Source organism: Miscanthus floridulus, chromosome 13 (assembly GCF_019320115.1).
Source record: "Miscanthus floridulus cultivar M001 chromosome 13, ASM1932011v1, whole genome shotgun sequence".
Classification (NCBI taxonomy): Eukaryota; Viridiplantae; Streptophyta; class Magnoliopsida; order Poales; family Poaceae; genus Miscanthus; species Miscanthus floridulus.
In genome coordinates, this window is record NC_089592.1 from 76,708,809 (window position 1) to 76,769,756 (window position 60,948).

At 52.0% G+C, this 60,948-nt stretch overlaps 3 protein-coding genes across 3 annotated transcripts; 2 read left to right on the forward strand and 1 right to left on the reverse strand.

Annotated features, from left to right (window-relative positions):
• The first annotated feature begins 9,239 nt into the window (after window positions 1–9,239).
• On the forward strand, window positions 9,240–11,440 carry LOC136500627 (BAG family molecular chaperone regulator 1-like). Its single transcript, XM_066496026.1, has 3 exons — window positions 9,240–9,935; window positions 10,052–10,308; window positions 10,441–11,440. The coding sequence occupies exons 1-3, from the start codon at window positions 9,704–9,706 to the stop codon at window positions 10,924–10,926; spliced, it is 975 nt and encodes a 324-aa protein (XP_066352123.1). The 5' UTR covers window positions 9,240–9,703; the 3' UTR covers window positions 10,927–11,440.
• An 18,864-nt stretch (window positions 11,441–30,304) lies between these two features.
• Window positions 30,305–32,507, forward strand: LOC136500564 (BAG family molecular chaperone regulator 1-like). The gene is made up of 3 exons (XM_066495938.1): window positions 30,305–31,000; window positions 31,117–31,373; window positions 31,506–32,507. The coding sequence occupies exons 1-3, from the start codon at window positions 30,769–30,771 to the stop codon at window positions 31,989–31,991; spliced, it is 975 nt and encodes a 324-aa protein (XP_066352035.1). The 5' UTR covers window positions 30,305–30,768; the 3' UTR covers window positions 31,992–32,507.
• Window positions 32,508–34,815: 2,308 nt separating this feature from the next.
• Window positions 34,816–59,217, reverse strand: LOC136500075 (serpin-Z2A-like). Its single transcript, XM_066495497.1, has 3 exons — window positions 58,771–59,217; window positions 58,414–58,617; window positions 34,816–35,016 (listed from the first exon to the last, which is right to left on the reverse strand). Exons 1-3 carry the CDS (start codon window positions 59,215–59,217, stop codon window positions 34,816–34,818), a joined length of 852 nt encoding a protein of 283 aa, XP_066351594.1.
• Between the last annotated feature and the right edge of the window lie 1,731 nt (window positions 59,218–60,948).

Below are 60,948 nucleotides of genomic sequence, written 5' to 3' on the forward strand. Positions count from 1 at the left end.
CGCGAGGAGCTCCTTCGTGCGCTTCGCCTCCTTGGCATCTTTCTTCTTCTCCTCCTCCTCGGCGCGCGCCCTGTTCACGGCTCGTAGCCGGGCATCCTCGGGAACGGGCAGCGGGGAGTCTCGCACGTCCCTTATCCCCTACGGGAACGACGAAGTAAGACAACAGACAAAAAAGGCGGAAAACAAGAAGGCCGCAAAAGCATCGGCAGCATCCAACTCACCAGTGAAATGTACCCCCGCGACGGGCGCATCGGGAACGGCATCAAATCGTCGATCTTCGGCTTCCCATCTACCGCCTCTCTCACCCGACACAGGGTCTCGTCGTCGATAAGGGCGAAGGCGGACATCTTGATACCGGCAATTGGGTCGCTCAGGGTCATCTCGAACAACCGCCGCCACCGGGCCATTAGCGGCAACACCCCTCCGGCGGTGAAAGGCCGCCACAACCACGGCCGCCGAAAGGCCACGGTCACGCAGCTTCCCCAAGGCCCGCAAGAGCGGCTCCAGCCTAGGCTGATCAACCTTGATGACGCCGTATCCCCACTTCTCTGGTTGACTCTCTACAACCCGCCCAGTATAAGGAGGAAGTCCTCTGTCGTCATTGCAGAGGTAGAACCAGCCGTCGTACCAACGACGGTTGGACGATGATAGCTGGGCCGGGATGTAGAGGGACTGCCGGTCTTGGTGCACGTGAAGGGTGCAGCCGCCGGCCCTCTGCACCTTCCGAGCCCCCCTCGTTCCCCCCGGCTTGGTGGTGAACGTCGCTCGGAACAAGTGGAGCCACAACTCCCAGGGGGGAGCGATCCCCAAGTACCCCTCACAGACGGCGACGAAGATGGCCGCCTGTGCGATGGAGTTGGGGCTAAAATTGTGAAGCTCCATGCCGTAGTAGTGCGGGAGCGCCCGCATGAACTTATCCACCGGCGACCCAAGGCCTCGCTCATGGAAGACGACGAAGCTCACCACGTAGCCGTCGCACGGCCTCGGCTCCGACTCGTTCCCCGGAGCAATCCACTCCGGCTCGTTAGGGTCAGTGATCGGGCGAAGAAGACCGGCCTCCACGAGCGACTATAGCTTCTCCCTCGGTGACGTTAGACCGCTCCCAGGGATCCGCCGGGAGGATGACGGGACCACCAGCCATTGCGCGGTGGAAGTCGCTGCTACGGCGGTAATCTCTCTCTCTTTCTTTCAGTCTCTCGCTCTCGCCCTTCTCCTCCCCGGTGCTCTATGCTCTCAGCAACGGCACAGAGGCAGCGAAAGCGAATGTGGAAAAGGTAAGAAGGGGGAGGGCGAGGCTCTTTGCGTATTTATGCAGGGATGAGACGAAACCACCGGGCGACGAAATCGGGGAAGTTTCCCCAAAAAATCCGGCGCGGTTATCCAGATCCGGTCTTATCGCCCACGCGCCCACTCCCTCCTCATTAATCGCGCGTGCAGGTACGTCCCGTCGACTGACGCCACGTCGCGTCCGACCACAGCAGCAGCAGGCACCGTTTCGCCTCCCCGAAAAAGCCGCCTCAAAAGACGCGCCTGCCGTTATTAGCCGTAGGGAGAGAAATAACCCCCCCGATTCCTTTCAGGCAAAGGAACTGGGCACCGTGCCCGCTATGGTCCAGGGGTTCGAAGGCTCGGCCCTTAGGGGTTTCGACAGCCGCCCCAGGGCAACAGAGTCAGGGGCGACTACGGGCGAGCCTATACGAGGCCGAGGCCCAAGCAAGCGAAACGCTTGGGACACCCCGTATCATGTCCGAGACCGGTAGGGAGGTCTCCGAATGGGATCCCACCGTAGGGAGGCACCGAGCCACCGAGGCCCAGCGAACGGCCTCGGCACCCACTAGAGAAACCCTCCGGTACTCTTGGAGCGCGTCTCCGGACCGCTAGCCGACCCCCAGCGAACGGGGTACGGGCCTCCACTCGGACTTACCCGATAATAGCTCACCGGAAATGCCATCACTCGCGCCCACCGAGGGTAGCGCGGCATGTTCCACCCCTCCTTCCGAGCGAAAAGGAAGCGCGAGGGTCGAATAAAAAGTTAGGAGAATCCCCGACGGCCCTCTTGCTTCACGCAAAGGCTAAGGGACTCTTCCTGCAAACCATTGCCGAGGCCCAGCGACTTGGGCTCGCACACGAGGGGGCTCGGCAAAACAAACCCTCCTTCCGAGCGAAAAGGAAGCGCGAGGGTCGTTCAAAAAGCCAGAAGATCTCCTGACGACCCTCTTGCTCCGTGCAGAGGCTAGGGAGCTCCTTCTGCAAAAGACGCCGAGACCCCATGACCTAGGCTCGCACCCGAGGGGGGCTCGGCGGACAGACCCTCACGCGCGAGGGGCAAACCAAAAGCCAGGAGGACCTCTGACCGCTCTCTCGCTCCGTGCGAGAGACTCGGGGGCTCCTCCTGCAACTTTGCCGAGACCCAGCGGCTCAGGCTCACACACGAGTGGGCTCGGCAAACAGCCCCCCATCCGAGCGAAAAGGACGTGCGGGGGATGGACAAAAAAGTCAGGAGGACCCCTGACCACCCTCTCGCTCCATGTGGAGGCTCGGGGGCTCTTCCTGCACCCAAGATAAAGACAAGCGACCCGAGCCCGTTACGATCCAGGGGTTCGAAGGCTGGGCCCCCCAGGGGTTTCGACAGCTGCCCCAGGGCAAAAGAGTCAGGGACAACTACGGGCGAGCCTGTACGAGCGCGCCCTGTGTCGTGTCCGAGATCGGCAGGGAGGTCTCCGAATGGGATCCCACCGTAGGGAGGCACCGAGCCACCGAGGCTCAGTGAACGGCCTCGGCACCCACTAGAGAAACCCGCCGGTACTCTTGGAGTGCGTCTCCGGACCGCTAGCTGACCCCCAGCGAACGGGGTACGGGCCTCCACTTGGACTTACCCGATAACAGCTCGCCGGAAATGCCATCGCTCGCGCCCACCGAGGGTAGCATGGCATCTTCCACCCCTCCTTCCGAGCGAAAAGGAAGCACGAGGGTCGTACAAAAAGCCGGGGGAACCCCTGACGGCCCTCTCGCTCCAGGCGGAGGCTAAGGGGCTCTTTCCACAGCATCGTCGAGGCCCTGCGATCCGAACTCGCACCCACAGGCCCGGAGACACGATGAAAACCCCTCACTCGAGAGAGAAAAAAGCCCCTGAAGAAGTGAAATCACTCCTCCAGGGCCTCGGGGGCTACACCTGGCGGGTGCGCTCGCGCGCACCCACCGAAACCTCAAGTACAAAACACCATCCCAACAGGAACTATCAAGAGCCAATTCTCGTCAGAACCTCAGGGGGAGTGCCTCCACTCCCCCCAAGGCTCGGGGGCTACTGTCGGATACAGTGAGAAGGGGTACCCTAAGCAAGAACCAAAAAACGACTGCTTAGACTTCGTAAAAGTCGAAACCAGCTAAACACCGCTGGCCTCGGCCGATTCTCCGACTCGCCCGAGGCCCCCTCACCGCTGACCTCGAGCGATCCCCCACCAAAGGCCTCGGCCGGGCCGCCGACCCTCTGTCTCGCGTGAGGCGGGCTCAGCAGCACTCCGCTGCCTCTTCCTTCACCTGTCCCTCTGACAAAACGTCGTGTCGCATTAACTCAGCTAACTGCTGCCCCTGACATCGGTCGCATGCTCGGCATAGTACAGCGGAATGGCCGATGGGGCAGGAGGCAGGACTGGGCAGAGGTTACCCGCCACTGTGCTAACCACTATGCACATGGTTGACGCCCATGCCTCACTGTGCTGCCAACTCCTGCTCCGAGAACAACGCAGAGTGGGGAGCCACGTCTGAGATACTGTGGCCTCGGAATGAGTACCCGGGACCAATAATTCCCTCCAAAGGCCTCGGCAGTTTGCTTCAGGGGCTCGGCAGCCTGAGGATCCATGTCCGCCGAACCCCCCACGATGGCTCGGCTTCGCCATCGGCAGAGCCATAGCTCCCTACGACGTCATCGCACGATGACCAGCACATCGCCCGCCATGTCCTGCATCAAGCTGTACTGGAGCCCCACGACGCACAAGATCAAGTATGACCGGCGCGTCACTTCTGCACGATAAGGACGGGGCCACTCCATCGACCATACCACAACAGTGGCCGGCTACAGAGCTCGGACACGCCACCCCCATTTATAGAGCAGGAGGTCTCGGCATCCTGACGCCAACTCCGCTTCGCGCGAGGCTCCCCAGGGAAGGCCTCGGCAAGGAACGCCGTCTCCGCCCCGCCCGAGGCTCTCCACGGAAGGCCTCGGCAGGAAGCGCGTTCCCCGTATCGCGCGAGGCCTCTCGCGCGAGGCCTCGGCAGGGAGCCTGATCTCCGTCTCGCGCGAGGCCTCATTCTCTGTGTCGCTCGGGGCCGTATTGTCTGTGGTCCGTCGCCCCCCGCCTCGGTCGACCCTCCCGACAGCGCGTCGCGTCTCATTAATACTTTCAACCACTCCCGCAATCTCAGCCGGACAGCGGCTCAACGTCACAGAATGGCCGACGCGACCCGAAGTCGCATCAGCGCCGTACCGGCTGGGACAGGGCACGGCGGGGGTTACCGGCAACTGTGTCCCAACACTGTGTCCACGATCAGCGCCTGGGACAGAGTATGACGGGGGTTACCGGTAACTGTGTCCCAGCACTGTGTCCACGATCAGCGCCTGGGACAGGGTATGACGGGGGTTACCGGCCACTGTGTCCAAACGCTGCACCCGCGCCCCGCCGCCTGCGCAAGGCCTCGGCACTGTACACCGGGGCCTCGGCAATCTCGGGGTTCGTGCCTGCCGAGACCCCCACCGCAGTACAAGCCTCGGCACCGACCAGGCCTCGGCCTCGCATACAATCTGTCCACCAGGGCTTGCACGTTCACCGCCACGTCCGCTCCGAGACATTCCCGGGGCTCCCACGATGCACAGGACCTGATGGGACAACCACGCCGCTCCAGTATTCCAAGGACGGATCGCTCCTACGGCCACGCCGCCACCGGAACGGGCCACAGGGTTCGGACGTGCCACTTCTATTGGCACGACGTCGCATAGTGATATATGTACTGCCTTCGTCCTCCCTTCAACTATAAAAGGAGAGGACTTGGGCCTCGTAGAAGGGAGAGGAAAAAAGGAACACACCGATAGAACTACACACTTCTACGCTGCTTGAGAACAACGCCTCAAGCAGCCCGCACCACCCTCGCCGAGACCTGGGGCTAGCTCCCTCTCTCACCTAGCTTGTAACCCCCTACTACGAGCACTCCGGTGCAAGGAACATAAGATCGATCTCTCAGACTGGACGTAGGGCCTCGATTGCCTGAACCAGTATAAACCTTGTGTCTCTTTGCATCACCATCCGGGATTAGGGGCACACAGCACAAATTCACTCGTTGGTTGAAGGACCCCCGGTTCCAAAACACCGACATATAGTTTTCAATTATTGTTGGAATTATTTATTTTGATTAGTTACTTACTAAATGCTAAACTTTCTCCCGTTTGCATAGAACTCCAGTGCTAGAAGTATTTCCTTTAGAGGTTTGCTATATAAAACATTTTGTTAAGAAAAAAAAGTATATTTTAGCATATGCATTAATGTCATTCTATTTTTCTAAATCGGATAAGACCTATTTTATATTTTAGAACAAGGCTCCGAATTTTGCCGCACTGCCCTGGGGACAGGAACACCTGAAAGAAGATGCCACATGTAACATGTTCCAGCAGTGTCCATCGAGTGCCTGGCCTTTTTTATGCTGGAAATGCTGGCAGGACCGACGGACGATGGAGCAGAGAGCAACTGGAGCGAGCGAGGATATATGCAGTTGTGCCGTGCTGCCTCGGCGCTGGACCAACTCCGTCCAACCACTCTAGAGCCTGTTCTGTGAGGGTGCCCCGACGCCCCGGCTGCGCTTTCGGGCTACAACCAGTGTCAGTCCTAGAATTTTAAGGGCCATCTGGTGATCTCGTCGTAACGGACTCTTTTAATCAGATATAAAATTTTATAATATATATGCGCTAATTTTACTTATAAAACAAAAACAAATTTAATAATATATTTTTAATTTAACATGCCTGATAATTATTGAGGAACAATATAGACTAAGCAATATATTTGTAGTTGTATAATAATTATCAAGGAATAATGTAGATTAAAAAAGCAATATATTTGTTTTCTTTTCTCACCCATGACAAATGTTTCTTAGGTAACATTCTAAAATTCTAACACCTAAATTAGAAGAAAAATATGATTATATAGGTACAAAGTACTAGAAGTCTAAAATACTATACAAATAATTAATTTAGATTAAAAATAAAAAGAAAAAATACCTTGGGTCTAAACAACAGATCGGTGATCGTAATTCATAAGAAGCCAAGAATCAAGATGTCGTCGCCGTGGAGCCCTGCCTGGTCGCCGTCCTCGTGCGTTGTGTCAGTGTCTTCGATAGTCTAGCTCTTCGCGGTGGTGTGGCTCGTCAGCTCCGTATGTGTAAGGCGCACGTCGCGAACTCACGATCAGAGTGTGCTGTGTGCAGCGTGACTCCTCGCCTCTTCTCTACCCGAGGGCCATGGGAAAAAGAAACTAGCAAAGAAATACCGATGTTGTCTTTTTGGGTCGCCTTCTATGTCTCTCTTCTCATTAGTTTGCTAATGTCTAAAGAACTATAGGACCTGGAGATCTGTATACCTGGGCTTGGGCCCTTCCTCCACTTGGGTCCCCGGCCGTCGCACCTCGTGCCCTACTCCTAGGGCCGGCACTGGCTGCAACTCCCGTGTTTGGCGCACCTGGACCAACTTCGGAGCCGGGCCCGCACGAGATCTAAAGCAGCTTGGACCAGGTCCGAGAAAAACGAAATCTCCGTTCGTTTTTTCACGGGCCGGCTCCCTCGGCCTCCCTCGAGCGCTCCGTGACTCATACAGTTACCTCCTTCTCCCTTCCCTCACCTTCCGCTCCTCTCCCCAGCGTCCGGCGCCGGCACGGGCACGGGCACGGCCAGCGCGCGGCGGCGCGGCGCCACCTCATCGTCCTCCACCTCCTTCGGCCGCGCCTCCCTCGTCGCAGCACACGCCTCGCTCATGGACCCGCCTGTCCTCTACCCGTTCCAGGAGCTCGTCGCCACTACCAACAACTTACTCGTGAAAGCGCACAGGTGGGGCCGCCTCCACCGCCTAATGGCGCTGCTCCCTCCGCGGCCGCGACGCAGCCCTTTTCCAGCTCCAGCGTCGTCCCGGTGCGGCGTCCAGCAGATCGCCGCTGACGTCGCGTAGGGGCTCGAGTGCGTTCACCACCACGCGGTCAACAGCTCTCACGCTACGTAGCGCGGCCCCGTCCCAAGCTCCGGTGGCCGCGGGCGAGCGCGGGTCCCCGACTCGAGCCGCCGCTGCTTCGGGCGCGCGCTGGAGAGCTCTGGCCGCTGACGCCTCGGGCGCCCGAATGACAGCTCTGCCGTTGTGCCGCGCCCCGCCCAGCCCCTACCCTGTCGTGGCTGCTCGTGGCCTCTCCTTCCTCGGCTCCGGCCCCTGTCCGACGACCACCGCGGGCCACCCCCTCCCCCTTCGGCTCCGGCCCCTGTCCAGCGAACCCCACGGGCCTCATTCCCTTCGCGTTGGCGCGGACATGGCATGCCGCTACTGCGCGGCTGGCCACTACTGCGAGGTGGAGGCACTGTCGCTTGCTCCGCCTCTCCCTCTCCCTCCCCATCTTCTTCCTCCTGGTCTGCAATGGTGCCGGAGAAGGGCAGCGACAGCGGCGGCGACTTCTTCGCCAAGGTGGGTGAGTCCATGCCGCTCGCGCTGCACGTGTTCGATGAAAATGGCAATGACAACGTGTGGGGGTAATGTTACCATGTTCTGAGTCTAGGGTCACCGCATCCATCTGTACAGCCGAAACAAACACAATCTCAATCGAGCTCGACTCTGCTGGGTCACGTTTCCAAACTGGCAGCCTGTTCGGCAACTTGTATCTAGCTTGGCTTATCAGCCAATCAAAAGTGGTTTTTTCTCACACCAAACCAGTCAGCAGTACTTTAGCCCATAGCTTATAAGCCAATCCAGCCGAAACGAAAATGCTGAAGAGCGGTTGCACCACTTGCAGCTGGCCTGGCCCTGACGGACGGGCCAAGCCAGCCTCAACCACCCTCACAAACACGCCAACTAGAGTACTACCGTGTGAGTGTGTGAGCAAAGCTAGGCCACACCTACACTCATGGTCAGGGGCGACGCATACGTACTGTACAACCTCCAGATACCGTGGGCCGGCCCGGGGACAGCTCACCAGACCAGACCACGGATGGAACGAAGAGCTTCCTCCACCTGGGATGCTTAATTAACCCATGGTATGGGACCAACGACGTACCAGGATTAATGATTGAATAATGAAGCTGCTGTTGTTTGCAAGCCATGATTAACGTATGAATGAGCACTAGCTGCAGATCGATCGATGATGCATCCATCATATATACGCTCACCAGGAACCGACACTTGCCGCCCGCCTGACACCGCGTGCGCACCCGCAACTACTGGTAGGTAGGCTGACGATGAAGGAGCAGGACCCAACGGGAAGGGAAAGAGCAGAGCACGCACACGCTGACTGACGCGGTGCATGGTCCGGTGTGCACACGAAGCAAGCAGAGCAGCTCGTCCCATTTCCATCGTCCGGGCAAAGAAGAGAGGAGACTGAAACGAAGCCGGCAAGGACGGACGGACCGGAACTTGGGAGGGCACGAGCAGTGGAAAGAAAGCTGCAGCACACAGCACGCAGTAGGTGAAGTGGCGACCTCGGACGGTTCAGGGATCCATCGGACGGATGGGGCTCCGGCTGTCCGGCTCCGAGCTTGCTTGGAGGCGAAGGCCGGCAACGAACGAGTGAGCGAGGAGACCGACCGCGGCGTCCCGAGCAAGAATTGCAGGTCGCGGCCACCAACCCCGGGCCGGGCCGGCCACCTGTCGCACCCCACCCCCACCCCCACCCAACGCACCGGCACCGAGCGTCTTCTCTGCTCGCTCTCACGCACGGCGCCACCGGACCGGCAGGCTGGCACGTCCATCCGATCGGATGGTTAGAATTTAGAACTTCCTTGCTGATTCTGAACGGCGAGACGGCATCGGAGTTCTTTTCAGTCAGCGTCCAGTTGTGCAGTGCAGGACGGGGGCGCCCCCACACCACACCACACCACACACCCCCGGTTCATTTCCATTTCCATCGCGAGGTGGCCTGGCGCTGCCACTGCCACTGCCCTGCCCTTGGCTTGGCTTGGCTTCGCTTCGCCAGCTTCCTCCAGTAGTATAAATAAATATTCTGGTGCGCCAGCTCCGGGCTGTCCCTTAGCTGTATCATCGTGTCTTTTTCCTCCTACTACCATCTCCTCCTCTCCTCATCCTGGTCCTCCCTCCTCTGCATCTTCCTTCCTCTTCGTTCGTTTCTCCATTTGAAGCTTACCGGCATCTGCTTCTAGTCTAGTGACCAGCCCTCTCCCCTTCTCCCGGCCAAGAACTGATTTTTCCGGTTCTGGTGCAGCAGCAGATTGCAGTAGTAGTAGCAGCTAACTTGCCAGCTGATTGCCTCTAGCACGCAAGTGTCTTTTTTTTCCCTTCTTCCTGAGCTTGGTGGGTGATCGATCGGCCGCTCGAGTCAGTGTACATACACACACATACTCTGCTCGTCTGCCGAGGATCGATCGATCGATCGCTGGGTCTCGGTGTTGCATAGATAGGTACAGGTATAGCTAGGAGTGGAGGGAGAGGATTCCTCCCAAGAACACTATCAAGATGATGCGCGGGAACCGGGAGCAGAGGGTGGCCTTCTCGCCGATGAAGGAGGCGGTCCCCGCGGTGCCCAAGGAGGAGGTGTGGGAGGTCCGCCCCGGCGGCATGCTGGTGCAGAAGCGGAGCCCCGACGCGGAGCCGCCCCCCGGGCGCGCGCCCGTGCCCACCATCCGCGTCAAGGTCAAGTTCAACGGCGTCTACCACGAGATCTACATCAACTCCCAGGCATCCTTCGGTAATGCCGCTGACTATCTATGCGGTTGATTTACTTTCACGATGGTTCCGTTCTCCGATTATGTATTCTATTTCATCTACTGAATCGGGTGAATGCGTGTGTGGCCGCGCGCGCAGGCGAGCTCAAGAAGCTGCTGTCGGAGAAGACGGGCCTGCACCCGGACGACCAGAAGGTGGTGTACAAGGACAAGGAGAGGGACTCCAAGGCGTTCCTGGACATGGCGGGCGTCAAGGACCGCTCCAAGATGGTCATGCTCGAGGACCCCGCCGCCAAGGCCAAGCGCCTCCTCGAGGAGCGCCGGACCAGCAAGGCCGAGCGCGCCACCAAGGCCATCGCCCGCGTCGCACTCGACGTCGACAAGCTCGCCACCAAGGTACGTCCGTCCTTTATTTGCTTCAATCAATTCACCCATCGCCGGCAGGCGGCAGGCGCCGTTCCTGTCCCACATCCTGTGATGTCTCACCGCGCGCACGCCGCGTTTGCTGATTGATCGGTTGGTCGGCAGGTGTCGGCGCTGGAGACGATCGTGAGCAAGGGCGGCAAGGTCGTGGACGCGGACGTGGTGACGCTGACCGAGGCGCTGATGACCGAGCTGGTGAAGCTGGACTCCATCGCCGCTGTTGACGGGGAGGTGAAGGTGGCGCGGCGGGCGCAGGAGAAGCGGGTGCAGAAGTACGTGGAGACCCTGGACGCCGTCCGCGCCAAGAACAAGGCGGCGGCGGCGGCGCCGGTGGCCAAGGCCAGCAACAACAACAAGGCGCGGCCGCCGCGCCCGCCCCCGGCGCATCAGAACCAGCACCACCAGCGGCGGCAGTTCCAGCCGCCGGCGCCCACCACGGCGACGGCGCCGGTGCCGCAGACCCAGACGGCGAGCTGGGAGACGTTCGACCTGCTGTCGTCGGTGCCGTCGACGTCGGCGGCCCCCGTGACGAGCATGGCCCCCGCGACCACCACCACGCCGTCCCCGCGCTTCGAGTGGGAGCTCTTCTAGAAGGCTCAAGGCGCCAGCCTGCCTGCCTGGGCCCCTGGCCCAGGTCCTCTCAGGCCACATGTGTGCCTGCCTGGCCATTGGCTCGGCCGGTACCTTTCTTGTTCACCTTGGCCATGGTGTGGTGCATGTCAATCGCCATTGCTCTTTCTTTCCCCTCTCTTTATTCTTTCTTTCTTTCCTCCTGTCCTTTGAGTAATTGAGTCTGTGTATATTGCATGATCTCCACCAAGAAAAGAAAAGAAAAGAAAAGAGGCAACAACTGCAGTGAGCTACTAGTGAACAGAACAGAAGCGCATGCATCGATGGTGTGGTGTCTGCTGTGCTGCAAATAAGTGGTGGCCTTGCAACCGAACCGATGAAGGATTTTTGGCATGACCATAAGCAAAATATGTTGTGTGTATAGTAGTGCAGCATTGTATGTGTAGTGTACATGAATCAAACAAAGCTCTCAACATACGTATTTGTTTGTGCTCCCGTATGTACTGTATGATACTATGATGAATGGTTCATCCCACATTCTTCTGCATGCAGCCAAAACAATGTTCGCTCGCGCTGGTCGCTGCTGTCCTGGCTCTCTCAGTGTGTTCAAAGTTGGAAGAGGGTGAGTGATGATTGTTGCAGTTGCAGTTGCAGTTGCAGTACTTGCAGCTGATCAGAACATGCACCTGCACCTGTGTGCCTGTTTAGTTCCCAAAATTTTACAAAATTTTTCAAATTTCTCATCACATCGAATCTTTAGACGCATACATGAAGCATTAATATAAATATAAATAAAAAATAAAACTAATTACACAGTTTAGACGAAATTCACGAGACAAATCTTTTAAGCCTAATTAGACTATAATTGAACACTAATTACTAAATAACAACGAAAATGTTACCGTATACTTTCTAAAAAAATTCACAACTAAACAAGGCCTGTGTTGTGTCGGCGGGCGTAGCAACTTGTGGTAGCAGCAGCAGTGGTTCAGATTTCAGAACAAGGGTAGGTGAGGAGACAGACCAGGAATGAGTGTAGTGGCCTTTCGGACGGGGCATGTTAGGCTGAGCGGCTGATAAGTTGAGAAAAATACTGTAGAAGTCGATAAGTTCAAACCAACGTGCCCAATCAGTACCGTTTAGTTCCCTCCAAAATGACAAATTTTTTAAAATTTTCCGTCACATTAAATTTTTGGACGCATTACATGAAGTATTAAATATAAATAAAAATAAAACTAATTATACAGTTTAGACGAAATCCACAGAGATGAATCTTTTAAGCCTAATTAGACTATGATTAGACACTAATTACCAAATAACAACGAAAACTGCTGCTGCAGTGTCATTTTGCCAAATGTTTCGAATCTAAACAGGCCTGGTTGCTGCTGTACAGCAGAAATAGGACTGGTTGCTGTCCCCTGTATGTACAGCCCCTCCGTCCCTCCAGCCTCCGGGACCTTTTCTGGCTTTAATTGCCCTACCCATTGTATGTATATATATAGGGGTACATTGCTTTAGCTTCTTGTTGTGTTGGTCCTTCCGGCTCTAATTAACAACTCTGTCAGTTATCAGATGCTCTTCAGCTACAAGCGGTGGCAGTAACAGGCTAAGGTCCTGTTTGTTCCAAGCTCCTAAAATTTTAGAAGCTAAAATTTTAGGAGCCTTTAGTAGGCTGTCCAAAACCTCCTAAAAGAGTGTTTGGTTCCATCTCCTAAAACTGACTAAAAGCAATAAATGCACTAGCCAAAAAGACCATGTAGCCATCCTCCTTACCCCTGCTCCTTCTATGCTCCCGTCGTGGCCCTCGCTCTCCTCCTCCTAGCCGTTCTCCCGTCGCGATCCTTCACGCCGATTCCCCATCACCACCACCATAATTTACATCACCCATTGCAGCCATTCTACCAAAGGACAAGAACAGTACTGATGATCAGAAACCGCAGCTAATCTAACGACATCCGAAGCCCAAAGTGCATGTGTAGTACAGATGATCCCAAGCAGAAATCAAGCAGATGCCGGTGCCACCTCGCCGGCAGACGAGCGGTGAGCAGAGAGCATGGGGAACGGCGCAATAAAGGAGGGTGGGGAGAGAGGGGGGGGGGGGGGGTAGGGTAACAAAGGAGGGGTAGTGGGGGTCCAGGATAAACTTTAGGAGCTTTTAGGAGGGGTGGAGCTCCTAACGTTTTTTGCGCCTCCTAAAGTTTTTAGGAGCTTTTAGGAGGAGGTGTTTGGTTCTTTAGGCAAATTCTATTCAGATTTTAGCTCCTAAAGCTTTTAGGAGGTGTAACCAAACAGGGCCTAAAAGTATCTCCAAGAGTTCCCTAAATATTCCTCCTCAAAAGTCTATATTTACCAACTTCTAAAAGGTTTTTTAGGAGAAAAAAAGAAGTTCATCTCCAATAGTTCCTAATATTTGACTTCTAAAAAATCAAATGCTGGTCCCATTTGACTTTTTTCCCACGCGAACCTCTTCGTCACAAGCGTATCCACGCCGCCGCCGCCTGCTGCTGCTCTTCCTCCCTTCGCTCCTACTCTTCCGCTGCGGCACGCCGCCGCCGCCGCCTTCCTCGGTCCCAGCAACGCCATGTACCCTGTCGTGCTGGTGTCGAGAAACACCCTGCAGCCAGCTCGAGGTGCGCCTCACGGACGCGTACGAGCCGCCCCCGAACAGACGCAATCAGAAGGTGGGAAAACTTGATCTTGTCGGCGCAGTTGCGCAGCAATGGCTCCGGGCAGTCCACAGTGCTGGTCGAAGGCCGAGCAGGTGCCGTGCTTCTGCCACTTGTGGCCCAGAAGTCCAATGTTGGTGGCGCCCGTTTCTTGCACGACAGCGTCGGCCAGTCCCACTCCAGCGCCGCCAGCAGGTCCTTGATCTTACAGCAGGTCCAGCTTGTCCTTCTTGTCGTAGTTCTCCGGCCAGCACTTCTTCTTCGTCTTCCCCACCGTGCCCATGCTGCCGAGGATGTTGAAGGACGCCACAGCGGCGCCGTCGTCTGTCGGCGGCGGACCTGCACGGGGCGTATTGCGGCCATTAGCCCGTGGATGCCGAACTCCGGCGTCGGCGGTTTCTCGGGGTCCTGGAAGCAGCAGCCAAAGCAACTGCGCCATACGACTTCCGTAAGCTCCGACGTATCCGAGCGTGGCTGGAGTCCGCGTAAAGTTACGCGGGAAGGAGAGGAATTCCCAAGTCCTAAAAGATTAGGAGTAAATATTAAGAGCTGTTGGAGAGGGTTTTTTATCCATCTTTCTAAAAAAATAAGGATTAGGAGAATTGTTTAGGAATTCTTGGAGATGCTCTAACAGTACAAGACTTGGGTTCTTTGAGAGCACTAAGAGAGGAACCAACCAATTTCCACTCGGGGAGCCTGCCGGGACACTGGGTGCCCTTGTCCGTTCTTTTTGTGACGGTCAGGTTGGGTGCAGCGGCTGTGCATCACCGGATACACACCCTAAGTGACGAGAATATTGCTTTTCGTCCTGCACGCACATGGTTATAAGCCGTATTTTTTCAGCCAACGAATAATATTTTTCTCTTATAATAAATCAATCAACAGTACTTTTATTCATAACTTATGGCTTATCAGCCAAGCGAATAGAGCACTTGTGTTCTTTTATGAATGGCAAGTTGGCAACGAGATGCACCAAGCATCTCAGTCTCAGCATGTGTGTAGGGTGTGTCTGCGTGTGTGGGTGTGGTGCCGACGAGGACGACGACCCGCGGAGCCCGAGGGGGCGCAAGGGGTATAGCTCTCTGGGACTGCAATTGGAAGCTTCTTCCTCAAGCCCAGCGCATGCTCGTAAGCTAACCGGGCGAAAGCACGCAAAACTCGCCGGCTAGCTAGTAGTATATACCTCCTAATCGACGTGTGCGCGCGCGCGCGCGCGCTTTTCGGTGCCGCTGCGGCTCGTCGCCATCGGCCGTCCCGTCAGGATCGGTCCGTGACTGCATCGACACCATTGGCTCGACGGCGACGCTCCGTATCGTCTCCTGCTCCTTTGATTTGATTAGTACTACTACTGCTAGCCCGTGGTATTTAACGACGGATTAGTTAATAATACGTACTACATACATGAAGGATCGTTAGCTAGCATTGCAAGCCTTGATGGTGTGCCGTGTGCGTGCCTTTGATTAATTGCGCGTTTTTGTTCACTACACCACAGCAGGGCCGTGCGTGAAAGCGACGGCCGATCAAACGGGCAGAGAGCAGCTCGATCGCCCATCAGTCGGCCCCGCTGGTTTGGCTGCTGCTGCTTCTTCCTCAGTACACCTGCTACAAACGAACCTGATGGTGAAGGTGTCGGTGAGCCGTAAGCCGCAGCCTCACTCACCTCAGCTGCAGGGGTAGGTGGAGCTGAGTCAGGCGAGGCGTGTGCAGCAGCTAGCCTCGGTCGGTTGCGTTGCGTCGGGTGAGGACTGAGGAAGAAAGCGTCGCATTGACTTCACACGAGACGACGACGAGAGCACCACACATGGCTACGTTGCCCGGTCATTCCCTCCTCTTTGTTTCGTCGCTCGCGGTAGGCGGCCTCGAAGAGGCTCCTCGATACGATACTTGGGAGCCGCGCTCTATTTTTTTTTCGATTCGATGAATAATATTTGTTTTCTCATAACAAATTAGCGAACGATATTTTCGGTCATAACTTATCACCTAAGAGAACGGGGCATAGCTTCCTCCATCGGCAGTGCGCTTTATCTGTCCGCCAGTGACGTGCGCGGGAATGCAGGAGCACGCACATCTCTTTTGCGTTTTGTTTTCCTGGAGGAAGAAGAGTCAGCGGTCCAAGGTAAACGTCCCGCTCTGCTCCTGACGACTATACTGTATACGCGTCGCAGCAAGCATGTGCGGCCTAGAGACCTAACGAACGGACATGGCACTGTTTGGTATAACTTATCTAGGATAAGCTATACAAATAGAGTAAAAGCTGTGGTCAAAATTAAACTGGTCTGATCTAGTTTCTGTTTTTTTATTATAAATGTGAGCTGTGAGAATAACGTGGCCAGAATAGAATAAGTTACTGAAAAATGTAGCGTTTGGTTATTGATCTCAGCTTATTTTGAGCCTAAGCAGTTTATAAGCTGGCCGCAGACGCATCGGAAGCAGATGCATCCACCAAACTGACCAAACTAACTGCATTTTTTCAGCCTTGCGCATCGGATTCACACAGGCGCAGTGGGACATCATCCTGCTCGTTCGCAAGGGCACGCGGCCTATTTGTATTTAGCTTATAACCATAGCTTATCAGCGAACGAAAAATATTTTCTCTTACACCAAACTAGTTAACAGTACTTTCAGCTATGGTTTATAAGCCAAATCAGCCCAAACGAACAGGGCGATGACTAGCAGTAGCAGACTGCAGACACTCTAGCTGGATTTGTGTACCGGAATCTGGCTGGGACGCTGCCCTGTTCGTCAGATTCAGTGCGCAGTGAGTAGTGACACCCCCTTATGGATGTGGTTCATGCATCGTGGACGGACTGGCCCAAAGCAATGGGTGAGGGATATATACAGCACAGCCCGTATAATGATTCGGGCTCAAGCCCAAACAAAGGAAACTAAAGCAAACGTTACTGTAGATTTTTATAGGCCCAGACAATCGTTCTCCCTCGCTGGAAGGCCAACGAACTGATGGCAGGTCAGCTGGTTGGGGTCCATTCGAACCTGCCACGGCTGAAATTTTTCGTTTTAACAGCGCTATAATTTTAGTAGTAGGCAACATCCTCTCGACAGCTTATATGATTTTTTTTGTTTTATAACAATTATATTTTTTTGCAGATCCCTCCATCGCTCTGTGATTTTAAGCAGTGGATCGACACTGAGATCAAGTCTGAAGACAAGAAATGGATGCAGAACTGTTGCGGTGGGAGGCAGAGGATAATGAGATGATGAGGAAGAGACGCGGAGAGGAGACTACAAAAAAGGAGCACAAGAAAGAGGAGGAAATGAGGCGTTGTGTTGCGTACAGGGAGAAGAGGGAGAAGAAGCTTGAGCGTGTACGCCGAGCGAAAGCAGCAATGGAGGAGAATCCAGATACCCTAAGGAAGAGAAAGTGCCCTCGTTGCACTTAATAGTCTCCATGACTTGCTAGTTCTATGGTTTATTCATGAACAATGTTGTCTACTCTTAGACTTTTCATTGTGTTGTCATGTAATGCACTTTAAGTATGGGCATGCTTAGGTCATGTACTGCTGAAAGGTCCTAATATGGCTAGAGGGGGATTGAATAGTCCTATTTATAAATCTATAAACCAACTAGAGCAATTTGATTAGTATAACAAATAGCGAAATGCAAACTTGCTCTAGCTCTACAAGGGTTGCAAGCCACCTATCCAATAATTCTAGTTGATATGATTGCTAGACACATAATTTGCTATATCACTACTCACTAAGAGCTCTCACACTTGCTACACTAAAGAGCTCCACCGATGAACTTAAACTTACAAAGCAAGCTCTCAATTCTAGCTACACTAAAGAGTTTGCTACAACTAGTTTGCGAGAATATAAATGAGTGAGTAGGGTGATTATATCGTCGTGTAGAGGAGTGAACCAATCACAAAATGAATACTAAATCAATCATTGGGGAGAATACCAAGAGCAAGAGATAACCAATTTTCTCCTGAGGTTCACGTGCTTGCCAGCACGCTACGTCCCCATTGTGTTGACCAACACTTGGTGGTTCGATGGCTAAGAGGTGTTGCCACAAACCTCGTCCACATAATTGGACACCGCAAGAACCTACCCACAAGTGAGGTAACTCAATGACATGAGCAATCCACTATGGTTACCTTTCGGCGCTCCGCCGGGGAAGGTACAAGTCCCCTCACAATCACTGGAGATGGCCACGAACAATCATCAACTCGTGCCAATCCTCCCCTACTGCTCCAAGCCGTCTAAGGTGGTGGCAACCACCAAGAGCACCAATGTGAATTCCACAGCGAAACACGAACACTGAGTGCCTCTAGATGCAATCACTCAAGCAATGCACTTGGATTCTCTCTCAATCTCACAATGATGATAAATCAATGATGTAGATGAGTGGGAGGGCTTAGGCTAAGCTCACAAGGTTGCTATGTCAATGCAAATGGCAAAGATGGTGAGCTTAAGCCGGCCATAAGGCTTAAATAGTGAGCCCCCACGAATAGAGCTGTTGGCTCTCTGTTCCCCTAAAAAATTAGGATGACTAGACGCGCCGGTCAGATCGACCGGACGTAGGACCCCAACATCCGATCACGCGATACATGCCACATGTCCCCCTGCTTCAAACGCTGATCACCCAATTCTCGACGATCAACAGTGCACTTAAGTTGTGACAGGACGCGCTGCTCAAAGTGGACCGGACGTAGGTCCCCAGCGTCTAGGCAATTTCCAGTAAGGTTCCACTCGTGACCGGACACGTCCGGTCACCACTGATCGGACTCGCCCAGTGTTTGATCACTCACTATCTCCTTCTACGCGTAGTCACAGCAGCCTGACCAGATGCTGAAACAGTGTTCAGCCTGTGTCCGATCACCTACGTCCGGTTCAAGAGACCAATGAGTACCATCTTCTTTTATAATTGACCAGATACTACTCCCCCAGCGTCCGGTCACCACGTGACCAGTATCCGGTGCACTCTGTGAAATCCTGTCTTTTCTGTACAGGGCGCCGGTGGAGTTTCAAACCCTTGCTCCCAAATGCTAAACATAATGTGTATCACCTTTGTGCATGGTTGTTAGCATATTTTCATAAACATTTTCAAGGGTGTTAGCACTCCCTAGATCCTAAATGCATATGCAATGAGTTAGAGCATCTAGTGGCGCTTTGATAACCGCATTTCGATACGAGTTTTACCCTTCTTAATACGACGATCTATCCTAAATATGACCACACTCTCTAAGATCTTGATCACTAAACCAAAAAGCTCCTATCAATTTCACCTTTGTCGAGCTTTTGTTTTTCTTTCTCTTCTTTACTAAGTCCAAGCTCTTGATCATCACCATGGCATCACCATTATCATGATCTGATTTGCGCCACGAGGAGTAATGGCTACATCGATAATCACTTTGGATAAACTAGATTCACTTAGGGTCATCAATTCACCAAAACCAAAACAGAGCTTCAACTGGTTATTCGGGAGGGTCGGCACGTACTCAGTATTATTGGGGGTTCATGGGACATAGGATTGGACGTTTCATACGTAGTGGTTTCATTATTGTGGTCATAATATCACTTAAGAGGACAGACGTAGTGAAATGTGATCACGGCGCAAACAAAACCGAACAAAGGCAAGAGCGAGCAACACACAAAACACAGAAATGGCAGGCGAACATATACCGAACGAGGGTACAGGGTCCTGAACTAAACCCAACATGCCTTAGGTAAGAAGCGAACAACAACACAAGAAATGGCATGTGAGAACATATACCAAACATGGGTACAGTTCCTTCGACTAAACCTACATGCCTAGGTAATTAAACCAAACAACAAACACAGGATATGCCATGTGAATAAGATAGGGTCGTCCTAGTAGTGTTGCCACATAGCAAATTGTGGCACCTTCTCCACAGTAGCCTCCTAGTGGTGGTGGTGGTAGCGGGGGTGACGGTGGAGGCCCCTTGTTCTCGTGGTTAGGGCAGGTGCAATATGGATCATTGTAGAGTGCCTCCTGTGAACCGACACCATTGTTGTTATCGTCTCTTCGTCTTCCTTGTACCCTGCTAACCTCCATACAACGCCTCAACGGTCCTGATAATTGTCCTAACCTTCATGTTGGATTCTTCCTACAATATTTCCATCAACCGCTTGGCAATGAGGGTAGATATCAACTGCCGATGCTTCAGTGTTAGCACATGGTCAGCATAATTGTGTGGCCTGACAACTTTTGTGATCTTCCACTTTCCGGTAACCTTTTGCTTCCTTGCACAAACCCTACATGGGCAGCATTCCTTGTCACCCAAAACTGTGTAACGCGCTCCACATATGAATGCAAGACCTTGTAAGGTGTCTTTCGTATCACTGCAAACCCTGTAACCACCTTTTTAATACAGGGAGGTCCTTAAATACCCTCCCATTATCAATTACCATGTTAGGGTCGACCTCAGAAGCTTCTAGGAGCTCATCATCATGTCCTTCTGCACATGCCTAATCAGAATGAGCAAGATCGCTGAACTCGTGAACTCTTGGATCACGGCAGCCAAGAAAGATACGCCTCAGCATCTCAACATCACTCTCTGTCAGCTCTCTAATAGGACGATCATCATCAGAATCAAGAGCCCTTGCCATCTCATATGGCTCCAAATAATTCATAATTTCAACACTATTAGAGCCACAGAATCCATCTCCACGAGCACTTGCGCAGCAACAGTGGGCACATCCACATTGTCAGGAATGTCTACTGCAACATAATTAGAAAAATGAGGAAAGAATCAAAAATTGGATGTAAGGAATGGGGTAAGCTGCCAATAACCATGCAGATAAGACACTTACTCGGATGATTCTGTGTCAAAGGGATCTCATGAGGAGGATATGCCACAACATCATGAGTCTGACAAGCATCTCCAACTAGCTCATTGGGGGGATTGAGCATCAGGAACCGTAGGTGCAACCTCCACATCCATATCAAGTTTTAGGACGGGAGGGTCGAAGTGTGCCTGTTGACCCATTGGTGGGGAAAACCCATGAGAGATGGGATCAACTAACACCCGACGCACAACCACGTCCAAACATTACAGCTAGCTCTTCATAGCCGATCTCACATAGTTCTTCCACTGATCTGCACATCTAATTGGGATGATTTGCCTAGGGATGTTGGGAGGAGAACCTAGGTGAAATACACCCTCAACTGCAATACCATCATCATCATCATCTCCAAGGCAATGCAGCTCCTCCCAAGCCCTTGCAATGATCTCACTAAATGAAGGCCTATCATTGAATAGCACAGACACGTTTTGCATGTCAACAAACTCAACATATCCATAGCGATCGCTTTCAATGGTGCCTCCATGATATATGGTCACTAGGTTGTCTATCTAGTTCAAACACGTAACGAAACACATGTCCTTTAATCCAAATTAGACGATAGATAGTACCTAACAAGTACTTTCGAACTACAAACTAAGTAAATAGATAATAACTATGTATATATATGCAGTGTACTCACTAAATAGCTAGATCCTATTTAGTTAACTAAATATATAACTATCTATCTAAGTAGCTATCTAACTCTATCTATATACCTATGTATCTATGTTTCTATCTATCCACATATCTATATCACTAGATCACTAACTAAATCAACTACCTGTATCATCACCTCGCACGTTCCCTTATCCCCTACGGGAACGACGAAGTAAGACAACAGACAAAAAAGCGGAAAACAAGAAGGCCGCAAAAGCATCGGCAGCATCCAACTCACCAGTGAAATGTACCCCCGCGACGGGCGCATCGGGAACGGCATCAATCGTCGATCTTCGGCTTCCCTCTACCGCCTCTCTCACCCGACACAGGGTCTCGTCGTCGATAAGGCGAAGGCGGACATCTTGATACCGGCAATTGGGTCGCTCAGGGTCATCTCGAACAACCGCCGCCACCGGGCCATTAGCGGCAACACCCTCCGGCGGTGAAAGGCCGCCACAACCACGGCCGCCGAAAGGCCACGGTCACGCAGCTTCCCCAAGGCCCGCAAGAGCGGCTCCAGCCTAGGCTGATCAACCTTGATGACGCCGTATCCCCACTTCTCTGGTTGACTCTCTACAACCCGCCCAGTATAAGGAGGAAGTCCTCTGTCGTCATTGCAGAGGTAGAACCAGCCGTCGTACCAACGACGGTTGACGATGATAGCTGGCCGGGATGTAGAGGGACTGCCGGTCTTGGTGCACGTGAAGGGTGCAGCCGCCGGCCCTCTGCACCTTCCGAGCCCCCCTCGTTCCCCCCGGCTTGGTGTGAACGTCGCTCGGAACAAGTGGAGCCACAACTCCCAGGGGGGAGCGATCCCCAAGTACCCCTCACAGACGGCGACGAAGATGGCCGCCTGTGCGATGGAGTTGGGGCTAAATTGTGAAGCTCCATGCCGTAGTAGTGCGGGAGCGCCCGCATGAACTTATCCACCGGCGACCCAAGGCCTCGCTCATGGAAGACGACGAAGCTCACCACGTAGCCGTCGCACGGCCTCGGCTCCGACTCGTTCCCCCGGAGCAATCCACTCCGGCTCGTTAGGGTCAGTGATCGGGCGAAGAAGACCGGCCTCCACGAGCGACTATAGCTTCTCCTCGGTGACGTTAGACCGCTCCCAGGGATCCGCCGGGAGGATGACGGGACCACCAGCCATTGCGCGGTGGAAGTCGCTGCTACGGCGGTAATCTCTCTCTCTTTCTTTCAGTCTCTCGCTCTCGCCCTTCTCCTCCCCGGTGCTCTATGCTCTCAGCAACGGCACAGAGGCAGCGAAAGCGAATGTGGAAAAGGTAAGAAGGGGGAGGGCGAGGCTCTTTGCGTATTTATGCAGGGATGAGACGAAACCACCGGGCGACGAAATCGGGGAAGTTTCCCCAAAAAATCCGGCGCGGTTATCCAGATCCGGTCTTATCGCCCACGCGCCCACTCCCTCCTCATTAATCGCGCGTGCAGGTACGTCCCGTCGACTGACGCCACGTCGCGTCCGACCACAGCAGCAGCAGGCACCGTTTCGCCTCCCCGAAAAAGCCGCCTCAAAAGACGCGCCTGCCGTTATTAGCCGTAGGGAGAGAAATAACCCCCCCGATTCCTTTCAGGCAAAGGAACTGGGCACCGTGCCCGCTATGGTCCAGGGGTTCGAAGGCTCGGCCCTTAGGGGTTTCGACAGCCGCCCCAGGGCAACAGAGTCAGGGGCGACTACGGGCGAGCCTATACGAGGCCGAGGCCCAAGCAAGCGAAACGCTTGGGACACCCCGTATCATGTCCGAGACCGGTAGGGAGGTCTCCGAATGGGATCCCACCGTAGGGAGGCACCGAGCCACCGAGGCCCAGCGAACGGCCTCGGCACCCACTAGAGAAACCCTCCGGTACTCTTGGAGCGCGTCTCCGGACCGCTAGCCGACCCCCAGCGAACGGGGTACGGGCCTCCACTCGGACTTACCCGATAATAGCTCACCGGAAATGCCATCACTCGCGCCCACCGAGGGTAGCGCGGCATGTTCCACCCCTCCTTCCGAGCGAAAAGGAAGCGCGAGGGTCGAATAAAAAGTTAGGAGAATCCCCGACGGCCCTCTTGCTTCACGCAAAGGCTAAGGGACTCTTCCTGCAAACCATTGCCGAGGCCCAGCGACTTGGGCTCGCACACGAGGGGGCTCGGCAAAACAAACCCTCCTTCCGAGCGAAAAGGAAGCGCGAGGGTCGTTCAAAAAGCCAGAAGATCTCCTGACGACCCTCTTGCTCCGTGCAGAGGCTAGGGAGCTCCTTCTGCAAAAGACGCCGAGACCCCATGACCTAGGCTCGCACCCGAGGGGGGCTCGGCGGACAGACCCTCACGCGCGAGGGGCAAACCAAAAGCCAGGAGGACCTCTGACCGCTCTCTCGCTCCGTGCGAGAGACTCGGGGGCTCCTCCTGCAACTTTGCCGAGACCCAGCGGCTCAGGCTCACACACGAGTGGGCTCGGCAAACAGCCCCCCATCCGAGCGAAAAGGACGTGCGGGGGATGGACAAAAAAGTCAGGAGGACCCCTGACCACCCTCTCGCTCCATGTGGAGGCTCGGGGGCTCTTCCTGCACCCAAGATAAAGACAAGCGACCCGAGCCCGTTACGATCCAGGGGTTCGAAGGCTGGGCCCCCAGGGGTTTCGACAGCTGCCCCAGGGCAAAAGAGTCAGGGACAACTACGGGCGAGCCTGTACGAGCGCGCCCTGTGTCGTGTCCGAGATCGGCAGGGAGGTCTCCGAATGGGATCCCACCGTAGGGAGGCACCGAGCCACCGAGGCTCAGTGAACGGCCTCGGCACCCACTAGAGAAACCCGCCGGTACTCTTGGAGTGCGTCTCCGGACCGCTAGCTGACCCCCAGCGAACGGGGTACGGGCCTCCACTTGGACTTACCCGATAACAGCTCGCCGGAAATGCCATCGCTCGCGCCCACCGAGGGTAGCATGGCATCTTCCACCCCTCCTTCCGAGCGAAAAGGAAGCACGAGGGTCGTACAAAAAGCCGGGGGAACCCCTGACGGCCCTCTCGCTCCAGGCGGAGGCTAAGGGGCTCTTTCCACAGCATCGTCGAGGCCCTGCGATCCGAACTCGCACCCACAGGCCCGGAGAACACGATGAAAACCCCTCACTCGAGAGAGAAAAAAGCCCCTGAAGAAGTGAAATCACTCCTCCAGGGCCTCGGGGGCTACACCTGGCGGGTGCGCTCGCGCGCACCCACCGAAACCTCAAGTACAAAACACCATCCCAACAGGAACTATCAAGAGCCAATTCTCGTCAGAACCTCAGGGGGAGTGCCTCCACTCCCCCCAAGGCTCGGGGGCTACTGTCGGATACAGTGAGAAGGGGTACCCTAAGCAAGAACCAAAAAACGACTGCTTAGACTTCGTAAAAGTCGAAACCAGCTAAACACCGCTGGCCTCGGCCGATTCTCCGACTCGCCCGAGGCCCCCTCACCGCTGACCTCGAGCGATCCCCCACCAAAGGCCTCGGCCGGGCCGCCGACCCTCTGTCTCGCGTGAGGCGGGCTCAGCAGCACTCCGCTGCCTCTTCCTTCACCTGTCCCTCTGACAAAACGTCGTGTCGCATTAACTCAGCTAACTGCTGCCCCTGACATCGGTCGCATGCTCGGCATAGTACAGCGGAATGGCCGATGGGGCAGGAGGCAGGACTGGGCAGAGGTTACCCGCCACTGTGCTAACCACTATGCACATGGTTGACGCCCATGCCTCACTGTGCTGCCAACTCCTGCTCCGAGAACAACGCAGAGTGGGGAGCCACGTCTGAGATACTGTGGCCTCGGAATGAGTACCCGGGACCAATAATTCCCTCCAAAGGCCTCGGCAGTTTGCTTCAGGGGCTCGGCAGCCTGAGGATCCATGTCCGCCGAACCCCCCACGATGGCTCGGCTTCGCCATCGGCAGAGCCATAGCTCCCTACGACGTCATCGCACGATGACCAGCACATCGCCCGCCATGTCCTGCATCAAGCTGTACTGGAGCCCCACGACGCACAAGATCAAGTATGACCGGCGCGTCACTTCTGCACGATAAGGACGGGGCCACTCCATCGACCATACCACAACAGTGGCCGGCTACAGAGCTCGGACACGCCACCCCCATTTATAGAGCAGGAGGTCTCGGCATCCTGACGCCAACTCCGCTTCGCGCGAGGCTCCCCAGGGAAGGCCTCGGCAAGGAACGCCGTCTCCGCCCCGCCCGAGGCTCTCCACGGAAGGCCTCGGCAGGAAGCGCGTTCCCCGTATCGCGCGAGGCCTCTCGCGCGAGGCCTCGGCAGGGAGCCTGATCTCCGTCTCGCGCGAGGCCTCATTCTCTGTGTCGCTCGGGGCCGTATTGTCTGTGGTCCGTCGCCCCCCGCCTCGGTCGACCCTCCCGACAGCGCGTCGCGTCTCATTAATACTTTCAACCACTCCCGCAATCTCAGCCGGACAGCGGCTCAACGTCACAGAATGGCCGACGCGACCCGAAGTCGCATCAGCGCCGTACCGGCTGGGACAGGGCACGGCGGGGGTTACCGGCAACTGTGTCCCAACACTGTGTCCACGATCAGCGCCTGGGACAGAGTATGACGGGGGTTACCGGTAACTGTGTCCCAGCACTGTGTCCACGATCAGCGCCTGGGACAGGGTATGACGGGGGTTACCGGCCACTGTGTCCAAACGCTGCACCCGCGCCCCGCCGCCTGCGCAAGGCCTCGGCACTGTACACCGGGGCCTCGGCAATCTCGGGGTTCGTGCCTGCCGAGACCCCCACCGCAGTACAAGCCTCGGCACCGACCAGGCCTCGGCCTCGCATACAATCTGTCCACCAGGGCTTGCACGTTCACCGCCACGTCCGCTCCGAGACATTCCCGGGGCTCCCACGATGCACAGGACCTGATGGGACAACCACGCCGCTCCAGTATTCCAAGGACGGATCGCTCCTACGGCCACGCCGCCACCGGAACGGGCCACAGGGTTCGGACGTGCCACTTCTATTGGCACGACGTCGCATAGTGATATATGTACTGCCTTCGTCCTCCCTTCAACTATAAAAGGAGAGGACTTGGGCCTCGTAGAAGGGAGAGGAAAAAAGGAACACACCGATAGAACTACACACTTCTACGCTGCTTGAGAACAACGCCTCAAGCAGCCCGCACCACCCTCGCCGAGACCTGGGGCTAGCTCCCTCTCTCACCTAGCTTGTAACCCCCTACTACGAGCACTCCGGTGCAAGGAACATAAGATCGATCTCTCAGACTGGACGTAGGGCCTCGATTGCCTGAACCAGTATAAACCTTGTGTCTCTTTGCATCACCATCCGGGATTAGGGGCACACAGCACAAATTCACTCGTTGGTTGAAGGACCCCCGGTTCCAAAACACCGACATATAGTTTTCAATTATTGTTGGAATTATTTATTTTGATTAGTTACTTACTAAATGCTAAACTTTCTCCCGTTTGCATAGAACTCCAGTGCTAGAAGTATTTCCTTTAGAGGTTTGCTATATAAAACATTTTGTTAAGAAAAAAAAGTATATTTTAGCATATGCATTAATGTCATTCTATTTTTCTAAATCGGATAAGACCTATTTTATATTTTAGAACAAGGCTCCGAATTTTGCCGCACTGCCCTGGGGACAGGAACACCTGAAAGAAGATGCCACATGTAACATGTTCCAGCAGTGTCCATCGAGTGCCTGGCCTTTTTTATGCTGGAAATGCTGGCAGGACCGACGGACGATGGAGCAGAGAGCAACTGGAGCGAGCGAGGATATATGCAGTTGTGCCGTGCTGCCTCGGCGCTGGACCAACTCCGTCCAACCACTCTAGAGCCTGTTCTGTGAGGGTGCCCCGACGCCCCGGCTGCGCTTTCGGGCTACAACCAGTGTCAGTCCTAGAATTTTAAGGGCCATCTGGTGATCTCGTCGTAACGGACTCTTTTAATCAGATATAAAATTTTATAATATATATGCGCTAATTTTACTTATAAAACAAAAACAAATTTAATAATATATTTTTAATTTAACATGCCTGATAATTATTGAGGAACAATATAGACTAAGCAATATATTTGTAGTTGTATAATAATTATCAAGGAATAATGTAGATTAAAAAAAGCAATATATTTGTTTTCTTTTCTCACCCATGACAAATGTTTCTTAGGTAACATTCTAAAATTCTAACACCTAAATTAGAAGAAAAATATGATTATATAGGTACAAAGTACTAGAAGTCTAAAATACTATACAAATAATTAATTTAGATTAAAAATAAAAAGAAAAAATACCTTGGGTCTAAACAACAGATCGGTGATCGTAATTCATAAGAAGCCAAGAATCAAGATGTCGTCGCCGTGGAGCCCTGCCTGGTCGCCGTCCTCGTGCGTTGTGTCAGTGTCTTCGATAGTCTAGCTCTTCGCGGTGGTGTGGCTCGTCAGCTCCGTATGTGTAAGGCGCACGTCGCGAACTCACGATCAGAGTGTGCTGTGTGCAGCGTGACTCCTCGCCTCTTCTCTACCCGAGGGCCATGGGAAAAAGAAACTAGCAAAGAAATACCGATGTTGTCTTTTTGGGTCGCCTTCTATGTCTCTCTTCTCATTAGTTTGCTAATGTCTAAAGAACTATAGGACCTGGAGATCTGTATACCTGGGCTTGGGCCCTTCCTCCACTTGGGTCCCCGGCCGTCGCACCTCGTGCCCTACTCCTAGGGCCGGCACTGGCTGCAACTCCCGTGTTTGGCGCACCTGGACCAACTTCGGAGCCGGGCCCGCACGAGATCTAAAGCAGCTTGGACCAGGTCCGAGAAAAACGAAATCTCCGTTCGTTTTTTCACGGGCCGGCTCCCTCGGCCTCCCTCGAGCGCTCCGTGACTCATACAGTTACCTCCTTCTCCCTTCCCTCACCTTCCGCTCCTCTCCCCAGCGTCCGGCGCCGGCACGGGCACGGGCACGGCCAGCGCGCGGCGGCGCGGCGCCACCTCATCGTCCTCCACCTCCTTCGGCCGCGCCTCCCTCGTCGCAGCACACGCCTCGCTCATGGACCCGCCTGTCCTCTACCCGTTCCAGGAGCTCGTCGCCACTACCAACAACTTACTCGTGAAAGCGCACAGGTGGGGCCGCCTCCACCGCCTAATGGCGCTGCTCCCTCCGCGGCCGCGACGCAGCCCTTTTCCAGCTCCAGCGTCGTCCCGGTGCGGCGTCCAGCAGATCGCCGCTGACGTCGCGTAGGGGCTCGAGTGCGTTCACCACCACGCGGTCAACAGCTCTCACGCTACGTAGCGCGGCCCCGTCCCAAGCTCCGGTGGCCGCGGGCGAGCGCGGGTCCCCGACTCGAGCCGCCGCTGCTTCGGGCGCGCGCTGGAGAGCTCTGGCCGCTGACGCCTCGGGCGCCCGAATGACAGCTCTGCCGTTGTGCCGCGCCCCGCCCAGCCCCTACCCTGTCGTGGCTGCTCGTGGCCTCTCCTTCCTCGGCTCCGGCCCCTGTCCGACGACCACCGCGGGCCACCCCCTCCCCCTTCGGCTCCGGCCCCTGTCCAGCGAACCCCACGGGCCTCATTCCCTTCGCGTTGGCGCGGACATGGCATGCCGCTACTGCGCGGCTGGCCACTACTGCGAGGTGGAGGCACTGTCGCTTGCTCCGCCTCTCCCTCTCCCTCCCCATCTTCTTCCTCCTGGTCTGCAATGGTGCCGGAGAAGGGCAGCGACAGCGGCGGCGACTTCTTCGCCAAGGTGGGTGAGTCCATGCCGCTCGCGCTGCACGTGTTCGATGAAAATGGCAATGACAACGTGTGGGGGTAATGTTACCATGTTCTGAGTCTAGGGTCACCGCATCCATCTGTACAGCCGAAACAAACACAATCTCAATCGAGCTCGACTCTGCTGGGTCACGTTTCCAAACTGGCAGCCTGTTCGGCAACTTGTATCTAGCTTGGCTTATCAGCCAATCAAAAGTGGTTTTTTCTCACACCAAACCAGTCAGCAGTACTTTAGCCCATAGCTTATAAGCCAATCCAGCCGAAACGAAAATGCTGAAGAGCGGTTGCACCACTTGCAGCTGGCCTGGCCCTGACGGACGGGCCAAGCCAGCCTCAACCACCCTCACAAACACGCCAACTAGAGTACTACCGTGTGAGTGTGTGAGCAAAGCTAGGCCACACCTACACTCATGGTCAGGGGCGACGCATACGTACTGTACAACCTCCAGATACCGTGGGCCGGCCCGGGGACAGCTCACCAGACCAGACCACGGATGGAACGAAGAGCTTCCTCCACCTGGGATGCTTAATTAACCCATGGTATGGGACCAACGACGTACCAGGATTAATGATTGAATAATGAAGCTGCTGTTGTTTGCAAGCCATGATTAACGTATGAATGAGCACTAGCTGCAGATCGATCGATGATGCATCCATCATATATACGCTCACCAGGAACCGACACTTGCCGCCCGCCTGACACCGCGTGCGCACCCGCAACTACTGGTAGGTAGGCTGACGATGAAGGAGCAGGACCCAACGGGAAGGGAAAGAGCAGAGCACGCACACGCTGACTGACGCGGTGCATGGTCCGGTGTGCACACGAAGCAAGCAGAGCAGCTCGTCCCATTTCCATCGTCCGGGCAAAGAAGAGAGGAGACTGAAACGAAGCCGGCAAGGACGGACGGACCGGAACTTGGGAGGGCACGAGCAGTGGAAAGAAAGCTGCAGCACACAGCACGCAGTAGGTGAAGTGGCGACCTCGGACGGTTCAGGGATCCATCGGACGGATGGGGCTCCGGCTGTCCGGCTCCGAGCTTGCTTGGAGGCGAAGGCCGGCAACGAACGAGTGAGCGAGGAGACCGACCGCGGCGTCCCGAGCAAGAATTGCAGGTCGCGGCCACCAACCCCGGGCCGGGCCGGCCACCTGTCGCACCCCACCCCCACCCCCACCCAACGCACCGGCACCGAGCGTCTTCTCTGCTCGCTCTCACGCACGGCGCCACCGGACCGGCAGGCTGGCACGTCCATCCGATCGGATGGTTAGAATTTAGAACTTCCTTGCTGATTCTGAACGGCGAGACGGCATCGGAGTTCTTTTCAGTCAGCGTCCAGTTGTGCAGTGCAGGACGGGGGCGCCCCCACACCACACCACACCACACACCCCCGGTTCATTTCCATTTCCATCGCGAGGTGGCCTGGCGCTGCCACTGCCACTGCCCTGCCCTTGGCTTGGCTTGGCTTCGCTTCGCCAGCTTCCTCCAGTAGTATAAATAAATATTCTGGTGCGCCAGCTCCGGGCTGTCCCTTAGCTGTATCATCGTGTCTTTTTCCTCCTACTACCATCTCCTCCTCTCCTCATCCTGGTCCTCCCTCCTCTGCATCTTCCTTCCTCTTCGTTCGTTTCTCCATTTGAAGCTTACCGGCATCTGCTTCTAGTCTAGTGACCAGCCCTCTCCCCTTCTCCCGGCCAAGAACTGATTTTTCCGGTTCTGGTGCAGCAGCAGATTGCAGTAGTAGTAGCAGCTAACTTGCCAGCTGATTGCCTCTAGCACGCAAGTGTCTTTTTTTTCCCTTCTTCCTGAGCTTGGTGGGTGATCGATCGGCCGCTCGAGTCAGTGTACATACACACACATACTCTGCTCGTCTGCCGAGGATCGATCGATCGATCGCTGGGTCTCGGTGTTGCATAGATAGGTACAGGTATAGCTAGGAGTGGAGGGAGAGGATTCCTCCCAAGAACACTATCAAGATGATGCGCGGGAACCGGGAGCAGAGGGTGGCCTTCTCGCCGATGAAGGAGGCGGTCCCCGCGGTGCCCAAGGAGGAGGTGTGGGAGGTCCGCCCCGGCGGCATGCTGGTGCAGAAGCGGAGCCCCGACGCGGAGCCGCCCCCCGGGCGCGCGCCCGTGCCCACCATCCGCGTCAAGGTCAAGTTCAACGGCGTCTACCACGAGATCTACATCAACTCCCAGGCATCCTTCGGTAATGCCGCTGACTATCTATGCGGTTGATTTACTTTCACGATGGTTCCGTTCTCCGATTATGTATTCTATTTCATCTACTGAATCGGGTGAATGCGTGTGTGGCCACGCGCGCAGGCGAGCTCAAGAAGCTGCTGTCGGAGAAGACGGGCCTGCACCCGGACGACCAGAAGGTGGTGTACAAGGACAAGGAGAGGGACTCCAAGGCGTTCCTGGACATGGCGGGCGTCAAGGACCGCTCCAAGATGGTCATGCTCGAGGACCCCGCCGCCAAGGCCAAGCGCCTCCTCGAGGAGCGCCGGACCAGCAAGGCCGAGCGCGCCACCAAGGCCATCGCCCGCGTCGCGCTCGACGTCGACAAGCTCGCCACCAAGGTACGTCCGTCCTTTATTTGCTTCAATCAATTCACCCATTGCCGGCAGGCGGCAGGCGCCGTTCCTGTCCCACATCCTGTGATGTCTCACCGCGCGCACGCCGCGTTTGCTGATTGATCGGTTGGTCGGCAGGTGTCGGCGCTGGAGACGATCGTGAGCAAGGGCGGCAAGGTCGTGGACGCGGACGTGGTGACGCTGACCGAGGCGCTGATGACCGAGCTGGTGAAGCTGGACTCCATCGCCGCTGTTGACGGGGAGGTGAAGGTGGCGCGGCGGGCGCAGGAGAAGCGGGTGCAGAAGTACGTGGAGACCCTGGACGCCGTCCGCGCCAAGAACAAGGCGGCGGCGGCGGCGCCGGTGGCCAAGGCCAGCAACAACAACAAGGCGCGGCCGCCGCGCCCGCCCCCGGCGCATCAGAACCAGCACCACCAGCGGCGGCAGTTCCAGCCGCCGGCGCCCACCACGGCGACGGCGCCGGTGCCGCAGACCCAGACGGCGAGCTGGGAGACGTTCGACCTGCTGTCGTCGGTGCCGTCGACGTCGGCGGCCCCCGTGACGAGCATGGCCCCCGCGACCACCACCACGCCGTCCCCGCGCTTCGAGTGGGAGCTCTTCTAGAAGGCTCAAGGCGCCAGCCTGCCTGCCTGGGCCCCTGGCCCAGGTCCTCTCAGGCCACATGTGTGCCTGCCTGGCCATTGGCTCGGCCGGTACCTTTCTTGTTCACCTTGGCCATGGTGTGGTGCATGTCAATCGCCATTGCTCTTTCTTTCCCCTCTCTCTTTATTCTTTCTTTCTTTCCTCCTGTCCTTTGAGTAATTGAGTCTGTGTATATTGCATGATCTCCACCAAGAAAAGAAAAGAAAAGAAAAGAGGCAACAACTGCAGTGAGCTACTAGTGAACAGAACAGAAGCGCATGCATCCATGGTGTGGTGTCTGCTGTGCTGCAAATAAGTGGTGGCCTTGCAACCGAACCGATGAAGGATTTTTGGCATGACCATAAGCAAAATATGTTGTGTGTATAGTAGTGCAGCATTGTATGTGTAGTGTACATGAATCAAACAAAGCTCTCAACATACGTATTTGTTTGTGCTCCCGTATGTACTGTATGATACTATGATGAATGGTTCATCCCACATTCTTCTGCATGCAGCCAAAACAATGTTCGCTCGCGCTGGTCGCTGCTGTCCTGGCTCTCTCATGTGTTCAAAGTTGGAAGAGGGTGAGTGATGATTGTTGCAGTTGCAGTTGCAGCTGATCAGAACATGCACCTGCACCTGTGTGCCTGTTTAGTTTCCAAAATTTTACAAAATTTTTCAAGATTTCTCATCACATCGAATCTTTAGACGTATACATGAAGCATTAAATATAAATATAAATAAAAAATAAAACTAATTACACAGTTTAGACGAAATTCACGAGACAAATCTTTTAAGCCTAATTAGACTATAATTGAACACTAATTACTAAATAACAACGAAAATGTTACCGTACTATTTTAAAAAAAAATTCACAACTAAACAAGGCCTGTGTTGTGTCGGCGGGCGTAGCAACTTGTGGTAGCAGCAGCAGTGGTTCAGATTTCAGAACAAGGGTAGGTGAGGAGACAGACCAGGAATGAGTGTAGTGGCCTTTCGGACGGGGCATGTTAGGCTGAGCGGCTGATAAGTTGAGAAAAATACTGTAGAAGTCGATAAGTTCAAACCAACGTGCCCAATCAGTACCGTTTAGTTCCCTCCCAAAATGACAAATTTTTTAAAATTTTCCGTCACATTAAATTTTTGGACGCATACATGAAGTATTAAATATAAATAAAAAATAAAACTAATTATACAGTTTAGACGAAATCCACGAGATGAATCTTTTAAGCCTAATTAGACTATGATTAGACACTAATTACCAAATAACAACGAAAACTGCTGCAGTGTCATTTTGCCAAATGTTTCGAATCTAAACAGGCCTGGGTTGCTGCTGTACAGCAGAAATAGGACTGGTGCTGTCCCCCTGTATGTACAGCCCCTCCGTCCCTCCAGCCTCCGGGACCTTTTCTGGCTTTAATGCCCTAACCATTGTATTGTATATATATAGGGGTACATTGCTTTAGCTTCTTGTTGTGTTGGTCCTTCCGGCTTAATTAACAACTCTGTCAGTATCAGATGCTCTTCAGCTACAAGCGGTGGCAGTAACAGGCTAAGGTCCTGTTTGTTCCAAGCTCCTAAAATTTTTAGAAGCTAAAAATTTTAGGAGCCTTTAGTAGGCTGTCAAAACCTCCTAAAAGAGTGTTTGGTTCCATCTCCTAAAACTGACTAAAAGCAATAAATGCACTAGCAAAAAGACCATGTAGCCCTCCTCCTTACCCCTGCTCCTTCTCTGCTCCCGTCGTGGCCCTCGCTCTCCTCCTCCTAGCCGTCTCCCGTCGCGATCCTTCACGCCGATTCCCCATCACCACCACCATAATTTACATCACCCATTGCAGCCATTCTACCAAAAGGACAGAACAGTACTGATGATCAGAAACCGCAGCTAATCTAACGACATCCGAAGCCCAAGTGCATGTTGTAGTACAGATGATCCCAAGCAGAAATCAAGCAGATGCCGGTGCCACCTCGCCGGCAGACGAGCGGTGAGCAGAGAGCATGGGGAACGGCGCAATAAAGGAGGGTGGGAGAGAGGGGGGGGGGGGGGTAGGGTAACAAAGGAGGGGTAGTGGGGGTCCAGGATAAACTTTAGGAGCTTTTAGGAGGGGTGGAGCTCCTAAAGTTTTTTGCGCCTCCTAAAGTTTTTAGGAGCTTTTAGGAGGAGGTGTTTGGTTCTTTAGGCAAATTCTATTCAGATTTTAGCTCCTAAAGCTTTTAGGAGGTGTAACCAAACAGGGCCTAAAAGTATCTCCAAGAGTTCCCTAAATATTCCTCCTCAAAAGTCTATATTTACCAACTTCTAAAAAGGTTTTAGGAGAAAAAAAGAAGTTCATCTCCAATAGTTCCTAATATTTGACTTCTAAAAAATCAAATGCTGGTCCCATTTGACTTTTTTCCCACGCGAACCTCTTCGTCACCAAGCGTATCCACGCCGCCGCCGCCTGCTGCTGCTCTTCCTCCCTTCGCTCCTACTCTTCCGCTGCGGCACGCCGCCGCCGCCGCCTTCCGGTCCCAGCAACGCCATGTACCCTGTCGTGCTGGTGTCGAGAAACACCTGCAGCCAGCTCGAGGTGCGCCTCACGGACGCGTACGAGCCGCCCCCGAACAGACGCAATCAGAAGGTGGGAAACTTGATCTTGTCGGCGCAGTTGCGCAGCAATGGCTCCGGGCAGTCCACAGTGCTGGTCGAAGGCCGAGCAGGTGCCGTGCTTCTGCCACTTGTGGCCCAGAAGTCCATGTTGGTGGCGCCGTTCTTGCACGACAGCGTCGGCCAGTCCCACTCCAGCGCCGCCAGCAGGTCCTTGATCTACAGCAGGTCCAGCTTGTCCTTCTTGTCGTAGTTCTCCGGCCAGCACTTCTTCTTCGTCTTCCCCACCGTGCCCATGCTGCCGAGGATGTTGAAGGACGCCACAGCGGCGCCGTCGTTGTCGGCGGCGGACCTGCACGGGGCGTATTGCGGCCATAGCCCGTGGATGCCGAACTCCGGCGTCGGCGGTTTCTCGGGGTCCTGGAAGCAGCAGCCAAAGCAACTGCGCCATACGACTTCCGTAACGCTCCGACGTATCCGAGCGTGGCTGAGTCCGCGTAAAGTTACGCGGGAAGGGGAGGAATTTCCCAAGTCCTAAAAGATTAGGAGTAAATATTAAGAGCTGTTGGAGAGGGTTTTTTCTCCATCTTTCTAAAAAAATAAGGATTAGGAGAATGTTTAGGGAATTCTTGGAGATGCTCTAACAGTACAAGACTTGGGTTCTTTGAGAGCACTAAGAGAGGAACCAACCAATTTCCACTCGGGGAGCCTGCCGGGACACTGGGTGCCCTTGTCCGTTCTTTTGTGACGGTCAGGTTGGGTGCAGCGGCTTGTGCATCACCGGATACACACCCTAAGTGACGAGAATATTGCTTTTCGTCCTGCACGCACATGGTTTATAAGCCGTATTTTTTCAGCCAACGAATAATATTTTTCTCTTATAATAAATCAATCAACAGTACTTTTATTCATAACTTATGGCTTATCAGCCAAGCGAATAGAGCACTTGTGTTCTTTTATGAATGGCAAGTTGGCAACGAGATGCACCAAGCATCTCAGTCTCAGCATGTGTGTAGGGTGTGTCTGCGTGTGGGGTGTGGTGCCGACGAGACGACGACCGCGGAGCCCGAGGGGGCGCAAGGGGTAGCTCTCTGGGACTGCAATTGGAAGCTTCTTCTCAAGCCCAGCGCATGCTCGTAAGCTAACCGGGCGAAGCACGCAAAACTCGCCGGCTAGCTAGTAGTATATACTCCTAATCGACGTGTGCGCGCGCGCGCGCGCGCTTTTCGGTGCCGCTGCGGCGTCGCCATCGGCCGTCCCCGTCAGGATCGGTCCGTGACTGCATCGACACCATTGGCTCGACGGCGACGCTCCGTATCGTCTCCTGCTCCTTTGATTTGATTAGTACTACTACTGCTAGCCCGTGTATTTAACGACGGATTAGTTAATAATACGTACTACATACATGAAGGATCGTTAGCTAGCATTGCAAGCCTTGATGGTGTGCCGTGTGCGTGCCTTTGATTAATTGCGCGTTTTGTTCACTACACCACAGCAGGGCCGTGCGTGAAAGCGACGGCCGATCCAACGGGCAGAGAGCAGCTCGATCGCCCATCAGTCGGCCCCGCTGGTTTGGCTGCTGCTGCTTCTTCCTCAGTACACCTGCTACAACGAACCTGATGGTGAAGGTGTCGGTGAGCCGTAAGCCGCAGCCTCACTCACCTCAGCTGCAGGGGTAGGTGGAGCTGAGTCAGGCGAGGCGTGTGCAGCAGCTAGCCTCGGTCGGTTGCGTTGCGTCGGGTGAGGACTGAGGAAGAAGCGTCGCATTGACTTCACACGAGACGACGACGAGAGCACCACACATGGCTACGTTGCCCGGTCATTCCTCCTCTTTGTTTCGTCGCTCGCGGTCGGCGGCCTCGAAGAGGCTCCTCGATACGATACTTGGGAGCCGCGCTCTATTTTTTTTCGATCGATGAATAATATTTGTTTTCTCATAACAAATTAGCGAACGATATTTTCGGTCATAACTTATCACCTAAGAGAACGGGGCATAGCTTCCTCCATCGGCAGTTGCGCTTTATCTGTCCGCCAGTGACGTGCGCGGGAATGCAGGAGCACGCACATCTCTTTTGCGTTTTGTTTTCCTTGGAGGAAGAAGAGTCAGCGGTCCAAGGTAAACGTCCCGCTCTGCTCCTGACGACTATACTGTATACGCGTCGCAGCAAGCATGTGCGGCCTAGAGACCTAACGAACGGACATGGCACTGTTTGGTATAACTTATCTAGGATAAGCTATACAAATAGAGTAAAAGCTGTGGTCAAAATAAACTGGTCTGATCTAGTTTCTGTTTTTTTATTATAAATGTGAGCTGTGAGAATAAACGTGGCCAGAATAAGTTACTGAAAAATGTAGCGTTTGGTTATTGATCTCAGCTTATTTTGAGCCTAAGCAGTTTATAAGCTGGCCGCAGACGCATCGGAAGCAGATGCATCCACCAAACTGACCAAACTAACTGCATTTTTTTCAGCCTTGCGCATCGGATTCACACAGGCGCAGTGGGACATCATCCTGCTCGTTCGCAAGGGCACGCGGCCTATTTGTATTTAGCTTATAACCATAGCTTATCAGCGAACGAAAAATATTTTTCTCTTACACCAAACTAGTTAACAGTACTTTCAGCTATGGTTTATAAGCCAAATCAGCCCAAACGAACAGGGCGATGACTAGCAGTAGCAGACTGCAGACACTCTAGCTGGATTTGTGTCCCGGAATCTGGCTGGGACGCTGCCCTGTTCGTCAGATTCAGTGCGCAGTGAGTAGTGACACCCCCTTATGGATGTGGTTCATGCATCGTGGACGGACTGGCCCAAAGCAATGGGTGAGGGATATATACAGCCAGCCCGTATAATGATTCGGGCTCAAGCCCAAACAAAGGAAACTAAAGCAAACGTTACTGTAGATTTTTATAGGCCCAGACAATCGTTCTCCCTCGCTGGAAGGCCAACGAACTGATGGCAGGTCAGCTGGTTGGGGTCCATTCGAACCTGCCACGGCTGAAATTTTTCGTTTTAACAGCGCTATAATTTTAGTAGTAGGCAACATCCTCTCGACAGCTTATATGATTTTTTTGTTTTATAACAATTATATTTTTTGCAGATCCCTCCATCGCTCTGTGATTTTAAGCAGTGGATCGACACTGAGATCAAGTCTGAAGACAAGAAATGGATGCAGAACTGTTGCGGTGGGAGGCAGAGGATAATGAGATGATGGAGAAGAGACGCGGAGAGGAGACTACAAAAAAGGAGCACAAGAAAGAGGAGGAAATGAGGCGTGTTGTTGCGTACAGGGAGAAGAGGGAGAAGAAGCTTGAGCGTGTACGCCGAGCGAAAGCAGCAATGGAGGAGAATCCAGATACCCTAAGGAAGAGAAAGTGCCCTCGTTGCACTTAATAGTCTCCATGACTTGCTAGTTCTATGGTTTATTCATGAACAATGTTGTCTACTCTTAGACTTTTCATTGTGTTGTCATGTAATGCACTTTAAGTATGGGCATGCTTAGGTCATGTACTGCTGAAAGGTCCTAATATGGCTAGAGGGGGATTGAATAGCCTATTTATAAATCTATAAACCAACTAGAGCAATTTGATTAGTATAACAAATAGCGAAATGCAAACTTGCTCTAGCTCTACAAGGGTTGCAAGCCACCTATCCAATAATTCTAGTTGATATGATTGCTAGACACATAATTTGCTATATCACTACTCACTAAGAGCTCTCACACTTGCTACACTAAAGAGCTCCACCAGATGAACTTAAACTTACAAAGCAAGCTCTCAATTCTAGCTACACTAAAGAGTTTGCTACAACTAGTTTGCGAGAATATAAATGAGTGAGTAGGGTGATTATATCGTCGTGTAGAGGAGTGAACCAATCACAAAATGAATACTAAATCAATCATTGGGAGAATACCAAAGAGCAAGAGATAACCAATTTTCTCCTGAGGTTCACGTGCTTGCCAGCACGCTACGTCCCCATTGTGTTGACCAACACTTGGTGGTTCGATGGCTAAGAGGTGTTGCACAAACCTCGTCCACATAATTGGACACCGCAAGAACCTACCCACAAGTGAGGTAACTCAATGACATGAGCAATCCACTATGGTTACCTTTCGGCGCTCCGCCGGGGAAGGTACAAGTCCCCTCACAATCACTGGAGATGGCCACGAACAATCATCAACTCGTGCCAATCCTCCCCTACTGCTCCAAGCCGTCTAAGGTGGTGGCAACCACCAAGAGCACCAAGTGAATTCCACAGCGAAACACGAACACTGAGTGCCTCTAGATGCAATCACTCAAGCAATGCACTTGGATTCTCTCTCAATCTCACAATGATGATAAATCAATGATGTAGATGAGTGGGAGGGCTTAGGCTAAGCTCACAAGGTTGCTATGTCAATGCAAATGGCAAAGATGGTGAGCTTAAGCCGGCCATAAGGCTTAAATAGTGAGCCCCCACGAATAGAGCTGTTGGCTCTCTGTTCCCTAAAAAATTAGGATGACTAGACGCGCCGGTCAGATCGACCGGACGTAGGACCCCAACATCCGATCACGCGATACATGCCACATGTCCCCCTGCTTCAAACGCTGATCACCCAATCTCGACGATCAACAGTGCACTTAAGTTGTGACAGGACGCGCTGCTCAAAGTGACCGGACGTAGGTCCCCAGCGTCTAGGCATTTCCAGTAAGGTTCCACTCGTGACCGGACACGTCCGGTCACCACTGATCGGACTCGCCCAGTGTTTGATCACTCACTATCTCCTCTACGCGTCGTCACAGCAGCCTGACCAGATGCTGAACAGTGTTCAGCCTGTGTCCGATCACCTACGTCCGGTCAAGAGACCAAGAGTACCATCTTCTTTTATAATTGACCAGATACTACTCCCCAGCGTCCGGTCACCACGTGACCAGTATCCGGTGCACTCTGTGAAATCCTGTCTTTTCTGTACAGGGCGCCGGTGGAGTTTCAAACCCTTGCTCCCAAATGCTAAACATAATGTGTATCACCTTTGTGCATGTGTGTTAGCATATTTTCATAAACATTTTCAAGGGTGTTAGCACTCCCTAGATCCTAAATGCATATGCAATGAGTTAGAGCATCTAGTGGCGCTTTGATAACCGCATTTCGATACGAGTTTTACCCTTCTTAATAGTACGACTATCTATCCTAAATATGACCACACTCTCTAAGTATCTTGATCACTAAACCAAAAAGCTCTTATCAATTTCACCTTTGTCTTGAGCTTTTTGTTTTTCTTTCTCTTCTTTACTAAGTCCAAGCTCTTGATCATCACCATGGCATCACCATTATCATGTCATGATCTTCATTTGCTTCACTACTTGGAGTAATGCTACATATCTGATAATCACTTTGATAAACTAGATTATCACTTAGGGTTTCATCAATTCACCAAAACCAAACTAGAGCTTTCAACTGTGTTATTTAGTTTGTCGGCACGTACTTCTAGTATTATTGTGTTGTTTAATGTGACATAGTATTGGACGTTTCATTACGTAGTTGTTTTCATTATTTGTGGTCATAATATTCACTTTAATATTACAGACGTAGTGAAATGTGATCACGTGCTGCAAACAAAACCTAACAAAGTAGGGCATTATATAATTCAACACACAAAACACATGAAATGGCATGTGCGAACATATACCGAACTAGGGTACTGAGGTCCTGAACTAAACCCAACATGCCTTAGGTAATTGAAGCGAACAACAAGCACAAGAAATGGCATGTGAGAACATATACCAAACATGGGTACATAGTTCCTTCGACTAAACCTAACATGCCTTAGGTAATTAAACCAAACAACAAACACATGGATATGCCATGTGAATAAGATAGGGTCGTCCTAGTAGTGTTGCCACATAGCAAATTGTGTTGCACCTTCTCCACAGTAGCCTCCTATTATTTGTGGTGGTGGTAGCGGGGGTGACGGTGGAGGCCCCTTGTTCTCGTGGTTAGGGCAGGTGCAATATGGATCATTGTAGAGTGCCTCCTGTGAACCGACACCATTGTTGTTATCGTCTCTTCGTCTTCCTTGTACCCGCTGCTAACCTCCATACAACGCCTCAACGGTCCTGATAATTGTCCTAACCTTCATGTTGGATTCTTCCTACAATATTTCCATCAACCGCTTGGCAATGAGGGTAGATATCAACTGCCGATGCTTCAGTGTTAGCACATGGTCAGCATAATTGTGTGGCCTGACAACTTTTGTGATCTTCCACTTTTCGGTAACCTTTTGCTTCCTTGCACAAACCCTACATGGGCAGCATTCCTTGTCACCCAAAACTGTGTAACGGCGCTCCACATATGAATGCAAGACCTTGTAAGGTGTCTTTCGTATCACTGCAAACCCCTGTAACCACCTTTTTAATACAGGGAGGTCCTTGAATACCCTCCCATTATCAATTACCATGTTAGGGTCGACCTCAGAAGCTTCTAGGAGCTCATCATCATGTCCTTCTGCACATGCCTAATCAGAATGAGCAAGATCGCTGAACTCGTGAACTCTTGGATCACGGCAGCCGAGAAAGATATGCCTCAGCATCTCAACATCACTCTCTGTCAGCTCTCTAATAGGACGATCATCATCAGAATCAAGAGCCCTTGCCATCTCATATGGCTCCAAATAATTCATAATTTCAACACTATTAGAGCCACAGAATCCATCTCCACAGAGCACTTGCGCAGCAACAGTGGGCACATCCACATTGTTAGGAATGTCTACTGCAACATAATTAGAAAAATGAGGAAAGAATCAAAAATTGGATGTAAGGAATGGGGTAAGCTGCCAATAACCATGCAGATAAGACACTTACTCGGATGATTCTGTGTCAAAGGGATCTCATGAGGAGGATATGCCACAACATCATGAGTCTGACAAGCATCTCCAACTAGCTCATTGGGGGTAGATTGAGCATCAGGAACCGTAGGTGCAACCTCCACATCCATATCAAGTTTTAGGACGGGAGGGTCGAAGTGTGCCTGTTGACCCATTGGTGGGGAAAACCCATGAGAGATGGGATCAACTAACACCCGACGCACAACCACGTCCAAACATTACAGCTGGCTCTTCATAGCCGATCTCACATAGTTCTTCCACTGATCTGCACATCCAATTGGGATGATTTGCCTAGGGATGTTGGGAGGAGAACCTAGGTGCAATACACCCTCAACTGCAATACCATCATCATCATCATCTCCAAGGCAATGCAGCTCCTCCCAAGCCCTTGCAATGATCTCACTAAATGAAGGCCTATCATTGAATAGCACAGACACGCTTTGCATGTCAACAAACTCAACATATCCATAGCGATCGCTTTCAATGGTGCCTCCATGATATATGGTCACTAGGTTGTCCATCTAGTTCAAACACATAACGAAATACATGTCCTTTAATCCAAATTAGACGATAGATAGTACCTAACAAGTACTTTCGAACTACAAACTAAGTAAATAGATAATAACTATGTATATATATGCAGTGTACTCACTAAATAGCTAGATCCTATTTAGTTAACTAAATATATAACTATCTATCTAAGTAGCTATCTAACTCTATCTATATATCTATGTATCTATGTTTCTATCTATCTACATATCTATATCACTAGATCACTAACTAAATCAACTACCTGTATCATCACATTAACTAGTAAATAACAAATGCCAAAACTACTATACTACAATCAAAGCTAACTAAGTACTTATATTGCATATTCACAATTTTTACCTGTCCGATCGATGGCCCTAGGACGGAGTCACAGCGGACGCCGGGCGTGGGTGATTTTTTTTTAATTTTAACACTTTTTGAAAACTAATTTTAAATCTAACACTGCCTGTTTTTTTAAACTAACACTTTTAGCCGTGCCTATTACCCTAGTGTGGCCAAATGCCTGTGCCGCGCCATACATGGTGGCGTGGAAATAGGCTGACGTGGCGACGACCGGAATCATGACCGGTGACGTGGCAGGGCTCTGCCGCGCCACCGATCTTGGTGCGGCAGTGACGCGCCACGGAGCATGGCGCGGCAGGCCCAAATAAATATCGCGCATGAGCCCGCCCACCCGCACGCACCCCTGCCCGCCCGCCCACTGCCGTGCATCGCCCGCCGCCAGCCGCACGTGCCCCGCTGCCATGCAGCGCCCACCGCTAGCGCCCGCACGTGCTTGTGCCCACCCACGCCACGCCCGGCCACTCCCGCCGCGCAGCGCCCGCACCGACCGCGCCACGAACGCTGGCGCGTGAAGGCCGCCCGCTCCTAAGGTACCTCCCTCTCGATTTCATGTTATTTTGATTATTATTGTTTTAGGATAATTAGTGATTTAGAATAATTAGTGATTTATGATAGTTAGTAATTTATGATAGTTAGGGTTTTATAATTGTTATTGATTTATGATAGTTTATCAAATTTAGGATAATTAGTGATTTAGGATAGTTAGGTTAGTAAATTTATTTGTGATTTACGTAGGTAGGTTTTAGGTTTGAGGTTGTGTGTTCTAGTATAGTTAGGATTTTGGATTTAGGGATTGATTATGTATTTATTATTTAGTTTATAGTTAGTTATTTAGTTATGGATTTTGGGTATAGATACTAATTTACAAATGTCGGTACTTACTAGTGTGTGATACGTCGATTTTGATGACTTCAGAAAGTTTCGTCAAATGCTTATATTCCTAGTGAAGTTGTTTATGTTACTAGTGCGTGATATCTTTGTTAATGTTACTTTGAATATATACATGTGCTTTCATATTGTGTTTGTATTACATAACAAGTAGTTCAAATTTTGCAATGCTACATAATGTTGATTTGAATTTTGTTAATTTGAATACTCTAACGCTTAGTTTATCAATTTATAATAGGATGGCCCCTCCCACGCAGCACCCATTTTACCTCATTCTTGAGGTGGAGTACGACGACCAGTACCGAGCACACATCTTAAGTGACAACGACGCAGAGGTGGCCTTGCCTACTTTGAGGCCCCGCACGCACACCAGGGCGCACCAGTGGGACGAGCATTATGCGCTGTACATACGACGTGCCAGCTTCCTTGAGCTTGTCCGTGTTGTCAACCATGGTCTTCCGCCCCTTGACCCAGCACTACTTACTGCATCTGTAGACATGTGCAAGTGCATTCTTTGTACGTAAACTTTCTTGTAATAAATTTGAGGCAACTAACAGTCGTTCTATTCTTATAATAGGTGGAGGCCAAGACCCACACGTTCCACCTACCTTGTGGCGAGATGACCTTGACCATGCAGGACGTGAAGGCTATTTTTGGCCTTCGGTTGGGAGACTTCTAGTGATAGGGATAGTTGACAACGATCATTGGAGGGAGCTGGTGGCTCAGTTTACTGGCTTTCTTCCACCGGACGATGAGGCTTTCAAGAAAAATAAGTGAGAAATTGAAGCCTATTTAATACTTGCATTGCTTTTCTGCAGCCATTGGGTCTCATTTTCTTTGGTAAATTTTAGGAAAACTTCTGGTGTTTCGTTGTCCTAGATCACGGAGCGCTTTGATGACTTGGACCCATAGGCTGAGGAGGCTCAGATCGATAGGTTCCCTCGAGTGTGGCTCTAGCACTTTCTTGGTGCTTTCCTCTTCCTAGATGCCTCGGGCAACACCATCAGCTAGATCTTCCTTGACATACTACGTCAGCCATGGGAGAATATAGCGGCGTATAACTGGGGCAGTGTAGTCCTGGCATGGACGTATCGATAGCTATGCATTGCCTGCCGTCGCACCTCAGGGTATGCGAACATTGGAGGTTGCTCGTACCTACTCTAGGTTTAGTGTTGGGAACAATGGCCCGTTGGGAGGCCTCTTAGTACTGGTTTACCGGTAAGTACTTCGGTTTATTATATTCTTCGATATGGTTACATATGATGAGTTTATTAATGGCTAATTCATTATCGTGTTTAATGCAGCAATGGAACAGGCAGGATACACTCTCTACAACTCTGTTTATCTGGACGGAATCAAATTTAGTTAGAGGGAATGTGAGGCACAAGTACAGGGAGTACATAGACGGTCTCGACGTCCTGACACAACACCAGGTTACGCTCTCTTTACTATCATACATGTGTCTTGTTCGATCTACACTATATCACAGCCTAACTCAATTATGAAATGTTCAGGTGCATTGGTGTCCTTGGGATGCTCCGGAGCTCCAGTACTATCTCAGTCCTGTCACTAGGGACGAGTCAGAGGAGTATCCCTGCAACGTCCCTCTTATTTTCTATAACACCCCTGGTGTTACGAGCTTGTTTAGCACCGTGATTTAGGCCTAAGTAAAATTTCCTAAACAAGTTTCTCAGATTTTAAATTTTAAATATTGAGTTAATGTTTAAAATGTCATTTTTAGCAAACGATATTGAGCAAGGTAATTAAATAGCGCTTAAATATTTTGGCTCTATGGGTTAGTGCGAAGTATGAGCTTTTGCGTGAAATAATTGTTGATGGAAGTTAATCAGGTTGAAACTATAAATAAAATAAAATATAGTTTATCTTTAGTACTTGAATAAATTGGGAGTGCAAGTTTAATTGAGAAAAATGCAACTTTTGTTTTGGTAAGTAAAAGTTATTTGATAGTATATATATATATATATATATATATATATATATATATATATATATATATATATATATATATATATATATATATATATATAAAACTTTTGTCTTTGGAGCTGTCTATGCCAATAGACATGCTCTGCCGGCAATCTTGGGCAAGGCCAAATCCTCCCCGTCCTTCTCTACTCTGTCTGCCTCTGTCTTGAGTGTTTTTCGGGCCGAGTCATAGTCGTGCCAGACCTATCTTTGCTTGTCTGCCTCGGCTTGTCCATGTCTGCATTGGCTTTTTCTCTGCGCTGCCCTGCCATGTCTCACGCTGCTTTCCCCTCCTTTTTCTGCTGCCGTGGGAAGAGGCGCTTCTGCTCCAATCTGCCATTTGCATCCCTTTTCCCACCGCGCGCGAGTGCACACGCCTGGCTGCTTCACTGAGCCGACACGACCCGCACGCCTTCCACCCATAGTAGCGTCGTTGCCCTTTTGCTCGGTCTGCTCTGGGTCGTGGCCTTTCCGTGCTACTACAGACATCGCAGCCGCAAAGCTTAGCCAAATTGCAGCTCCTTCGCTGGGCCGCCGTGGCCGATTCATTTCCCCTCATCGTGCGCGCAGGCGCACTCGCACCACCGGCGCCCCTCCTCTTCCCTCCGTGCCGCGTCCACGCCAGGGCCATCCGCGCCGGTGCCGACCTCTCCTGTGCGCCACAGCCGCCCAAGCCTGAAGCTCTGCCGGTCCATGCACCTCCTCGCGTCTTCCTCGCTAGTCGTGACCCGTAGGACTCCGCCGGTGTCGGCCTTCTCCCGCACCGGTCTCGCTGTTCCTCCCCCGCACAGACGCACACACCGCCCTGCTCGTCTCCGCTCCTCCCATGCTGTGCGCCGGTGTTCTTGTAGCTCCTCCCGCGCCGGTGCTCCCTGCTGCTCCACGGTGACTCGCCGCCATAGATCGGCCTCCCTCGAATACGCGCCATGCCCCTGCCGTCCATCGCGAGCACAAGCCCACCACCACCGTAGCCGCCTCGCGTGCCTCTGCTCCACGCCCGAGCCGCAGCACCTGCCAAGGCTACCCCCACCTCATCATGGCCTGCGCTCTACTTGTGAACACCGTCGCGCTCGGCTACGACCACAGAGCCCCGTCGTAGTCCACTGCCATCGGGTGCCTCCTCAGCCGGCCACCAGCGCTCGTGGCTAGACTGCCTCGGTCCGTGCTGGGGCAGGCGAGCTAGTCGTAGCTGCGTACCTCTTAGTGCGGGCGCCCGTGCCGCTCGCCGGTGGGCTTTCTGCCATCGCCGTGTCCTTCTTGGCCAGGATTGGTCGCTGGCCAGAGCTCCTGGCTCTGCTATGCTCTGTTTTATGGAGGAAACAAGATGAGAAGTCCATGAAGATGTTTATACGGGGTTCCTATTACAAAATACTAGACTCACATAAATAGTATGCTAGTACCATGGATTAATTTAAGCAAAGTATGGGGGGCTTCTCACAAAATGTATTGCCGCCGCCGTGCGCTGGGCCGGCCTGCTGCCTACGCTATAGACTGGTTTGGCTAGGCCACGAACGTGACTGGGCCGCTCGCGCTGCGCCCCGCCTAGGCCATTGCTTGCCCTCTGGGCCGCCCACACCACTGGGCCGCGCCTGGCTAACGGGCCATGCACGCAGCTACTGGGCCACCACGCTGTGCTGGGCCACGCACGCCGCCCAGGTCCTTTCCTGTTGAGTTGTTTGTTTTGTTAAATTAGTGCTCTTCAAAAATTGAAAATAAAATGTAGAAAAATCATAAAAATGCCAAACCATTTTTAATAGGCTCCTAAAATCATGATCTACCTGTGAGTCTAGTTTGTTCACATAGTGGGATAATAATCTTAAGAGCTATATAATTAAATTGGGATACTTAGTATTGTAAAAAGATAACTTGTAGGAATTGTTCGGATGAATTGGCAACAGTGTTAAATCTGAAATTTGTATAGTAGGCTCCTAGCAATATTAGTTACTCACTGTAATTGTTGTAGCTCCGGAATAACTAGTTGCTAATTAGATAATGAGGTCCTATTGCGAATAAAGATTAAATTGATGGAATTGGATAAAGAAAGGACTTTGGTTTATATAACTAAAAGAATTGTTGGGAAATACGTCTTATCCGACAACGTGTATATGTAGCCTAAGTATGGTCTTTGTTAGAACTAGCCCGTTAACTCGAGATGCGTACGTCGTATTTTACGAGCCAAGATGGCAGCTGATTAATTATATCTTTGCATTGCATCGCATACATATCATATAGGTACGATGATGGATCAACGGATGGATCAAAGGATGATTAGGGAATCCAAAGATGGTGTAATGGTATTCTCTCCAGGAGATGATGCAATGGGCTTTTTGTTCAGATGATGTGGATGATTCGAAGATGCAGATACTAGCTTTTTAATATCTCTTACCTAGGCAAGCCCCGGCGCATAACCCATACTTTTCTGCAGTTTAAATTATATTTGTGCATTAAGTTTTAAGGAGTTGAATGAAACCCACTTGCATATATATCTTTATCCTATGAGTCTTACTAGTATGGCAGGATCGAGTAGAATGCTATGCTACAGGACACCGGTAGAAGTCGAGTGATTGCCTGTCACTCGTGAGAGATAGGAAATATATTACTGTATTATTATCACTTGGGAAATATAAATGGTGGAAAGGAAAAATGGTGACCGAGCAGGGATATGGTTTGGGTATTGGTGGGTGTAAGAGGTTGTGTCGCCGTGGACTCAGGGCATATCTTGATTACACTATTTTCCCTATTTGGTCGATTAAGGACCGATCGTTGCATAAGCCATCGAGGCAAGTCACAGACTTATTATCCTGAGCACATACTTGGGTATGGGCGCTTGGAAGACTTGTTGCTCTCTTGTCGTGAATTCGGCTCTTTCTGGACCGACTGATAGGAAGCGGGGATGGTGGAGGTCCTTGCACCACACTGAGTTCGGGACTCAGGGGTGAGAGCTTGGAGTCCAAGTTTGAACGAGTACCTAGACACCCAGGATAGGAGAGTGATGGGTTGGTCCTGCTTGTGCCTGGGGTACAAGCAGGGCGTGTGTTTTTGGGGTACCTAGCTAGGGGCATTGATTCGCGAATCGCCGGGCAATCCGGTACGGCTTGTTTTGTGTCTAGCACCGTAGTAAGAACTGAAGATGAAAGATGGAAGATGGAAAAAAGAAATCTGATTGCTTACCACCTGCTTGAAAGTAGCACAGGTGCTTACATAGAATGGTTAGTTAATGAACCAATGCGGCTATTAATAAAAATCGAACATATGGACGCACGCTTAGTAATGCTTCCTACAGATGTAATAAACCCACAAGTCAAATAGCCTTGCATATCCTTGGAGTCTTTTCTTTCTTCCTATCGGGTAAGTCTTGCTGAGTATAATTGAGTACTCAGGTTTTTATTCCCCCTGTTGTAGGTGACAAGTGGAAGCTAAAGCTGACTCTTGTGTGTGGATACCTCCTGGTGGGCTCAGCGAGGATTCCTTTACGCTACGATCATAGTTTATTTACAACTCTCACCAAATGTTTTCATAAATAAAAGATTTATAATATGTTGTCATAACTTATATACTAATGCTTCATCATGCTATGACTATCTATTTATTTCCGCTGTAATTCTGATCACATGTTTATATTCCGCTGTTAAATTAAACTGGTCATAACTCTGATAATATGATTATATTCTGCTGTTATAATGCTAAATATTATACTTTGATGTTGTACTACAAGTGATGTAAGAAATGGTTAAGAATGATGTAAGCTTTATTCTCTCATTTGTGATCCAGATGGTAAAAATGTAGATTTTTAGGTTCTCCCCTAGGGTGTGCCCAACAGAACCAAGTAATTTAGTGTTCTCCCTTGAGTGCTTAGTGTCTAATGGAAGACAAGCACTTCTGTGGGGCATTAGATTAGGCGGTTCTGCCACAGGTGGTATCAGAGTGCAAATGAGAAAATAAGGCTTCAAAAACCTTTTCTAAACTAAAATTTGGCAACCCATTTTTGCAAAAAGTTAGGACGTTTTTATGCGAAGTTATATAAGTAGCCCTATTACTATGGTTATGTATCCAGGATAGATGACACTCTGCTAACTTAGATAGGGTTAATCAAGTTTCTGTAGGTACACTGACTCGAGCATAGTCCGATAGTATCGCCTAGTTACAGGGAGAGAACGATGTGCCAAAAATCTAAGAACGGTTGCCCTATATGTTGGCAACAGTGAAAGAACGTATAGGACGTGCATTCATGCATATCCTGTTTGTGCATTTTAGTGCCGTATTGCTTGCATATACGCTACCCATAGGTGTTACACGTGTCGTATTGTGCACGACTGCTTCGTTTCTGTTCTAGAGTTAGGTTTGCACTATGGTTTCATGTTTCGCGTCCACTGTGGTTCATGCCTATCATGACCCATGTCTCCCCGTACCCTTTTCTATGCTCTTGTCGGACCTTTGCCCTGCAGTCGTACTAGTTAGTAATGGCATCGCACGTCGCTCGCCTTGAACGTGTGGAATTTGGTCGATTCATCGTAGTGATCCCACGTGGGAACCCTAGTGAACCGCGCTAGGACCACTGAACGCTCCGCCTTTATATGTAGAGCCTGGCTTAGCTATTGGTATCACCACTCAGCGCACTTTAGCTCGCTTAGCTTTTCCTTTGAGCCAGCTTTTCGCTCAGCCTTCCTTGCAACCACCTCCAGAGATGGTAGGAGCCTGGGTTAGTACCTACTGCTCGAACATTGAGGGTTTTCCCAAAATCCTGCATGCCACCGTGCAAAATCTCGGAGTCAAAGATCATCCCGAGTATTAGGGCCGTGAGTATGAGGAGCATGGCACCGATCGGTGTGAGGTTACCGTCTACATCGGGAAGAGTGAAGAGTTCCCCGATCTCACTGAAGCCTAGAGTGTGACCGCAATCGGGTTTCACTTCATCAACACCTACTAGGTTGTGGCCCGCAAAGCCTTGTGGTACCTCTGCCAGATCTATGAGAAGCACATTGCCCATACCCCCATGTGGTTCTTTCCTACTTTGGACAAGAATCGGCGGGCATAGAGGGCTCGCATGGAGGCTTTGCAAGGGCAGGATGCGCAAGAGGACAATCCCACCATGGCGCACTTGACCACGTACCTGCTTGCTCTAGATGAGCAGTACGACTGTCAAGCCTTGGAACTGGGGGCGTTCCTTCAGCTCACCGGGGAAGCCAAGTTCTTCAACCGGATGCTCTAGGTGCAGCTCGCTGAAGCGCATGCTAGTGCTGCAGCTGCTGAGAGCCAGGAGACTGCCATGTTAGAAGCCCTAAAGGAGGCTAAAGATCAGCATGTCCATCAGCTACGGATGGCCTATCTTGTCACCAGGGCCGAGCGGAGGATGTTGGCTGCTGAAAGGCAGGATGCCCCGGTCTTGGAAGGGATCCCTATCCACCCGCCAGAAAGAAGAAGAACTGGTATTGCAGCACTGCTAGCACCTCCACCCTTGGAAGTGTTAGAAGAAGAGCACTTGGTTCCTCTGACTCAGCCATTGCCCCGAGAAGAAGTAGATTAGTGCCTTGGGATGATGTACCTATAGTAGTAGTGTTTTTCATTGCTGTCCTCCGGTATTATACTCTTGCCGTTGATTTTGTCCGTAGTTGTTGAGATTGTCCGACCGTAGGTGAATGCTGTGTCGTGAATCGGAGCCTGAATGACTGTATGTTGTACCCGTATAAGATCGTTCAGAATATGCATTTGGTTTATTTCGTTGTGTTTATTGCGTTCATCTACCTTAAGTTTCGTTAGACATGCTTAAATTTTTCAAGGACGACGTTAAGAGGGTTACAAGAGAAGTTGACATTTAGATGCCAGCAGATCAGCCGTGATTGGATAGTATTGGACACTGTATCGACTAATTGTGGATGTCCCAGTAGAACACTTGAATCTCTTTAAAACAAATCCGCCGTTGGATTTGAATTCCTTGTCCCTTGTTGTGAAGGGAACCCTTGTCATTTGAATTTTCCCTTGCAATACACCCCTTACTCTATGGTCTATGACCCCACCACCTTCATGGCGTGTAAGTTGGTAATAGTTGCCTGGTTAAAAGCTTATGGTGCCGTGATGAAACTGAGGGCTCCCTGTGGAACAGCTACCACATGGTGATGCTGCTCGGCACGTGCTGGTATTGAGGTTCTTGACCAAGTACCTTTACCAAGTTACACCGCCATACCACTTTCGCTATAAATTTTCTCCTTGGAAATATTCGGGTGTTCAAACAAGAAATCCACAACGGGTTGATGCAGAAGTGCTCTCTTAGGGTAAACAAGAGATGGTTTTGGAGAAAGAAAGTATGACATGATCTGAGTTTACAGAAAAGACAGATGTGGTCAAGGAAGGAAAGCAAAAGAAGAGTAGTAAGGAAAGTTAGCCTCGGGTAGTCGGGAGTAATAGAAAAGTCTGAGAGGACGTCTTGTCCCAAGCCCTATGCTTAGTTGACCGCACTGTGCATGCTGGGTCATTTTCGCTGCGTGCCCTGCGAACGCCGCCTATGTCAGGACCTGTAGTACCCTGTTTTCGCGTGGCCACGGCATCGTGCAGTGCTCGCCGTCTTTGTGCACTATGCGTTTCTCCTTTTTCCCAGCATCCGATCGGCTCTCGACTCTCATGCCTCATCCCTTGTACCGGACCCCCCCATTTCTCCTTCTTTTCTTTCTTCTTTTTGTGGACATGACCACCGCACGCCTGCCTTGTTGAGCGGACCCCCTCTACTCTCCTTTATTTCCCCCTCCGCCGCTCGTGCAGGAAGCGCACCATGTCTCTGATCTTATCTCCACAGCATGCACCGTTTGTGTATCCCATCCCCGCTGCATATGCTTCTGGTGTGTTGCGCCCCACCTCCGTTCACCTCTATAACATCCCCTTGGTCCTTGCTCTTCTTCTTCATCCCATTCCCTCGCATTCGGAGCAGAGCTACGAAATCTAGTCAATGTTGTGAAGCTAAGTTCGTCAGTTTGAGGTGATGGTGTGATCTGAGAAGAAGGGACCCGGTTCGTTGAAGAAGTTCAAGTTCCCTTTTTGGGTAGTCAATCTTAAGGTTCACGATGTTTTACTTCTCAGTCGACTGTTTCTGGATCTGTTGGTGCTACACTATGTTTTGGATAATCATCTTCTTGTTGTTTCTCCATTGTCCTTGTCTATCTCGACTTCTGGAGTAGGTCTCGGTTGTACCAAGTTGCTCTTAACCATGTATCACTAGATCCCCGTGTGGTTTAGCATTCGAAGTCGTGTAATCTTTTGTGTATTCCCTGATCTATGGAATGTAATCGCGTTTCCCCTTTTCTGGTTCTAACTTCGAATCTCAGGACGAGATTCTTTTTAAGGGGGTTGGTTGTAACACCCCTGGTGTTACGAGCTTGTTTAGCACCGCGATTTAGGCCTAAGTAAAATTTCCTAAACAAGTTTCTTAGATTTTAAAATTTAAATATTGAGTTAATGTTTAAAATGTCATTTTTAGCAAACGATATTGAGCAAGGTAATTAAATAGCGCTTAAATATTTTGGCTCTATGGGTTAGTGCGAAGTATGAGCTTTTGCATGAAATAATTGTTGGTGGAAGTTAATCGGGTTAAAACTATAAATAAAATAAAATATAGTTTGTCTTTAGTACTTGAATAAATTGGGAGCGCAAGTTTAATTGAGAAAAATGCAACTTTTGTTTTGGTAAGTAAAAGTTATTTAATAGTATATATATATATGTATGATGGCTCAAAAATCGATGTTAGAATTTAAAAACTATCCAATTCATCCGCGTCGCTGTTGCCGTTGACCGCGTGCAGGCGCACCTCTTTGGAGCTGTCCGTGCCAACCGACACGCTCTGCCGGCCATCTTGGGCCAGCCCAAATCCTCCCCGTCCTTCTCTGCTCTGTCTGCCTCTGTCTTGAGTGTTTTCTGGGCCAAGTCATAGTCGTGCCAGACCTGTCTCTGCTTGTCTGCCTTGGCTTGTCCATGTCTGCATTGGCTTTTTCTCTATGCTGCCCTGCCGTGTCTCACGCTGCTTTCCCCTCCTTGTTCTGCTACCGTGGGAAGAGGCGCTTCTGCTTCAATCCACCATTTCATCCCTTTTCCCACCGTGCGCGAGTGCACGCGCCTGGCTGCTTCGCCGAGCCGACGTGACCCGCAGTCCTTCCATCCGTAGCAGCGCCGCTGCCCTTTTCCCCGGTCCGCTCTAGGCCATGGCCTTTCCATGCTACTACAGACGTCGTAGCTGCAGCGCTCGGCCAAACTGTGGCTCCTTTACTGGGCCGCCGTGGCCGGTCCATTTCCCTGCATCGCGCGTGCAGGCGCACTCACGCCACCAACGCCCCTCCTCTTCCCTCCGTGCCACATCCATGCCAGGGCCATCCGCATCGGTGCCGGCCTCTCCTGTGCATCGCAGTCGCCTAAGCCCGAAGCTCCGCCGGTCCACGCACCTCCTCGCGTCTTCCTCGCCAGTCGTGACCCGCATGACTCCGCCGGTGCTGGCCTTCTCCCGCACCGATCTGGCTGTTGCTCCCCTGCACGGGCGCACGCGCTGCCCTGCTCGTCCCCGCTCCTCCTGTGCTGTGCGCCGCTGTTCTTGCAGCTCCTCCAGCGTTGGTGCTCCCTGCTGCTCCACGGTGACTCGCCGCCGTAGACCGGCCTCCCTCGAATACGCGCCATGCCGCTGGTGCCGAGGAGCTTGCTGCGCCGTGGCCACCACCGCCCGGCCACCACGCGTGAGCGCGCGCGTCCCTCCCCCGCTCTGTTGCCCCGCCGTCGCAGCTCAAAAACGCTGCGTGTGTCTCTACTTCCATGCCGTGCTCTGAAGCGCCCCGCTGCCGAGCCGGGTCGCCCCTGCCATCCGTCGCGAGCACGAGCCCACCACCACCGCAGCCGTCTCGCGTGCCTCTGCTCCACGCCCAAGCCGCAGCACCTGCCAAGGCTACCCCCACCTCGCCGTGGCCCACGCTTCGCTCAGGAACGCCGTCGTGCCTGGCTACGACCGTAGAGCCCCATCGTAGTCCACTGCCGCCGGGCGCCTCCTCAGCCGGCCACCAGTGCTCGTGGCTGGACTGCATCGGTCCGTGCTGGGGCAGGCGAGCTGGTCATAGCTGCGTACCTCTCCGTGCGGGCGCTCGTGTCGCTCGCCGACGGGCTTTCTGCCATCGCCGTGTCCTTCCCAGCTGAGATTGGTCGCCGGCCAGAGCTCCTGGCTCTGCTGTGCTCTGTTTTGTGGAGGAGACGAGGTGAGAAGTCCATGAAGATGTTTATACGAGGTTCCTATTGCAAAATACTAGACTCGCATAAATAGTACACTAGTACTGTGAATTAATTTAAGCAGAGTATGGGGGCTTCTCGCAAAATGTACCGCCACCATCGTGCGCTAGGCCGGCTTGCTGCCTACGCAGTGGACCGGTTTGGCTAGGCCGCCAACGCGACTGGGCCACTCGCGCTACGCCCCGCCTGGGCCACTGCTTGCCCTCTGGGCCGGTCGCATGCCGCCCGCGCCGCTGGGCCGCGCCTGGCTAACTGTCCGCGCGTGCAGCTACTGGGCCGCCACGCCATGTTGGGCCATGCGTGCGCCTGCGGGCCAAGCTTGGCCGCCCAGGTCCTTTCCTGTTGAGTTGTTTGTTTTGTTAAATTAGTGCTCTTCAAAAATTGAAAATAAAATATAGAAAAATCATAAAAATGCCAAACCAATTTTAATAGGCTCCTAAAATCATGATCTACCTGTGAGTCTAGTTTGTTCACATAGTGGGATAATAATCTTAGGAGCTATATAATTAAATTGGGATACTTAGTATTGTAAAAAGATAACTTGTAGGAATTGTTCGGATAAATTGGTAGGCGAGTTAAATCTGAAATTTGTATAGTAGGCTCCTAGCAATATTAGTTACTCACTGTAATTGTTGTAGCTCCGGAATAACTAGTTGCTAATTAGATAATGAGGTCCTATTGCGAATAAAGATTAAATTGATGGAATTGGATAAAGAAAGGACTTTGGTTTATATAACTAAAAGAATTGTTGGAAAATACGTCTTATCCGACAACGTGTATATGTAGCCTAAGTATGGTCTTTGTTAGAACTAGCCCGTTAACTCGAGATGCGTACGTCGTATTTTACGAGCCAAGATGGCAGCTGATTAATTACATCTTTGCATTGCATCGCATATATATCATATAGGTACGATGATGGATCAACGGATGGATCAAAGGATGATTGGGGAATCCGAAGATGGTGTAATGGTATTCTCTCCAGGAGATGATGCAATGGGCTTTTTGTTCAGATGATGTGGATGACTCGAAGATGCAGATACTAACTTTTTAATATCTCTTACCTAGGCAAGCCCCGGCGCATAACCCCTACTTTTCTGCAGTTTAAATTATATTTGTGCATTAAGTTTTAAGGAGTTGAATGAAACCCACTTGCATATATATCTTTATCCTATGAGTCTTACTAGTATGGCAGGATCAATTCAGAGGTGTGTGTGGTACAACTAACATCGTTTTGTTGCAGGTATGACCGTAGGAAGTGGTACAAGACCAAGGATTTGCGCGTGACACACAACGCGCACATCCACTTGTGGGAGACCAGGGAATGACAGCCGGTCCATGTGGGTCCTCCACATAACCAGCACACCTTCGACGAGCACCTGCGCTGGCTTCACAGGTCTACGAGGACACATATCAAGCCCCCGTACACTGAGGAGGCGATTGACGAGGACTCGGAGGAAGATGTGATCGAAGATGTGTACGACGTTGCCACTAGAGAGGACACACAACTACAGAGAGCCCCGCTACAAAGATACGTGGTAAGATACTTGAATGGTATAATTTGTTATCCATTTGGGATTAAGTATGTATACTAAAACTATTCAACCGCGTTTCTGTACCCAGGCGACACAATTGTCGAGGCTGTCCAACGAAGCAGCGTTCTGGCTTCACAAGTCTAGAGGATAGAGGCCAGGTGTTCTCGAGGCTTTTGTGGAGGTAAACATAAACTAGTCCGTTCTGAAATTATTTCTTTAGTGTATATGCGTTTGAGAAATGACTAACTTTACCGTCTATTTATGCAGAAGGTGAAGAAGAGCTGCAAGAAGCTAGCTCAAAAGCTGAGCTGCATGAACACTCCTTATGAGGAACCACCACTATCGGCGCGGTCGGGTGGCACGTCTTCAACCTCTTGGAGGACACTAGCCGGCTCTTCTCAGCCGGTGACAAGTGCCACTTCCGCGGTGCGTACACCACCACATCATAGCGCTAGGAAGGACCCTGCAACCGAGGACGATGATGACGACGACGACGACCCCTCGAGCTTCCGCAGACAGCACGACCAGTGGGACGATTGGCTGTAGGACGAGATCGACATGTCTCAGCTAGGTGGTGCCCCGCTTGGTACCCAAGGGGCCTCACAGGTACTAACAAAGGTAGTTTCTTTAAATACATAGGCTACATGAACCAACGATCATAAAGAATTCTAAGTAATCGTGCATATCATATACTTACAGTGTACGAGCCGTACGCACCAGCGACGCGACCACACCGACGTTGGCTACACTCCCAATGTGTTGCCAAGAAATCCGAAGAGACATAGGCGTCCGAGGGATCCTTACACTCCTAGGTCTTAGTTTGTTAGGTCGAACTATTATTGGCGTCCGAAACTTGCAGGCTTAGTTGATTATGTTATGTCGAACTTATGTCAATCCAATGAAAATGTTATGTGGCAGCTTGTTAACTTGCGCACGGACTTCGTTTATTTGCTTCATATTCGTTTGAATGCGTCACGGCATCACTGCATGCGAGATTAAGTAGCAACTAGTTCGAAAACCGGAAGTCCCGGGGTATCTCGACTCCGGTGGCCGGCGTCTTGCACGAGGGGTCGAGGAAGCCGGGTCCATGGTCGCGTCGCCGCCGATCCTACAATATGGGGCCAAAAAGCCAAATAAATAAGTTCCCTTAAAAAATATTCGTTTTAATCCGATCCAATTTTTCGTAATCGATTAGTTAACATGGTGGTTAACCGTATTATGAAAGACAGAAAAAATATCATTGGCTTATCAAATTCTCTATTCGGCCATGAAAAAAATTCAACAAAAGACAGAAACAAATCCACTATTGATTTTACGTCGAGCAATACTTAGAATAAATCCCACTATCGGCGCGACGTGTTCCAATTAAACCGTCCAGGTACCGCCGAGCGGGCGGCGGGCGAGGCGGCCAGGCAGGCTTGCTGCTCGGGCAGGTGGGACTAGCCGCGGGGTTTCATTTGGCTCTGCTGTGCCACGGATCAGGGCGCGGCACTGCCGCGCCAAGGTCGATGGCGCGGTAGACCCTGCCACGTCATCGGTCAGCGATTCCGGTCGCCGCCACGTCAGCCCTCTGCCGCGCCACCATACATGGCGCGGCACAGGCATTTGGCCACGCCAGGGCAATAGGCGCGGCCAAAAGTGTTAGTAAAAAAAAACAGACAGTGTTAGATTTAAAATTAGTTTTCAAAAAGTGTTAAAATTAAAAAAAAATCACGTGGGTGAGAACGACGAGACGGGCCGATAGCGGCGCGGCTGGGCGTTGTAGGGGCTGGGCCCGGCGGTGGCGCGGCAAGGGCCACGGACGTCGACGGAGTCACAGTGGACGCCGGGATCGATGGCCCTAGGACGGAGTCACAGCGGACGCCGGACGTGGGTGAGGGCGACGAGCCGAGCCGATGGTGGCGCGGCCAGGGCCAGCGGTGGCGTGGGACGGTCGGCGCTCCGCACGGCGAGTCGGCGCGAGCAGCCGACACTGTTGCGGGCATGGGCCACGGGCGCGGTGGCGGGCGGGCGCGGGCCGCGGGCACGGTGGCGGTGGGGCCTCCCAGCGGTGGCGGCGCCCTAGCTCGAGAAAGAGGAAGAGAGAAAGAGAGAAAGAAAGAGAGGGCCTATACGTAAGACAGGGCTCGACATCAATAATCACGGCGCCAAGCTCGGCACCAAGATCCATGACGCCGAGCTTGGCGCCAAGCTCCACGGCGCTGAGCTGGCTGCCATGTCAGCGTCCACGCCGTCAATGTGGTCCCGACCTATGCGCCAGAATCTATGGCGTCGAGACGTGTAAACTCAGCTCCAGGTCTAGATTTTGAAATCTTATCTTCAGGAGTATATTTATGAATTTTTTTTTTAAAAAAAGCTAAAAAATAAAAAATTTGGCCGCCTGAGGGCCGCGCATGAATGGCGTGCGCACCTGGCTGCCGTCGAGCCGCTGGAAGCGTCTGGTCTCGGTGTCCTCCTTGTCTAATGGCATAGACCACCTACCCTTGAAGTAGATGGCGTTGGCGAGCACTAGGGCGGTGTTAGAGCGTACGGAACCTTCAGGAAGGATTGAGGTGATGAGATCCTTCGTGGCTTTCGAAACCCACCTGTTGATTTTCTCTCTTGCCTCCTCTGGCTGCATGCATTGTATCATTCATTCACATATCGGTTAGCATATATATAGCACGGACGCATGCACTAGGTGAAAAACCTTCAGATCTAGTTCTCATTGTTGTTCTGTATTTATAATTTACAATGATATATATAGGTAAAAATCATGGAAACTGACCTCGTTCACGAAATCAGCGGCGTGCGTCTCGGCCTTGTAGGATTGAACGGCGGCTGTCCTGTAAGCCGGCTTCAGCGCCATTGTCTTCTCGTGCCAGAGCGCGCACGCGAACGCGACAAGGGGCGCACCGGACTCGGAGTGGTCAGCGAGGGCGCGCTCCACCACGGCACTAACGAACGCGGCGATCTCGTCGCGCGACGACGCGCCGAGCACGGCCCGCACCTCGTCCAGGGTGGTACCACGTGCCCCGGCGGACAGCAGGGCTAGCGCGGCATAGATGGACAGCGGCGAGAAGACCACGTTTTGGCCGCCACTGTTGACGCCGTCGGCGCCCTCAGCAGCGTCAGCGAGGTGCTTCGCCCGGCGGAGCCCGAACGCCGTCAGGCCAGAAGCGGCGGTCCCGCGCGCCTTCTTGCTTGGCCTCGCCGCCGCCGCCTCGTGTTCCATGCTGCCACCGTCCAGACGTGTAGTAAGGTATTGGATGGAAGCAAATAAGACGGCGCAACGGTTAACCTATATTTGTATATATAGGAGTATATATATATGTATCAGATTTGCTCTCCTAATCCGTCACACACTTTTGTGACCGTCCGATTGGTTTAGATCGCCGCCCGCTTCTGCTCATGCAGCCCACGTCCCGTACGTTTTTGTTTCCTTTCGAGATTGACAAGTTAAAGGAAAGAATAAGATCGAGGAACAAATCAATCCAAATCATCCCAGTTCCGTACCACTGCACCCCTCTGACTCCAATGACATCCCTGGCGGCGCCGCGGCGGCGACGCCTCACCTGAGCCGTCTCGGATGGATGCCGAGGTGGCCGTTGGGCGTGTCACCCATGCACGGTCCAGCAGTGCCGCCACCACTTCGGCCGCACTCATCCCGGTGGCGGGTGGCGGCAACCGGGCGGTGCCTGCCCGAACTTGTTGCTTCGAGAGAGAGAGAGAGAGTAGGCGAAGTTGATCTCCATGCCTCGATGTATGCCAGCAGCGTGCCACACGAAGAGAAGATGGCGTCGACGGCAGCGATTTAGCGAGAGTTTCTACTCTCAAATGGTGATCGACAACTCCCTTTCAGCCCTGTTGTTTTGTAACGTGTATGCTGTAGCTTAGCTTTAGCAGACACCCAAAGTCAGCATCTTCCCGAACAGAGCCGCAGAGCTACGTGAAAGGAAAGGTTCAGAAATCCAAATGGGCTCAAATCCAAAAGCTAGTGATGGGCTAAGAACTAGTACAATTGAAGAATGGTAAAAACAGAGTAGAACGTCCAAGGGCCGACAAACGAACCAGGCGTGCTGCGTGCATTGGCCCAACAGAAACGAAACTACGAAAGCATGGGCCAGCTGAAGAAAAAGGTGGCCGTGCAGACTTGCTGTGAAACATCTGAAGGAAAAAGCGGTGCGGCCTGCAGGAGGCGTCCGGCCGCTGCTCCCGTTCGAGTGCATCCACTGCATCCCGTCCCGTCCCGTCCCGTCAACACGTAACAGAAGCTCACCCATCCTGTCACCGTAACAAAAGCACGCCCTAACAAAATAGGAGCGCACCCGTCTCACCCTGCCTGCGGATGCGCGCCACGGAGGCATCTGCTGACCTCAGGCGCTCGCACGATAACCCACAGTGGCGCCCCAGCGGTAGCAGGGGGCTGTGGCCGGTGGATCACATTGCAACATGTGCAACATCCGATCTACTTTGAAACATCCAGATACAACACTTGTAACATACGTCTGAAGATAGATGAAACACTTGAAATATGCATCTGAAACATTTACAAAAACATATGAAAAACACTTGAAAACCATTGCAAACCATATGCAACAACCGGATCAAGCACTTGCAATATACGTGTGAATCATATGCAACATCCAGATAAAACACACTTGCAACATACGTCTAAAAAAATAGATAAAACATTAAAAACAAAAGTTTGGAACATACGTGTACAACTATTTCAACATATACAACATCTCAATCTACTTTTGCAACATTCATATGAAACACTTTCAACATACCTCTAAAACAACTGAAACACTTAAAACAAACACTTACAACATGCGCTTCCAAGCGCAACATCTAATTGCTGCTTGGACAAATTAGAGGATCATCGACGCAGAGCTCGATGCCGGTATGGAGCTCGATTCCTTGGAGTGGCAAGGGGGATGCCAGCGGGTATGCAACTTTGTGG

Bases quoted from the DNA above. Each gene is read 5' to 3' on its own strand.
- LOC136500627 (XM_066496026.1), top strand. From the start codon at position 9,704: ATGATGCGCGGGAACCGGGAGCAGAGGGTGGCCTTCTCGCCGATGAAG. The intron at 9,936-10,051 runs GTAATGCCGCTG...CCGCGCGCGCAG, and splicing joins CAACTCCCAGGCATCCTTCG to GCGAGCTCAAGAAGCTGCTG. The intron at 10,309-10,440 runs GTACGTCCGTCC...GTTGGTCGGCAG, and splicing joins TCGACAAGCTCGCCACCAAG to GTGTCGGCGCTGGAGACGAT.
- LOC136500564 (XM_066495938.1), top strand. From the start codon at position 30,769: ATGATGCGCGGGAACCGGGAGCAGAGGGTGGCCTTCTCGCCGATGAAG. The intron at 31,001-31,116 runs GTAATGCCGCTG...CCACGCGCGCAG, and splicing joins CAACTCCCAGGCATCCTTCG to GCGAGCTCAAGAAGCTGCTG. The intron at 31,374-31,505 runs GTACGTCCGTCC...GTTGGTCGGCAG, and splicing joins TCGACAAGCTCGCCACCAAG to GTGTCGGCGCTGGAGACGAT.
- LOC136500075 (XM_066495497.1), bottom strand. From the start codon at position 59,217: ATGGAACACGAGGCGGCGGCGGCGAGGCCAAGCAAGAAGGCGCGCGGG. The intron at 58,618-58,770 runs GTCAGTTTCCAT...CAATGCATGCAG, and splicing joins CCGCTGATTTCGTGAACGAG to CCAGAGGAGGCAAGAGAGAA. The intron at 35,017-58,413 runs GTGCGCACGCCA...TGCTGCTTCCAG, and splicing joins AGCGGCTCGACGGCAGCCAG to GACCCCGAGAAACCGCCGAC.